This window comes from Vombatus ursinus, unplaced genomic scaffold (genome assembly GCF_900497805.2).
Source record: "Vombatus ursinus unplaced genomic scaffold, bare-nosed wombat genome assembly UNPS02014798.1, whole genome shotgun sequence".
Taxonomy (NCBI): domain Eukaryota; kingdom Metazoa; phylum Chordata; class Mammalia; order Diprotodontia; family Vombatidae; genus Vombatus; species Vombatus ursinus.
The window spans coordinates 37,358,938-37,431,026 of NW_020954576.1; positions in this window are offsets into that span (position 1 = coordinate 37,358,938).

Consider the following 72,089-nt stretch of genomic DNA (forward strand, 5'->3'; position numbering starts at 1 on the left):
TTTGAAGTACATAATGTTTTCCATTCTTGAAAGGACAAAGAGATCTACGTTGTCAAAGTTTATTTTTAAGCTAGTGTGCTTGCTAAGTGCAGTGGCGAACAGGCTTTCCGTGCCTGTAGTACCATTGCTGGAACCTATTAATGCAAACAGATGAATTCTTGGCTTGAGTCCACATAGGCTTTTATTTTTTTTCCTTACCTTATCTAACTTTGCATTGATTACAGCTTTTTTTTTCAATTCAGAAATACTATAAATTTGGTTAGCCTCCTTATTTTAATTCTGCCAATGTTGATGCACTGTGGAAAAGAAAAATGAGACGCAAGATCCAATAGGCTTGGCTGGACTGAGAAAATTATTCGTCGGAGGTAGATTCCATTACTAAAAAAGTTTTGGGGACCTTGGAGAGAATGAGTAGGAGAAAGAGAGAGGGAGAAAGAGAAAACACCATGCTGCGATTATTAGCTTTGCTTCTTCACATGTTCTCCCATTGTTTGGAAAGCAAATTGCTCTGGTTTGCATAACCCCCTACCGGTATGCTCAACCCACCAAAATTAGCCCACATGTCATCTAATACCAGTCTAAAACTTGTGGAAACACATTATTGCTCTTATTAAAACCATAACAAAATACAGCTGAGCCCTGTGTGCTAGGTGGTAGGGTGACCCAGAGGTAATACAATCTGTGTTATGGAATTTCTAGCCCTAATTTTAAACATCTGGTTTTGATAGGACAATAAATGTGATAATGTACATTAAAATGCCAGCGTCCAAGTAATGTGACCCTTCTACCTAACTAAAGCAGCACTTGTGCTTCAAATCACATAAATGATACATACAAAAATGACTACTGATCCACCTCCAATAGGACACGAGTATTCAGCTGTGATTTTTTTTCCCCAGAAGTGAGAATAAGTTTTCAATGAACCATTTACACCCTCTTGTCTGGTCCCCCTCGTGACCAGCTGCATGAGTTTATGAGGCAGCTGGGTAAGATTAAGGAAGTAGGTCTGTGTTTGTGGAAAAGACCAAAGCTAACTGGACCAGAGAGAAGACTGAACCCCTGACCTTGGTCTTATTGATACCATGCCATGTTCCATTCAACCAAGCTAACCAGCCAAAAGCAAAAGAACAGGTTAAGATCAATCAGATAACTTCTATGGTGCCTTGCAAATGCTATACCCCAGAGCACTTCTTAAAATGGGGCATTGATAATTTTGTCCCAAGATAGGTAAAGGGAGGCACAGTGTCCTCAAATGACCATGACTTTAAAACATAAAGTGATTCAGTCATGGAAGTGGTCCTAGAATCTTGAAGTTAAGAATGAAAACTCTACAATTTGTCACTTGGAGTCAGATTTGGCTCTACCAAAGTGCTAACCAATCCAGAACAATGTGCCCAGATTCCACACACACACACACACACACACACACACATACACGCACACACACACACACACACACCCTTGGAGTTAAGGAGTGAGGGTGACCATTGACAGAATAATCAACAGTAAAGGGGTTTTGGGGGGGAAGAAGAATGTCAGATGGGACATGTAGAAACTGAATGAAGAACTGGAGTATAACCACATTTCGAAATGGAAGTAGGCATTATCATCCCCCTATGGAAGTGTCTGGGATCTGACTAGAAATTACCTAGAGACCAAATATTTGTTTTTGGATGCGTACTATCATTCTGTCCTATCATGTGTACTAATGATAGTACATTAGTTCTGAGACACACACACATACTTCTTAAAAAATTTCTCCCTGTGGCCTAGGATTAGAAATTTTTCTGATAGTCTTTGTCAGACAGGGACAAATTACTGGGGAGATGTAGTTTGTCTTCCCTTTCCAGCCACCATTATTGTCCTCACTTTGCCCAACCCCCAGACAAGTGAACATCTTGCACCAATGTTATTCAGGACCTCAGCCCTTTGTCAAAAAAGAAGAATGTATTCAAAGCAGGTCCAAAATATCAGGAATCTTGAAAAATGACCCACACCCCTGTTTCCTCCTGACATGCGAAGCTTCATGAGTCAGGTGAAAGGTATTTGAGGGAGCTGGCCTGGGGGGGATTTCGGAGGGAGGAGTGAAGGGAAAAAAAAGTGCTCTGTCTCAGTATAAGCCAAACCCCAAACCTTTTCAAAGGCGTGAAAACATTCAGGCTGCTTCAATTTGTTGTTTTTTTTTTTTTTTCTTCCCTTTTTTTTTCCAGGGCCTCTCTCCTTCCTGGTTCTGGCCAGCCCCACACAGAAGTCTTGCGACATGAGCCATTTCCACGGAATTTCAGATCCTGCCAAAAACAGGAGGGATCGGAAATTTCGTGAGAATGGTTATTCTTAGGAGATTTCCATCCCAGATTCTTAACCAGTGTGGCTCAGATAAGCATCCAAAAGCCAGTGCCAAACCTTCCCAGATCCCCAGTTTACTTATTTTCATTCAATTCAGCATACAAAGGTTTTAAAGGAACAGGGAATTAGGTGTCTGGTAGAAATTTTGTTTTCTCCATGCCTGTCCCAGAGCCCACCATCTATTTAAAGAGAGGTTTGGAATTTGATTTGGGACACAAACATCAGGTTTGCGTCCTCGACAACATGTTCATTTTTGTCAGCAAGGACATGTTTATAGCCCCCGAATCAAAACAACCTGGCCGCAAAACTTTGCTTTTCAAAAATATTTTTGTTGCTCTGCTGCTTTTCAGCAAATATCCAGCATGAAAGTGGTATCCTGTTGACATGTTTTATCTGTGTGTAACTGCTTCAAGACCTCTATGAAATTTAATGTCCTCTTCGCATTTGGGGGAAGACCTGGACTATCGACCTCAACAAGGGTGGGGTTTTTTGTTTAATTCTTAATTGTTTTCCCGGCATCTAGCCTACCTCACTCCCTAACCCACTCTTTGCACAGGTGCAAAATTAAGTTAATATTACTAAAGCACAGTTCAGTCCAATTCCCCTGTCCAAGAAATTTCTATGATTCCCTGTTGCTTTTTGAATTAAATACCAACTCATCTTGTTGTCATGTAAAGCCTTTCATGATCCATCTCCAGCCTATATTTTAGTCAGAATGCACATTATTCTTTCTTGTACACTCTGTCTTACAGTGAAATTGGCCTACTTGGGACCCCATCTACATTACATTTAGTCTCAGGTCTCCAAGCTTTTTTCATAGCCTTTCTCCCAAGCTAGAGCATTCTCCCTCCTCATTTCTGGCCCCTAAAACCACTAACTTTCAATATGGCTCAGAACAAGTGCTCCCTCTTACAAGACGTTTTCTGGGCTTCTCCCAGGTCCTAGAGAACCCAGTCAAAACTACTCTGTACTTAGGTTGAATCTATTTTGTATTTACTTATATGACTATATGTTGTTTCTTCTAAATAGAATGTAAGCTCCTGGAAGGCAGGGACTGTTTCATTTTTGTATGTATGTATGTATGTGTGTATATATGTATATATATATATATATATATATGCATATATATTATTAGTACAATGCCTGTCATGTATAGTAAAGGATTAATAAATACCTGTTGAGTTGAATTGAATTGAATAGAATTGAATTGAATTGGGGAGGGGGACCAGTCTGAATTAATGAAAAATCTGAGAGTATTCTTTTCCCAAAGAAAGGCACTTTTGTTACTGTCAATTATGTATAGTGAAATAGTAGATAGTGAAATAGTAAGCCTGGAGGCAGGAAGAATCATCTTCCTGAGTTCAAATCTGGTTTTAGACGCTTACTAGCTGTGTGACCCTGGAAATTGTTTAACCATGTTTGCCTGAGTTTCCTCATCTGCAAAATGAGCTGGAGAAGGAAATGGCAAACCAAACCAGTATCTTTGCCAAGAAAACCCCAAGTAAGGTCATGGAGAGTCAGATATGACTGAAAAACAACTAAACAAGAACATGTACAGTAACTCAAACTAAGCTAATAAATACTTGCAAGTATAGCTTACCGTGGACATGAATTAATAAATAATGTTTTTGTTATTCTATAAATTATTTAATGCAAATTCATGTTAGAAGCATACTTTTTTAAGGTCTTTGATATCATTGATGTAGGCATTCCTTTTAACAGATCACAACTCACCCATGCTTTCATTCCCTGGAACATATTGTTTAATCAATTATTATGGCCAAAGAACTCATCCAAGAAGGCAGAGCCACAATGGCAGAGTAAAGGCAGGGACTCACCTGAGCTCTCCCCCAAACCCCTCCAAATACCTTTTAAAATGACTCTAAACAAATTTTAGAGTAGCAGAACCTATAAAAAGATAGAATGAAACAAATTTCCAGCCCAAGACAACTTGGAAGGTCAGCAGCAAAGGTCTGTGTCACCAGGCTGGGAGAAGAGTGCAGCTCAGTGCATGCCGTCCCAGGGCAGCCTGGGCCCCAACAAAGCTCGAGCAGGCCTCGGGTGACTGAATCAGGAGCAGCAGAGGTAGTGGCCATGGCTGCTTCTGGAGCTCTCAGCCCACAGAAAGCAAAGGGGTCGAACACTGGTCAGAAGGAGATTACAGAGGTCTTTTTGCTAGCACTAAGACAGGACTCTGTTGCTTTGCCCAGACTCAGACCTGGGTCCTGGGTGGCAGTCCCAGGGTGAAGAGGACCACTAGCATAGCAGAGTTTGCAACTACAGTGGAGGGGGACCCTCCCCACAGTTCCAGAGCAGAAAAGAGTGCTTGTGGTCTCTCACATATCAGAACACAGGCCAGGAGAGTAATGAACACCTCTCCTTAGATCATACCACTGTGGAAGAACTGAAAACTTCCTGGTCTCTAGAAGTATCTCTGAAAACAGCTGCACAAAACCCCTGAAGCTTGGGACAGTGTACCCTCCACCCTGAAAGCAGAGCCCTACTTTAACAAAGACTTAAAAGTCAACCAATAAGCTGGGAAAATGAGCAAACAACAGAACTCATCACCAAGTGAGAAGCCTATTGGAGATGGAATATCTCCATACTTCACTAGACTGGCCTTTGGAAAGCAGAGCTATTCTGTTACCCAATCTGCCCTCAAAGGATATGAGCAGAATAGTACACCTAGCCATAGTTTATAAATCAAGAAAACCATTTAACTCCTTAAAGTTCATTGCAACTATAAGCTTACTTTGACTAATCAAAGAACTTATTTCTTCCACTCCTTTGTCTCCATTGCCACTTTTAACGCAATTTTCATTCTTCCTCCCCAATCTTTATACCAATTATATTCTTCTCCCCATTCCTATATTTCCCTTACAAGTATTTATAAATCTTCTACTATGTGCCAGGCACTTTTCTAAATGCAGATGTAATGTGATTCTTTGCTATTGAATAATTTTGCTTAATGTCTTTATTCTTTTTCTAGAGGAGCATCATGTCTACACAAGTCTGTAAATGGCACCTAACAGCACACTGCTATGAACAATTAGTTATTTAATACAGACAATTTTTGATTATCTGCAACCCATTAATATCACCTGCTCAAGCTCCTTTGCATGGTGCAATGGAAAAGAGATCTAGGTTCAGAAGATAGAGGACCTGGGCTCAAGTCCCTTTAACTACTCTTCCCCCTTTCTTTCATCTATAAAATAAGAGGTTTGGATTGGATAACCTCTGGGTTTCCCCCAGCTCTGAATCTAAGAAAACCATCACTTATATGCTAATTTATTACATCACTGTTGCTGTTTGTTTGTCCTTCATTCAAAAAGGACCAATGATGTCACAAGAGTGATGTCTTGCCTAGAGAGTGAATTCGATTTAAGTGGGGCAGAGCTGTGCAGTCTCTAGTCATCAAAGTCCAGTGGTGAGACAAAGGTCAAGATGATTGGTGATGACCCCACTTGCTTTATGTACATCTTAGCTTCCTCTCTTCTTTGTGTTCAACCAACAGGGAAGATTTTTTAAATACATACACACACTTATCTCCTCTACTTATGTCTTTGCATCTGTTTGATAGGTCATTCTGTCTCTGTACTAAGCAGTCATCCAGGGAAATCACACAACTTTGCAGCACCTCCAGAGATAGGCTTTTGAGGTGCAAGTACATATGTGGATTACATAATAAAGCTCCCAATTTAAATATGGACCCACATTGCAAAATCAAGAACGATTCCTTAGTTCGCCCCTATTTGAGGACTCTCCTTACTTCTACCACCTCTGTTAAGGCAGATAGCTTGAGAGTTGATCATCAGTGTTTGGCAATGATAGACATAATGGTGGAGGGGATATGTGGCTTGATAACCTAATAGAGCCCTGGACTGAGAGTCAGCTTAGACCCGAGATCAAATCCCACCTTAGGCACAAATCTCTCTCAGCCTCATTTTCTTCACCTGTAAAATAGAGATATCAGCATCTACTTCATAGGGCTTTTATGAGAATCAAGTGAGATGATAGATGTGAAGTGTTTTTATGAGTGCAATCTAAATTTTAGCTATCACTATAATGATGGGGATGCTATAACAAATGTCACTGCCTCTAGGAAGTTCACCATATTTGTTTCTCTTTGCCATTATTTCTAACTTTTCATAACATATAGCACACTTAACTATTTGTGGGGTGACATGTGAAATAAATGATAATGCTCCCTCAATTCCCTTCTAGCTCTTCTGTTCAATGAATTCATCATGTATAAAACATAGTTCTCAAGGGTTTTTTTCCCATAGTGCTGACAAGCTTTATTTTAGCTGATTAGTATGTACTTTGGAAAATATCAGCCATAAAACTTGGGAAGTGATTACCGTATAAGTAAAATCCTTCAGAAAAGATTGTTTTCATTATCCAGGCTCTCAAAATAAATGTCAGTGAACTGACTGCTTTGAAGAAGGAGATTTCAGCCTAACTATGAAAGATTTTCTCTTTCCTATAAATGCTACGTGGTTTCAGATTAAAGTACAAGTTACTGATGGAAGAGGCATCTTAAAAAAAACAAACAAATACATAACATCCCCCTCCCCCCAATGCATGCTATAGGGTATATTCTGGTGCATCTTTATTCTTCCTCCATACTGTTGTCAGCAAAACAGAATAAATTATTTTTAGCTGAATTGAGCTAACTCTGTTGAATTTTACATGAAGGTATGCATAGGAAATAATGAAATAACTCAATGTCTATTTTCTGTTCACATGTGTGTTATACCTCACATGTAAGAATCTGCCTATTTGAATTGATGTAGACCCTTACCAAGGGTGAAGAAACATATGTGTGTATACACACATGTATATATACACACAGATAGATAATTGTTCAAAATTCACTTAACTAGCATGCTTAAAATAAAGTTAATAGAAATATACTCTTAAGTTACTTCTAACTTGACTTAAGGAGAATAAACAGAGATGAACTTACCAGGAAGTGATTGAGACATTCTGAATTTAAGAACTCTGTTTCTTATTGATAATTTTAAAGGTCAAAAAAAGCAATTAAATTAGTTTTCATTTGCAAAGGGGGTCTCTTGGTTTTCTTTAAATTAAGTCAGAGCTAATGGCTCTAATAATTAAGATGGTCTTAAATATTTCTCTACACTGAATAGGGTCTATCTAGCCATTTCTGATAGATAATTATACGCCAGGAACCCTAACATAGAAACTAAAAAACTGCCTGCAGAGTTAGGAAGACCAGACCTGGGTTCCTTTCCTGCCTTTTACACATATAGGCTATATGGGTAAGTTACTTAACCTCTTAATGAGCTAAGTTTATAAGTTTTAGAGATGCCAATTTACATTGGTAGAGAACCCTCCTGTGAGGAAATGCTTACGATGATGAAATCACAAGACTATGAAAAAATAATGGGGGGGGGGTGTGGCTCAGGACGGGGAGCTATAGATGCAAAGCTGTTCCCATCACTATTAGAAGCCCACTGACTGGTACCATAAATCTTTTCAGCCACATGATATCTAATGGCCTTTCAAAGACATATTTACTTTATAAATAGAGGGAAAACACACATACAAACATTTCCCCTAATAACTCAAAACATCTCAATTCTTACCATTGGTCTCCCCAAGTTCACATACAAAGTTGGCATCTCTCTTTTGAACCTTCCTGTTGAATGAGCTCTTGCCTCAGTTATTGCTCATCCGAGGTCTGAAAGGCTATTCTTTGAATCTCAGGGCACTGATTCTGGGCTGGCCCTAACTCCCAGATTTAGAGTGGGTCATTCTCCCAATCTTTGGAAACTTCCAGAATTGATGACTCTAGTCCCAAAATGGAAAAGAACAAACAAAAAGACTAAAGACTAAGGACTAAGGCTCTTTATTAGGGGCCACATGACCTCAGAGGGGAGAAGATCCGAAGGCTTCTCCCTTTATAGCATGATATCTCACCTGATGCCATGAGCAAAAGTGTCACCAAGATCCCCCAAGAGTAAATAAGGCAAAAAAGCTGGTAGCTGCTAACAGACCTCCAAAGCCAATCTGAGGCATCTTGGTGGTACAATTGACAGACCCCTGAACCCGGAGTCAGAAAGACTTAAGTTCAAATCTAGCCTCAGACACTTAGTAGACATGAGACCCTGGGCAAATCACTTAACCTGTTTGCCTCAGTTTCCTCTGCTATAAAATGAGAGATTATAACAGTACCTACCTTTCGGAGTTGTTGTGGGGATTAAATGAGTTAATATTTGTAAAGCATTTAGCACAATGCCTGGCATATAGGAGGTACTTAATAAATGCTTTTTTCCCCTCCTTTTTTCCTCCTAATCAAAGAACTTTCCCTTCACCAGGTGATTAGCTAACCAGAACCTGTTACAGAATGTCTACACATGCTCCAGTCTCTCTAAGACACTTTCCTTATATGCCATCATGATTACTCCTAGAAGTGAGCTCCCTGGTATCCTCCACATAGAGAGGATGCATCAGCCAAGCAAGATGAGAGGGTCCATGCAGGTACCAGACCTACCCCCATCCCAATTATGCTAATAAGATGATATTTAATAGGAAAAAAAATATAAAAAAATTATACTTGGATTCAAATTATCAACTTCTCAAGCAAAAGATGGAGGAATGGAGATAGAATCAAATAGGATAACATATGCAAAGCACTTTGCAAACCTTAAAGTGCTGAGTATATGCTAGCTAATATCATTATCTGGAAAAGATCTAAAATTTTTCATAGATGACAAGCTCCATATAAGTCAACAATAGGATGTGGCAATTAAAAAAAAACCTAACAATATTAGGCTGAATTAAGAGAGGCAAAGTGTCCAATGACTACGGATGGGGCAGGTCTGCTATACTCTGCCTTGGTTAGAACACACATCCAGGACTGGGTTCATTAATGTGCACCACCTTTCAAAAAGTACATTGAAAATCTTGGGAGCATCCATAGGAGGGCCTCCCAGGGCCTCAAGATCCTGCCGTATGAGGGTTAATTAAAGAAACTGGGGATCCTTTGCATGGAAAAGGTTTAAGAACGGGAAAATGTCACTTTTAAAACAGTAAAGAACTGTGAACAAAGGGGATACCACTGAACTGGGAATAGTTGCACAGATTGTAGTGTATTTGTGTAATGTAATGTTATTGTGGAAGAATTCAGAGAAACTTGGGAAGACATGTATGAACAGATGAAGAGTAAAGTAAGCACAGCGATGATAACAGTTTACATAATGATCATAATATTGTAAAGGAAAGCAATATTGAAACACCACAGAACCATGACCAATGCAGCGCCCAGTCTTGACTTCTGAGGACTGATAGTGAAGTAGGCTTCTCTCCTCTTAGCTGAGAGGTGGTGGACTATAGGTGTGAAATGAGATGGGGATTATTAAGCACAATCAATGCATTAATTCATTCTGCTTAATTGTGCTTCTTTGTTATAAGGAAGGATTCAATTGAGATGAAGGAGTCAGTGGGAAATAATAGTGATTTTTAAAAAGCATCAATACAGTATTCATTTTTAAAATGATAGTTAATTTTCAAATTTTGAAATGTGTTTATATGAAAGAGGTATTATATTGCTTCTGTTTGATCTCACAGGGGAGAGCTGGGAGCAAGAGATGAGAGTTTACACTTGATTTAAAGGAACATTTCCTAACAATTAGTTATCTAAAAATAGAATGGGCTCCAGCGGAAGGTGGAAGACTCTACCCCAACAAGGTTTTTAAGCAAAGGCTGACCAATCATCAGGTACAGACAGGGACTATACTAGATGGTCCCTAGAATATCTTCTGACTCTGAGATTTTATGCTTCTGTTTGTTATTGTTTTTGTTGTTTAGTTGTTTCAATCATGTCTGACTCTTCATGACCCCATTTCGGAGTTTCTTGACAAAGATACTGGAGTGAATCTTCCTGACTCCAGGCCCAGCATGCTAACTACTGCACCAAATCATCTCTAAAAACAAGATACTTGGGGCAGCTAGGTGACGCAGTGGATAGAGCACCAGCCCTGGAGTCAGGAGGACCTCAGTTCAAATCCGGCCTCAGACACAGGACACTCACTAGCTGTGTAACCCTGGGCAAGTCACTTAACCCCACTGCCTAGCCAAAAAAAAAACAAAACCCAAGATACTCCACATCCTCCCTTAAAAACACAGCTCTCAATATAAAATGAAACAATTATCAGAATAACTTTCAGGTGGCAAAGAAAATACAAACATACTAGTTGGCACAGTGGACAGAGTGGCTGGCTTTGAGTCAGAAAGACCTGAGTTCATACCTTATCTAAGAAAATTCTTAGTGAGGTGGCACAGTAGATAGAGCACTAGGCCTGGATTTCAGGAAGACATGAGTTCAAATCCAGCAGCAGCTACTTACTAGCTGTGTGACCCTGGGCAAGTCACTTAACCTCTGTTTGTTTCAGTTTCCTTATCTGTAAAATGAGGATGACAATAATACCACCTGTCTTCCAGAGTTGTTGTGAGGAACAAATGAGACACTAATTATAAAGTGCTTAGCACAGTGAATGGCACATAACAAGCACTATATAAACATTAGCCATTATTATCAATATATAAATTTATTATAAAACTATGATATATACTATGTCACATACAATTTATTAAATTTATAAATTATGAAATATAATTAATTATAATTATATTATTAATAAGTCTTTACTAAATTTATTAAACATCTACTGTGCTTCAAGCACTGTGCTTTATTATTGTGTGACACTAGGCAAGTGAATCTGTCTCTCTTCATTTCAGTTTCTTCATCTTCAAAAGAGAGAGTTGAACTCAGAGGTGTCTAAGGTCTCTTTCAGCCCAAAATCTTATGCGCTATGGCCAATTTGTGCTTACAAAATGACAGATTCTCAAAGGTGGAGGCCACCTAGGAGCCATCCAATTCAACCCCCACCTGAAAAAGAATACTCTCTACAACTAATCTTGTAAGTGGTCATCTATCTGGCCTAGAGAGAAGGCAATCCTCTATTTCCTGAGATAACCCATTCTCCTCTTGGATAACTCTCTTTGGTAAGTGTTTCCTTCCATCAGACTTAAGTCTGTGTTTCTGCATAGTAAGGAGGTGACATGGTCAGATCGTTGTTTTTGAACAAGGCACAGATTAGTCAATAGCTTCTCCAATTTGCCATTAAAGCCCACGCAAAGTCTATAACTTTATACTGCAAGTGAATATGGATATTGCCACAAAACAAACAAACCACAAGCTTGAGCCCAGTTGCCTTTTTACAAAGTCATAGAAAGAGCCAAACTACCTCAAAATGCAATAGCTTCTAAGCCTCACATTTATGACAGTAGTGACTAAGAATCACCATTGCTTTCTCCCACTTTTGTTTTCCAGTTGAGAGGTATACCACTAGGTTTGCCATTTTTCCCCTGCTGGAAAGTGGCCTCATGTGTCTACATTTCCTTTTTTTTAAATGGCTATTATAAAAAGCTTCATCACATTAGTGATGTGAGCTGAAGCCATTAATAACTGAGGGCACACATCATGCCAGTGCACATCCCAAACCCAACAAGAGCTGAGTTTCCATTTCCTAAGAGAATATGGAACAAAATGGTGCCAGTGTAAAAGCACTCACAGGGACTTATAAAACAAGCTAAGCAGGCCTGTCTTCCTTCTTTGGGGCTTCAAAGGGCCCCTGAAAACCATGTAAAAGCCAAAGCAGGGTAGGGGAAATTCTGGCTTCATTTTAATACACCTTGAGGGAAGTAAAAACAGAGCACAAATTTCCACTTAGAGCACTGGGATAGTACAATTATTTATAGTTGTTGTTATTGGGTTTTTTTTTAAATAGTTAAAATGCATAGGTCTTGCAACTGGCCAAGCAGTCCTTGTAATACTTGAGGACAAGTAAAGGAAGTCATGAGGCAGGGCTGAGAAAAGGGGTGGAACCCAGGAGGGTGTTTCTCATGATGATGGGCACAGGGGAAGAAAACTGCAATATTTTACCTGAGGGCCTAGAATTCAAATTAATGTTTTTCCTAAGCATTTCTGATTTTTTTAATAAGGAACTTTATAAGGAACTTTTTTTCAGAATCTTCACAGATTTTCTCTCCAATGTTGATAAAATATAGTAATGCCTCTCCAAATCTCACTAGCTGTATCACAGAATCACAGGACCTCAAAGTTGGAAGGGACTTCAGTGATCATTTTGCCATCTTACCTCAACAGGGAATCTCCCTATAGCATCACTAACTAGCACTCATCCATTTAAACATTCTCAATAATAAAAACAAGGCCATGATGTTTTTGTTTTGAATCATTGGATCATAGATTTAGAGATAAAAAGGAGATTGAGTCCAGCTTCTTCATTTTAAGATGAGGAAACTGAGGCCAAAAGTAGTTAAGTGACTTGACCAAGATAACAGAGTTAGAAAGTATCTGAGGCAGGATTTAGATCAGCTAGGTGGTACAGCAGATAGAGCGCTGAGCCTGGAGTCAGGAAGACCTGAGTTCAAATCCAGCCTCAGACATTTATTAGCTATGTGACCCTAGGCAAGTCACTTAAGCCTGTTTACTTCAGTTGTCTCATCTGTAAAATGAGCTAGAGAAGGAAATGGCAAACCACTCTAGGATCTTTGCCGAGAAAAAGTCAGACGTGACTGAAACGACTGAACAGCATCCTGAATCCAAATCTAATGTTCTACTCATTATACAACATTGAAATAGGGCAATGGGAAATAGGGGAAAGAGCTTTGGATTTGGAGTCAAATCCCATCTCTGCTACCTATCTGTCCTTGGGCAAATCTTCCCATCTCTGGGCCTTGGTTTTCCCAAGCTTTGTTTAGTGACCCCTGTTTCATAAGCAAAGCAGAATTCCTTCTCAAAAGAAATTCCAAATGAGTGAGGTTCCAATTAATGAAACTTTGCTGTGGCTAGATTGTGAACCCAGAGGAAAAAACCTTTACCCATCCTATCATCCTTTAATAAAAGCCATAGAATCTCAGAGTTGGAAGGAAGGAACCTTGGAGACTGTGTAGTCCAACATATACTTGAACAAAAATCTCTCCACAACATAACCAGTAAGGGGCCATCCAGCTCTTACTTAAAGATCTCCAGTGAAGGGAACCTACTACCTTCCAATTTCTTTAGAATTTATTTAGCTTTATTTAATGTCCTTTAGAGTTTATTACATGTTGTTTTTCAAAAATTATTCTGAAACCTCACAAGGAAAAGACTAAGAACAAATAAAAGGCCAATAGTATAAGAATACTATCTGAGTCATCTTCCTTTGGTTTCTGCTTCTCTTCACTGGTATTACTTTCTTCTCCCTCTCACTAGCCTCTCTTCTATGCTAACTTGACTAGCCAGCCCCTGGAGCCAATGGTGCTTCATTTTTTTTTTCTTTTTACTATAATGTCCTTGTTTCATAACTTGTTCCATATGTTTGTCATCCTTTATGAAATAACTCCACGTTAGTTTCTCCAGTTTAATGCTTGAATCGTGACATCTGTTTTTTCCTATTCTTTTGTGATTTATTTTGGTGTCTGCATGAACTTGCTCTATGATGGTCAAAGGAATTTGCTTCAATTCATTCTTCCCGTAAGCTTTCCTTGTGCCTCTTAGTGTAATCCAACTACTCCTACAAAGCCAAGTGGGCAAATACACATGGCGCCAGGCCACAAGAGTTTCCAGGATTTCAGGCCACTGCTATACTAATACCATTCCTCTCCACCCCAACTTTATTCCCCAAAGGGGGAGGGGAATTGAGATTTATCCACAGGCCCTGAGGCAAATTTTGGATTATTTTCTAGGTGTAGTACAGTCTGCTATTTTGATATGACCATCTCAGATATGCAGATTTTACACAGATCATCTCACTGTATCCTCACAATAAGGGTGAATCCAGGGTTTGTGCCATGAAGTGTCTGAGACGTGATAATGGTTCATCCATCCTAGTATTCTATATTTAACTGTGATGGTTAAAATTTGTTTCCTTAGAAAACTCACATAAGTTTTTCTTAAGTATTTATCAAGTGTCCATTATGTGCCAGGCACTGGGCTAAACACTGGATAAATCTCTATCCCAACAACCTCGAAAAGGTGAAAATCTCCTGTCTTCTAGCACCACCCCACCAAAAAAAAAAAAACCTAACTTCTTTTAATAATCCATTTTGGATTAATTATCTGTGATTTCACCTGTTGGTTCTCAATTCTATATCTGTCTGCCTTATGCTACCCTTTCAGGCACTTAGTACTGTAAGTTTATTGTATAAAGTAGCATTTGTTTTATTTATTCTAAAAACTACCATTTTCCAAATCTGAGGTACCTTCTCTTTCCAGTATCCTGAGTTTTCATTACATTTCATTTTTTACCCTCTCTAAACCACTTCATGACTTTATTGACTTTGTATATATGACACTCTTCTCCCTAATTTTGGATTTCAGGACTGAAGAGTCTTTTTATTTTCAGTCTATCCTTATATGGAAGCTACTTTTTGATAAGTTTAGTTGCCCTTCTCTTGACCTTATTTGATTGACTACCTTGGAACGGTAGTAACTTGAATTATGTGCTATATTCCACATGTTGACATTCAGTAGTTATAAAAAAAGACAAGATGTTTTCTTCTTTTTTCCCACTACTATCCTACCCAACAAAGTCTAGGCTTTTTTTGTTCCTTGTTCTCAAAGAAGAGCATAAAATGATTCCTAAACTCCATTCCTTGGTTGTAAGTGAGAGTGTAGAAGCCATCAACTTGTAATCTAATTTGCATTATTTTTGGTACCTTAGATTTGCCAATGTTGGAACTCTGTTCCTTGATACTCTTTTATTCTTTTAACATAAGAGTGGGATGATGGGTTTATCCAATCCCTCCTAAAGTAAGTGATAAGATGCCCAATCAATCTCTTCATTCACAGGCTTTAGAATAAGTATAAAAAGGACTTCAAACTGGAATGACTTCCACAAAATACTCCTGTTCAGATGGGCCAAGTAGTATGGGCCATGCCTCAGAGAGTGCCTATAAATTATCAAGTGAATTCCAGAAACTGAAGCAAGTATACCATCCCAGCACACCTTCTAAGGAACCAATGTCAGAATGAACTGTGGCTGAAAAGAAAAATCTTGAAGAGAGTCATCAACTCTAAAGGCGTGTAGGAGCAGAAAACCCAGGCTAAAGGAATTCCCAAGAAAAGGTTGGCTCTTTGTCCAATTTTCACTCCCTGAATCTATCATAGATATTAAGATATAATCTGCTGTTTTGTTACCCATTTCTCATAAACTGAATTTTTCTTCAACCACAAAAAGGCCAGAGGTTAATGAATAATGGCACTTTAAGGTTTCTAAAGCACTTTACAAGCATTATCTCACTTTATCTTCAACAACCCTAAGAATCAGGGGCTGTCATTATCCTTAATTTACAGATAAGGATATAAATGTTAAGTGACTTGCCCAGGATCCCATGGCTAGTAAGTTGTATGAAGTCAGATTTTAACTCAGATCTCCCTGATTCCAGGTTAAGTCCTCTATCTATTATGACACCTAGCTGACTCAGAATTAAGGTTGATAGGTGTAAAATAAATCACAGATCCCAGTCTCTACCTAAAAGTTAGGAATTTCCCTAACTAAGGACTTACAGCTATTATGACTAGAATTCATAACTTTTCATCTAAAACAAAATCCCTAAAGCTCAAGAGGATATCAAGCATATGTTGGGAACCATACTGCCCCTAGGCTTAAAACAAGTTAATTTTTGTGGCAGCTTGTAGAAATGATAAGGAAATCAGTCAACAAGCATTTATCAAGCACCTACTATATGCCAAGCTCTGTGCTAGAGGCTAGGGTTATAGAAAATAAAATGAGATAGTTCCTTCTCTCAAGGAGATTACATTCTATTAGGAAAAATACTGATTCCTCAACCACACACTGAATCAGCTGAGCCCAGGACTAGTTATCTTCAGAAGTGGATTACCTTCCTCTGCAGTCCAGGCAAGAGTCCTGGATTGGATCACCTGGGGTACACAGAGACAAACAGATTTCCTAGCAGAGACCCCTGATTTCTCAAAGATATTGTGGACTGCACCAATCTCCTAGAGTCTAAATCAAATAAAAGAAAGCTCTAAAGACTTAATTTTACTTATTCATTCTGAAGTGCCAAAATGGAAACCCAAGAAAATCATGAGGGTAGGCCTTCCCTTGGTCCATGATCCCATCTAAATAATCACCACAATGGTGCTGAATTTGCTCCCAATCCTCCAGGAAAAAATGAAAAAGAATTGCAAGAGTGAAAAGGTACTAGGTATTAAACCAGAACTAAATTCAAATCCTGGCTCTGTGACTTACTAACACTGTGACCTTGGCTGAGTGATTTGTCATCTTAGCTCTGTTTCTTCAACTATAAAATGAGGGAATTGAACTAAGTTCCCTTCTAATTCCAAAATCCTATGGAAAACTCTGAATCTATCTCACATGAACCTGTGTTCAGTCATTGTCACTAAGAAGGGATCTAAGGAAACTGGACCCAGGCCAAGGTTCTGATAGACCTTCTCACTGGCTGCCCAATAGTGCCACTCCTTGCATCTTTACAAGATTATTGTAGCATGACTCCCCTCTCTTACATGGTCAAGGATCCTCCCAGTAGACACTCTGCTTCTGCTGCTAAGGCAAACATGAAAGCAGGACTGCCTCTTCCTCCAATAGCTGGGTTATTGCTGGTAGATAGCCATAGAATCTTAGAATGAGAAGGTACCTTAGAGGCTATCTAGATGAAACCAAGAAACTCTTCTACAATATGTAGCCTTTTTTGAAGACCTCCAGCAAAGGGAAACTCACTATCCTTCCAAGCAACCCATTCTCCTTTGGGATAGCTATAATACTTAAAGGAAACTTTTATCTTAGATAACATTTATATAGTATCTACTACATACCAGGCACTGTGCTAAGCATAGATTTAAACAGATTTTTCTCCTCTGTATCACAAACTATAAAAATCCCATTTACCTTGAGCAATGGTACTGTTACTTATTTCGTCTTCTCCTTCTCCTCAACATTTATTTAAAAAAAAAAAAAACTTTTATTGTTTTCCTTGGCTTTCCTAACCGGCCATTCTAAACTTTGCTACTATAAATATGTTCCTTCCAGGACCATGCCACACTTTTTGATTCATCTTCCATTACCTCACCTTGCTCTCACTTTCTATGTGTATGTTTCTTTTAGAAATCTCAGTTTCTTTATGAATTCCCTGTGCATCCACATTCATCTCTAGCAACACTTTTTTTTCTTCTGCTCATTGTTCTTTCTTTTGTGCTGATGCGTCCAAAGTGTAGAGTGGATGCCCCTACCACCTATGACCAAGGTCCAATTACTAAATACTTCAGATATGTACTCCAGCTGGCCACTAACCTACCCAGGTGCCTTATTTAAGCTACTGAAATCTTGTAATAAAGCTCATATTCACTGTGTAGGCATTTATAACATATGCTTGTGGAATCTTTGTGCAATTAAATCCATTTTATTACCTGAAAAAAATTCCCTATTATCTGATAATATGGAGTACTGAACTGTATTTCTTCAAATCACCTCCATGTAACTGTTGAGAAAGAGACTCCGATAGCATGAGTAGCCCAAATATATTTTAGGGACTGCTTTCACTTCTTTTGTTATATGCCCCCCAGCCAGGAAACCTGGAAAAATATAAGCATGGCACTTCAAATAAACCAAGATTGACTACCCACTTTGTTATCATGCTGTTCCCAAAACTATAAGATAAAGTTTTAGGAAAAGGAAGGAGATAAAACAGAATCCTTCAAACAAGTGCCCATTAGTTCCAACAATCTGTGTAAATCTTCAGTTACTTCTGTTTTATTTTGTTTAGTCATTTTTCAGTCATGTCTAACTGTGACCCATTCGGGGGTTTTCTTGGCAGAAATACTGAAGAGGTTTGACATTTCCTTCTCCAGTTTATTTTACAGATGAAGCAACTGAGGCAAACAGAGTTAAGTGACTTGCCCAGGGTCACACAGCTAGTAAGAGGACAGATTTGAACTCAGGAACGTTGAGTCTTCGTGATCCCAGACTTGGTGTTCTATCCACTCCAGTACCTAGCTGGTCTCTGGTCTATTACATTCTATTAGAATGTAATCTCCTCATATAGGCAGGGATAATTTTGGATATTTGTATCCCCAGTTCTTACCTGAGTGACTGGCAATTAGTAAAAGCTTTTAATAAATGATTGGACTCAGGGTTTTGTGACTCTAGGTTTAGCACTCCAACCACAATGATATCTAACAAGCAGAAAGGTATGGGAGTGGCAGGGGTAGGAGGGGTGGGAGGATGGAGACTTTCAAGAGACTTTAAAGACAACACTTTAAATATTCAATATCTTAATTTACTGGATTCTAGAGAAATTTGAGGGGGAAAAGAGAATTTAAGGTTGGACTGTGAAGCCAGTTTTCCAGCATATGTTCTCTCTCTAATCAGTTCTATTTGAGATAACTTTGCAAACTTTTCTTGATTTGTTGACCTGTAACCCTTAAGACAGAATTTTCCTTGTGACATGAGGGCTCAATTATACTTGGGAGGATTTTTCACCTCTCTGGTTCACTATTTTCACACAGAAAATGTGAAGACCACATCATATGACATCACCCCATGTGTTATCAACTGCCTTCCAAGAACACAACTTAAAAATTCAAAAAATAAAGTGTTTATTTATAGATGAAAGAAAATAAAGATAACTCTTAACAAGATGCTGCTAATTTGCTCTCTTTCATCACCTCTTTGCAACTCCCAGCAGGTAGTATAGGTGCCTCGAGAAAACCTAAGTGAGAGAGTTTCTTCTCTCAAGGAGATTACATTCTATTAGGAGAAATACTGATGCCTCAACCACACACTGAATCAGCTGAGCCCAGGACTAGTTATCTTCAGAAGTGGATTACCTTCCTCAGCAGTCCAGGCAAGAGTCCTGGATTGGATCACCTGGGGTACACAGGTGATCTCCTAATCCCCACCTTAATACAGAGGGAAAGCTTCTAAGTTTGTCTCAGAAACAGTCAGAGTTCAAATGAAATGCCAGGAACTCTACTCCAAAGTCCCTCCTTGGCATGATGGTCACCACCACCATCAGCACCTAATTCTGACTTCACAGAAGTTTTCCCAGGACTAAGGAACACATCCCATCCCTTTTATCTCCTAGTAGAACTCCACAATAGATACCACACTGGAATGTGTTTAACTCTAAAAACTGATATCTTCTTTCCTCTAGGTACAATATTCCTTCGACTTAAGAAATCATAGAAACTACTGCTTGTGTTTTTGAAGAAATGATGGGAATATTATGAAAAGATGAATATGTTGTTCTTCAATTTGTGATAGTCTAGCTTACCAAGGATCATCATTTATATACTTGAGATTTTAGGAAAGATTTTCAAAAGTTTGGAGAAAACATTTATGGCTCTATTCAGTAGAGATTCTAAAATGGAGTGTGATCCAAGAAGGATAAGAGGATCTCATAAACAAAATGTGAAGGTAGAATTGTAAGTGATTGCAATGAGGAAGAAAAAAGGATCATCTGAAGAGAATGATGAAGCCCTGTAAGGAGTTATTTGGTAAAACCAATAAATATAACATAACAAACATTTATTAAAGGCCTGCTATTTACACAATACTGTGCTAGGCACTAAGGAAGATAAAAAGCTTAAATAAGAGAGGGCCCCTGCTCTCAAGGACCATACAGTAAAAGTTTACTTTCCTTCTTTTCGTCAGAAATTTCCTGTGTGATTCAGTTTTCCTTTCCACTCAAGCCTCTGCCTTCACACTTGGGGACTTCTGTGTGGGCAAGCAGATCTCTTTAAAATGGTATTCCAAGTTTAGAGTAACAAGGAAGCATTTTAATCAGCTCTTTCTTCCTTCCCTCCAGTCATAGAAAATATCCCTACTACTTCCCTATCCCTTAATCTTATTTCCTCTTGCCTTTGGCAGGGTCTTGCTCTAACAGTTATCTGCTTTCTCTCATTTATTTTCAGCCTTCTCCCCAGACATACATACACAACTTGCTTCTTCCCATTAACCTACACAGAAGCCTATTTCTCCACAATTCCAAAAAACCTTTCTTTTACCCTCCTAAAGTTTTAGACAATTGCCTAGAGCTGTGAGAAGTTAAGGGATATGCCCCAGGTCACAAAGCCAATACACATCATAGGTAAGGTTTTATCCCAGCTACTATCCTGTCTACTTTTCAATTCCTTACTTCTCACTCTCTCCTCAACTTCCCTTGAAACCAGAATTCCAGCCCTACCATTCTGTTGAAGTTTCTCTCAGTGAGGTCAAGAATGACCAAATCCAATGTCTTTTTTTTTAAGTCTTCATTTTTTTTTAAACTCTTTCAAGCTTTTGACACTCTTGACCACCACCACCACCCCCCACCACCCTGTGCATCTCTCCTCTCTTGACTGAAGAGATATCACATTGTTCTGGTTTTCCCATCTCATTAATCAATCAATGAGCATTTATTAAGTTCTTACAATATGCCAAGCATTGTTGCAGGCACTGAGGACACAAATACAAATGCAATGAGGGACTAGCCAAATGGGAGCCTTGTCCTCAGAGCACACTCAGCATCCTCTGCTGCTCCCAAATCACATGATGAGGCTTGATGAGACTTCTTTGGACCATGCCTTATTTAGTTTCAAATTGCTCTCCAGAACGGTTGGATCAGTTCACAACTCCACCAACAATGTATTAGTGTGTTCCAATTTTCCCACATCTTCTCCAACATTTATCATTTTCCTGTTTTGTCATGTTAGCCAATCTGATAGGTGTAATGTACCTCAGAGTTGTTTTAATTTGTATTTCTCTAATCAATAGTGATTTAGAGCAGTTTTTTTCATATTTCTATAAATAACTTTAACTTCTCATCTGAAAACTGCTTGTTAATATCCTTTGACCATTTATCAATTGGGAAATGACTTGTTTTTTCTTTTGTTTTTTGTTTCTTCTTTCTCATGGTTTGTCCCATTTGGTTCTAATTCTTCTTTACAACATGACTAATGTGAAAATAAGTTCAATATGAATTTATATGTAGAGCTTATATCAAATTGCGCCCCATCTTGGGGTGGGGGGAGGAAAGAGATGGGGGAAAATGTAGAACTCAAAATCTTATGGAACCAAATGTTGAAAACTAAAAATAAATAAATAAATTTTTAGAAAAGTCTACCTTCTGTGGGCCTCTGGGTGGAGGAAAGCCCTCAGGCCCTCTCACGAGCATAAGTCCCTGTTGTTGCTTCTACTATGTCTATCATTTCCTGCTCTTGGGTGAAGGAATATTTGAGATAGCTGGGTTCTTAAAAAAGGTCAAAAATGGGAGTCATCAGAGAGGTTCAAGAAATAGAATCCATGCTGGTGTGCCAGCAAGGCCCTGAGGAGTAACCTGCTTGAACCTGACCAGTATTGGTTTATTTCCAAATGTTGTGGCTTGCCAAAGTAAAGAAGAGACCTAGTCCATTGGCAATGATGAATTTGGAAGTGAATTTGGTGGGATGTATGCTTTGTAGCACCTGCTAGACTTTGAGGCCACTTTCCCAAAGAACTGAAAGAAGAGCATGCTCCTATTTCAGGGCATTTCAGGGGATTTGTATTTGTTTGTACTTCTGTTCTTGCTAAATTTTCTCAGAAAAAATGCCCTTTTTATAAATGCTAATTGATGTTAATTGGTAAATGACACTTGGGCATTCATCAATTACATTAAGAAATATTAACAGGTACTGGGTAGATAATATTGAAGAGACAACTGGCCATTGATATTGGGGGAAAATATTAGAATGGTGGCTTAAGCCTGTAGCATTAGAAAAAATACCCCAAATCCCTCAAGGCTACCCCTAGAACCCTGAGGAGAGATAAAGCCAACTTTGCTCTGGGGAATCTACTTGTCAGTTGTTATGGGAATTGGGATAAGGATCCTGAGAGTTTATAAAGGTTATACATGGAATGAAATAACCCCTACTGTCAAGGGATATATATTTTATTAGGGAGAAATAAAATGTGTGTATGGGTGTATGGGTATGAGTGTGAGTGTAGGTGTAAATACATACATATGTGTGTGTGTGTATGTACAGAATAAATATAAAGAGAACGCAAATAAATACAAGATCATTAAATATAAGGTAGTTAGGAAGGAAGAACACTAGAAGTTGTAGAGATCAGGAAAGGCTTCATGTAGAAAATAATACTTCAGCTGCATCTCAGAGAAAGAGAGGAATTCGACCAGGTGAAGCCTAGCAGGGAGTGCATTTCAGGAATGAAAGATAGCTGGTGATCAAGCATAGAGATAAGAGATGGAATGCTATCCTTGAGAAACAGAAAAGAAAGGAAACTTGGCTGAATCCTTGCATGGAGGAAAGGGAGTAATTTGAATGGGGCTAGAAAGATAAGTTGGAGCCAGTTTCGAAAGAGCTTTAAAAGCCTAATAGAGGACTTTATATTTTATCCTAGAGGCCATACTAATCACCTCTTTCTCCTTATGTCTTCTCTGGATCCTCTTACAATCCCTTAATGTGGGTGCTCCCCAAAGGTGTGTCCCTAGCCCTCTTCTCTTCTCTACTATATCCCTTAGCAATCTCATTCCCTTCCATTGTTTCAACAACCATCCATGTATAAATGAGTGCTATGGCTCTAATTCTAATTCCAGTCTCTTTTCTGAGCTCCAGATCCACAGTTACAAGAGCCATGATGACTTTCCCACCTATATATTCCCTCAATACCTCAAACTCAACATGTCTAAAACCAAGCTTTTGATCTTTCTAAACCTGCCTCCTCCTTTGACTGTCTCTTCCTGGAGTACCATCACTCATTTATGTCACCAAGTCCATAATCTTGGAGCTACTACTCTTTAACTTTCTCTTCTCCCCCACCCGTCATATCCAACCAATTGGTATGTCCTGTAGATTCCATCTCCAGAATCTATATTTTGTTATATTCCTAATATCACTATCCTATTATAGACCCTCATTAGCAAACTATTGCAATATTCTCCTAATAGGATTTGCTGCCTCTACTCTTTCTTCTCTTCGATTCATCCTTCAGACCACTGCTAGAATGATCTCTCAGGCATAGATCTTAGTATGATAGCCCTGACTCTAAAACTCCTAAATGACTCTCTTCCAAATAAAGTCTAAATTCTACCTTACTTTCAAGGACCCTCACAGGCTAGTGTCTCCTTGCCTCTTCTGTCAACATATCCCATTCAAGTCAAAAAAGGCAATTCTCTCCCCATCACCCAGAAACATGGCATCTCTAAGCCTTTGCCCATTCTGTCCTATCATTAAAATTCCGCTTCCTCCAGGGAGCCTTCCCCCATATCCTTGGTCAAGAATAATTACACTGCCTCTTCACCTTGTACCACAAATTTTCTTTTATGACTTTCAAGTATAATTATTATATCATTTATCAGTTATTGTAATCATTGAATAGTTATTATAACACATTTATTACTTATTCAGAGGGAGCCTGAGCTTGGAATCAGAAAGACTCATCTTCATGAGTTCAAATCCAGCCTCAGACACTTACTAGCTGTGCGACCCTGGGTAAGTCAGTTAACATTAAAACTTAACACTTAACCTCAGTTTTCTCATCTGTAAAATGAGCTGGAGAAGGAAATGGCAAACCACTCCAGTATCTTTGCCAAGAAAACCCCAAATGGGGTTATGAAGAGTTGGACATGACTGAAATGACTAAACAACAACATTATGAATCACAATTATCTCTGTTGGTGTCTTCTCCACTAGATCATAAATTCCAGGAAGACTGCCTGCCCCTATGGATGGAGAGAGCTGATTAAAAAATTTTCAGTCTGAGCATTTACATCTTAGAAATGGGCAAATGCTACAAATCAGGACTTGATGTACTGTTTTGACTATCTAGACTTTCAAAAGTGATGGAGAAAAAAACGTTAATAATGTAACTTAAACTCAAAAGGTCAGTTGTTGAACATTTATCAGAATACCCCTTGCTGGGCCCATGCCTTATTTAAGCTTTGTATCTCTCCAACCTTCTAATGCAGCATACAGTAGGTGCTTAATGGTTTTCAGCAATATTGTGTTGTTCTTTTAGTAATATCCCCACCTTTATGTAGGAAATCTCACATTAATAAGTCTGGAATTCTTTGCAAAGTACTTCTTGAATTCTTTTGAACTTAACTAATTGATTGATCGCATCCATAATTAAGATGTCATACTGCGAACGTAGGCTTCCCTGTTTTCCTTACTTAATCAATCTTTAAAAACGTCTTGAGTCACCTTTAATTTTGCCGAGCTTCTGTGAGTTTCTCAGTGGGATTTGTCTGTTGTTATTTTCTAATAGGAAAGGTGGTTTAAGACCCCAGGGTTTGTCTATATGTGCTACCACATTTAAAGAAGTCATTTTCCTCAAGTTTCTAATGAAAAGTCTCCAAAATCCCTGCCGTTTGTTTGCTTTTTAAATTTTTTCTCACCTTTTTCTCATTAATTTCAGCATTTTGTTGTAGCTCCTTTTCTAAAACTGATTAATGATTCATTAGATGTTTTTCCTCTGCCTCCAGAAGACTTAAATCAACTTATGCTCAGTAAATTTAAAAAAAAACATAACATTTTCTAGATGAAATATAACTCAGAATTGATCTAACTCAATGTCTTGATTTTATAGATGAGGTGACTAAAGACCAGAGAGATTAGGTGACTTGACTAAGGTCACATAATAATTTAGTAGAAAAGTAGGGATAGATCCCTGGTCTTTTAACTCAGCAGTCCAATGTTCCTTCCAAGGTATTAGGCAACCTGTTCATCATTTATTTGACTTCTCTTTCATCATCATCATCATCATCAACACAATCAAGAGTGATGTATTTGGAATCAGAGGAATAGGATTCAAATTCCAGCTGTGCTGCAATTATCTATGTGACATTGGACAACTCATTAAACTTTTCTGTGCCTCAGCTGTCTTACTCATAAAATGAAAAGTTTGGTTACAATGACCACTCAGGTCCCTTCTAGTTCTAAATCTATGACCTTCATTTCTAATTGGCCTTTTGATTCCAATTGTGTAGGAAACTTCCAGTATGGAAATTCCCTCAATTTAATGCAAATTAGCAGATCATCCATAGTTTATAGTCTTAGAAAATTACTAGGAATAAAACAAGATTAGATTAGGTTTCCATAGTCACAAAGTTAGTATGTGTGAGAGACAGTACTTGAATTCTTCCTAACTCTCAGGCTTCCTCTTGATCTACTACACCATGCATAGGAATAGAGATAGAGATTGGACTCACAATTTCCTTTGTGTAAGGAGATCCCAGTGGAGAATTTTCTTTACCAATAAATACAGGTCAGTAGGATCTTGACAACCTTATAGCCTTAAAGAACTGCCAAATGCACTAAAAGGTTAGTTGATGGTGGTACAACAAGCAAGTATATGTCAGAAGTGGGACTTAAACTAAATCTTCTTCATTGTGAGGCTAGCTCTTTATCTACTAACCCATTCTATCCTTCATCTTATTATTATGAACATGTAAATATAAGAACCTTCATATATTCTTGTTGACAAAAACAAACTGCATCACCTCAACAGGCTAAGTAAGTATCACTGTGTTCTTGACCATGAAAGAAAGTAAAAATCCCAGAAATCCACCTTTCTGGCAAACTGGAAAAATTCAATTATTTTAAGGGCCAAGCACAAGGAAGGAAAGAAAGGGGGTTACATGACCAGCAAGATAACAAAAGAGTCCCTAACTCTCTAGCCCTCAAAATCAATGAGTTAGGAAGGGGGTCACTATTTATCTTGTGGGTATGAACAACCAGGATTATTGAGTTTCCCTTATGTCTGTTCTTCTTGCTCTAGTCCGACAGTTGTCAGGTAAAGGTTTAATTCTACGAGGATAAAGTAACCAGGGTTTGCCCTTTGTGACTGATCAAGCAAAGCACAGATTGTTAGCATATCAACTGTCATCACAATGGTGCCAGATAGATTTCTTTCTTTTTTTTCCCATCACTCTGAAGGAGTACTTTGTTTCATCCAGAGAACCCTTCTGGGAATTGGGTCCTATCACTTGTGGAATTTTTTTTCTTTAACACATTGATGCTACACAGAATGCATTCCTTCCATTCCAAGAATCAATGAGTTTCATAGAATCATAGACCTAGAATGGAAATAGGGCTCAGAAGTCATCTAGTCTAGCTCCCTCATTTTAGAGATGTGGGAACTGATATCCAGAGTGGTTGAGTGTCTTCTCCAAAGTCACCCCTGTGGCAAATGGCAGAGATAGAATTCAAACCAATGTCCTCTCTCTCGAAATCCAGCACTCCTTCCACTTGACCATTCTGTTTCTAAAAGAACAGTGGGAAGACACACTGGAATCAGTTTAGCCAAATTGAATAATGCTCAGGTATTTAAAATGTGCTTAACTTCATTTCACAAAAGCCTAGGTCCAAAGAGACAAGAGTGTCAGTGCTGAAGAATCACAGAATATCAAAGCTGCAGTGTACAACAATAGAAAGAGAACTGGTTCTGGAGCCAAAGGACCTAGGTTTAAATTCTGCCTCAGAAATGGAATGACCTAGGCAAGTCTCTTAACTTCCCTTGGGCTTCATTTTCTTATAAAATTAGTTGGACTAGATGACCTCCAAGGAGCCTTCTGGCTCTGGATCTATGATCCTGTGGTCTACCCAGTTCAGCTCATACTTGAACAAAAATCTGCTCTGCAACACAACTAAAAAGTGGTCATCCAGCAGCCCATTCCACTTTTGCAGAGTGCTAATTATTAGGAAGTTTTCCTGATACAAAGTCAAAATTTGCTTCTTTGTAAAAATGAGCTGGAGAAGGATATAGCAAACCACTCCAGTATCTTTGCCAAGAAAACCCCAAAATGGGGTCACAAAGAGTCAGACATGACTAAAACAACTAAACAGCAACAAAAACCTGCATTCATTGCTCCTAGTTCTGCTCTGAAAAGTGAAGCAAAACAAGTCAAATGCCTCTTCCATATAATAGTCCTTCAATTACTCAGAAATAGCTATCACATCTTCTCCCAAGTCTTCTCTTCCTCTAGTTAACAACCCCAGTTCCTTCAACAGATCTTCATTTGCATTTTCTCAAGGCACTTTCCAATCCTATTACTCTCCTCTGGATTCTCTCCAGCTTATCAATGTTCTTCCCAGACTATGGCATCTAGAATGAAATTAACAATCCAGATATGGTCTGACCAGGGCAAAGTTGAGAAAGATTGCCAAGTCCTAGACATGATGCCACTCTAAATGTTACCCAAAGTTGCATTCACTTTTTTTGACTGCCAATACATGCTGATGACTCATATGGAGATTGCAGTCCACTAAAACTGCCAGATCTTTTAACAGATGAAGTATTATCTATCCATGACTCCCCCATCTTTTACTTGTGAAATCAGCTTGATTTTTTAAAAATGGAACAAAGTATGAGATTTTATACTTATTTCCATTAAATTTCATTTTAATGACTACTGAGTTACATGACCAGCAAGATGGCCAAAGAGTCTCTAACTCTCTAACTCTCAAACAAAATGAATTATGCACCAGGTATAGAGGAAGCATAGCTGAATATATGGTCAAAGAAAAGAGAACTCTCACAGGACAAAGTCCTTATGAATTAACACTGAAGAACTCTAATCCTTAAATCCTTAACTCAGTACCCATATTTCACCAGCATCAATGCCCAATAACAGGGACACAAGCAGATTTACAAGCTCATGACCAGTGTCCATCAAGTGATGCTTCTCCCACCAACCCACCCCCTGCAGAGAATCTGTCAACACGTCTTACCCCAACTTAGATACTGATTCTATTCAGCCACACAAGGAGAAATAATGGAGCTGAAAATATGATGGTTTCTGACTGAGAGTGGTCCTAGATTAGGATCCTCCAAGGCCACAAAAATTCTTCGTAAAATGCCTTCCCCACTCTACCTTGCCCTAAAAAGAGTAGATACGGGTTTAGCCTAGCCACAAAAATAAAGTAGGTCTACAGACACCTAGAGAAATAAGGATTAAAATCTAGCTCGGGTTAGTCCTACCCTCCAAAAGGATACTCAGGGAAGGGACCTAAGCCGATTAGCCCTATATCATTCAACGAGTTAGGAGACTGGGGTAGCCTTATAGCCTAGAAATTCTTGTCAAATGGGGGTCCTTTCCTGGGAAGCATATGTTTGTTTTTTTAAAAACTAGGTTATTGAGTTCAATTATCATTGATTCTTGCTTGTCTAATCTGTTTCATTTATCTATATTTCTATTAGTTTAAAAACCAGTACCAAACAGTTTTAATGATTACTAGTTTGTAAAATTATTTGAGGTTTGGAAATGCTATTCCTCCTTTATTTCTACTTTTTTCCCTCTGTTTCCTTTAATATTATAGGGTTTTTCGGTTTTTCCAAATTTTACTATTTTATCAAGCTCTGTAAATTTTCCTTTAGGTAATTGGGTATAGCACCAAATGTGTAAAGTAACTTATGTAGGCTTATTTTTATTATCATTATTATTATTATTTTTATTATATTGGCATGGCCCAGCCATGCATACAGAATATTCTTCCAGTTATTTAAGTTATTCATTATTTCTTTAAAGTTTATTTTGTAAATGTACTTATACAGGTATCAAGTATACCAGATATCTATTCATTCTATAGTTATTTTGATGAAATTTCCTTTTATATTATTCCTTTTTGTATTTTATAATGGTCATTTAGAAATTGTGTTGATTATTTTCCCCTATGGGTTTATTTTGTGTCCTGCTACTTTACCAGAGTTATTGTTTAAATTAATTTCCTTGCTGATTCCTTAGGATTTTCTCAGCAAACTATCATGTTATTATTAAATAGGAATAGTTTTGTGTCTTGTTTGTCTAAATTTATGGCTTTAATTTTTTTATCTTGTCTTGGTGCTATAGCTAGCCTTTCTGAAACTATGGCAAAAAGCAGCCAGGAAAGAGGGCGTCCTTGCTTTATTTTTTTTATTTGTTGAGAAAGGTTTTAGTGTTTCTCTGTTGCCTGTAAAGCCAGCTCTTGATTTTAGATAGATACTTCTAATCATGTTAAAAAAAAAAAAAAAGGTTCTTCTATGCCAGAACTTCTTAACGTCGGGTCCATTAATTTGCTTTAAAACATGTGGATAAGTTTATTTCAATATATAATTGGCTTCATTTAATCCTATGAATTTTATTTTGTGAATTTTAAGATATTTTAAGAAGGGATTCATAAGTTTGAAAGGGGTCCATGACACAAAAAAATTACTAAAAATCCTTGCCCTATACCACTGCTTTGTAGGCTAACTTTTAGTATAAATAAATGTTTTTCTTTGTCAAAAGCTTTTTCTTCATCTAGTGATATCATCGTGTGGTTGTAGTAGATGATTTTGCTTTTAATGTGATTAATTACAGTACTTATTTTCCTAAAAATTGAACCATTTTCACACTTCAGGTATAAATTCAACTTGGCCAAAGTGAATAATTTTTTGATAAATTGCGTTAGTCTTTTTGTAGGATTTTTATTAAAATTTTAGCTGATATTCATTAATGATATTGGTTTAAAGTTTTTTTCCTTTGTTTCATACTTCCTTGGTCTAAGTAACAAGACTATGATTGATTCATCAAAGAAATTTGGTAGTATACTTTCTTTCTCAATTTTTGAGAAAAATATTTTTTGTAGTATAAATATTAATTGTTCTTCAAAATCTGTTAGAATTCTCTTGTCAATTAATCTGGACTATGGTTTTTCCTTCTATGATAGATCCTTATTAAGGACCACTATTTTGTGTTTTCTTCATTTGTATTTTTTTAAAGACAATATCGTATTTCTTTTGAATTCTTGGTTTTTCTGGTATACAACTTTATAGAGTAGGTTCTGATAATTCTTTTAATTTCTCCTTTGTTATAATTTCCCCTTGTTCATTTGACTTTTCCTTCTCTATTCTATTTAATGAGCTTAGCTGAAGTTTATAGACTCTGTTGGTCTTCTCAAAGAACTAGCTTTTAGTTTTACTTATTAATTCTATATTCTTTATGTTTTCCAATTTATCTAGGCCCACTCTACTTTTTAAGGTTTTCCCTTTTGTACTTATTTTGGATTTGTCATTTTTTTTAATTTTATAATTTTTAGATTGAATATTCAGCTCATTGGCTCTCTTTTTCTAATTTTTAAAAAAATATCCAATTCTAAATTTTTATAGATTTATAGTTTTATAGTTTTAAAAAATGTATAGATTTTTTCCCTCTGATGACTGGTTTTAGCTACATCCCAGAAATTTTGGTATGTTATTTCATCATTATTGACTTTCAGTTTCTCAAAGGCTGCACCATCTCACCTTTGGATCTTTGTCTCCCCACCAATCTTGGAGCCAATCTGCCCTCCCCACAGACACTTTCAGGTTTTTTCCCTACCTCCATCACTCAGTAACCTCTCCTCCTTTGAAATCCATGCAATCTGTATCTACTGCTCAATCAAAATCTTGGTAGTTATTGTCTACAGACCTCCATGTCAATGCCATTTCTTCCTCAACAAGTGTGATACATGACTCACAATTTTTCTCTCCTCCTAGACTTCTGACCTCATACTAGGGGACTTCAACATACATCTTGACTCTCCCTCAAACACTCTAATCACACAGTTTTTCAATCTACTCACTTTCCATAACCTACTCTTCTATCTCACCTCAGCCTCAAACAAAGATGGCTATGCTCTTGATCTTGTCATCACTCACAAATGCATCACTGATGTTTAAGAATCCCCAAAATCTCTTTATTTGACCATAATCTAATGGCTTTCCACTTTTCCCTTTGCCTTCCCTTACCAAACCCTACTCTTTTTCCACAGCATCATTTTCAATCCTTTGACCCCTCATTTCTCTCCCCAGCCATTACTTTTACATCAGTTATGCTCTTCTCTTTTCATCATCTTGATCACTTAGTGAACCAGTTTAGCTCTACATTGTTCTCTTGAGTTCCTGTCCCGCTTATCACATCATCAATTGTACCCTGCTGAGTCTCAGCTTTGGACCCAACATCTGCCTCCTCTGCTCCTACACAAGTGCTGCTGAATGAAGTTGGAGAAAGTCATACCATCATTCTGACTGGGTCCACTACAAATCTATGTTAAACAATCTCAACTGCACCCTCACTGCTGATAGGTAATGCTTCTACACTTTCCTTATCAACTCATTATCCCAGACTCCACAGTGGCCCTTCCAAACTTTTTCATCCCTTCTCAAGCCTCCCATGTTTCCCTTTCCCCCACACTCTTAGCTGAGAAATTTGTCTCGTATTTTACAGGAAAAGAATGAAGCTTTCATCTGTGAGCTCTCACTTCTTTACTGTTCCTCATTTCATGTCACTCAGATGCTTTCTGTCACTCTTTTCCTTCACCCTTTTCTTACACAAAGAGGTAGCCTTACTATCTGCCAAGGCAAACCCTTCTACTTGCACAAGTGATGCCATTCTATCCTCCAAAAGATTACCACTCTATCACTTATTTTCACTCTCTCCCTGTCTTACAGGCTCCTTCCCTACATCTTATAAATATCCCCATATCTCCCCCATCATCAAAAAGCCTTCATTTGATCCTTTCATCCTTGCTACATCTTCTTCTCTTTTTAGCTAAACCTCTTGAGATGGCACTCTACAATAGGTACCTGCACTTTCCTCTCAATCTCTTCTTAACTCCTTATAATCTGGCTTCTGACCTCATCATTCCACTAAGACTGCTTTCTCCCAAGTGATCTCTTAATGGCCAAAGCCAATGGCCCTTTCTCAATCCTCTTTCCTCTTGATCTCTCTGCAGCCTTTGACACTGTTGTCCACCATCTTCTCCTTCATACTCTCTTCTCTCTAGTTTTTTTTGGTGGGCTCTACTCCTGGTTCTCTTTCTTCCTATTAGACACAGCCTTCTCATTCTCCTTTGCTGGATCCTCATCCAAGACATACCTTCTAACCATAGGTATCCCATGGAGCTCTGTCCTGAGCTCGTTTCTCTTTTCCCTTTATACTGTATCGTTGGTGATTTTATTGTCTCCCATTGATTAAATGATAATCTCTATGTTGATGATTCTCACAACTATCTAAAGTGCCCCAACCTCATTACTGACTTCCAGTGTCTCATCTTCATCTACCTTTCAGACATCTCAAACTGGATGTCCAGTAGACATCTTAAACTCAATATGTCCGAAATAAACTCATTATTTTTCCCCTAACCCCTCCTAACTTCTTTATTCCTTTCAAGGCACCACCAGACTCTCAGTTTCCCAGGCTCATAACTTAATTGTCATCTTTTAACCCTCACTATCTCTCAAACCCTGTGCCCATAACCAATCTGTTGCCATGGCTTATCACCTTTGCAACATCTCTTAAATATGCCCCCCTTCTTTCCTCTGATATTGCCATTACCCTAATGTAGCCCTTATCAACTCACAATCAGACTATTACAACAGTGTACTGGTGAGTCTTCCTACTTCAAATCTCTCTGCATTCCAATCTATCCTCCATTTAGTCACCAGAATGATTTTTCTAAAGCACAAATCCATGTCACACACCACCCCTCTCCCTGGAAACTCAGTAAACTTCAGTGGCTCCTTATCAACTCCAGGATCAAATACAAAATCCTTTATTTGTCATTCAAAGCCCTCATAAACTAGACTCCCTCCACAGCACACCCCCACCCCAAACACACACTTTTCCAGTCTTCTTATACCTTATTCCCATCCACATACTCTTTGATTGAGTGTCACTGGCCTCTTTGTTGTTCCATGAACAAGACACTTCATGTCTCAGCCCTAGGAATTTTCTCTGGCTGGCCTTCATGCATGAAATGTTCTTATTCTCTTCATCTTCATATCCTAGCTCTCCTGCCTTCCTTCAAGTCCTGACTAACATTCTTTTTCTACAATTGTTATCCCAATTGCTATTCTAGTTTATTCTCTCTTTTAATTATTTCCTATACATCCTATATATAGCTTGTTCTTCATATTTGCTTGCTGCAAGCTCCTTGAGGGTAGACACTTTCTTTTGCTTCTTTTTGTATCCTCAGTGCTTAGCGCAGTGCTTGACTCATAGTAAACACTTAAAAATGCTTGAAAATGACTGACTGACAAATTGGCAAAGAGAACAAAAAATGAAAATGGCCAATTCCTCTCCTTTCTTATTTTTATCCCTTAGGTAACTGGAGTTATCACTTTCTCAGAGCAGTTAGGTGGCACAGTAGATTGAGTGCCAGTCCTGGAGTCAGAAAGACTCATCTTCCTCAGTTCAAATCTGGCCTCAGACACTTATTATCTATTTGAACCTGGACAAGTTACTTAACCCCATTTGCCTCAGTTCCTCATCTGTAAAATGAACTAGAGAAGGAAATGGCAAACCAGTCCAGTATCTTTGAAAAATCCCCAAATAGAATCACAAAGAATCTGAAACAACTAAATAGCAAAAACAATATAATTTTATTCTTTTAGTCTTCACTTGAGCAAGGCTGATTTGAGCCTTCCTTTTGCAACTTTTAAATCCCCCTTTCTCATTAATTGTGCCAGTACTTCCATTTTCTGCAATTTTCTGTAACTGAGTCTCATTTGTGGAAAAAAAAAAGCACCCCAAACTGAGCAGAGACAGAGGCAGATTATTTCAGTCCCACTGAGTTTACCTTTTTGTGACTATGTTAGCACCTTGTAAGATTTCAGGAAACACATCATTTTTTAAGCTTAGCATAAGAGGAATCCAAAGAACATCAAAGGTTGCTTTATTTTTTCCTTCTTTCCAGAACAGAGCAGAGTGGCATCTTCACACTAAGAAGCAGTCTGTACAGCACTTAAATCGATTTTGAGTTTCGATTGATTAGTAGTTTGAGTGAAAAAAAAAAGCCAACAAGTAGTCTGTTGTACTGAGCAAATTAAATAGGTCAGTGAGGTCTGTTTTGCCCTTAAATAAGTAAGATAAAGAAACTGCTAAATGAAGTTATTTAGAAACTGTTGTCTTATGATTATTCTGTAATTAGGAGTTGGAGTGGAGCAGAAGAGATGAAAACACAAGCTCTGGATCTTAAGCACAGTTTAATTTTAAAACATTCTATCTGATATCCTAGTACCTAAATCAGATGGTCAGACCAGCACTCCTTTTCAGCAGGTGTGCCTCCCAAGGAGAGATAATGTGGTATAGTTTGTAGAGAGGTCAGCCTTGAAATGAGGAAGACCTGGGTTCAAAACCTACCTCAGACATGTACTTTCTATGAAATCATGGAAAAGTCATTGATCCTCTTACTTAGTCTCTGGCACCTTGAGTAAGAAATAAGTCAGTAATCTGCATCAGAAGAGGAAGTGTCCATGCTGGGCTTTCCTTCTGCTGATGAAATTAAAGGTCCAGACCTTTTTTTTTTCCTCTTTTTATGATAGCACACAGAAATGCAAGCAATGTGCCCCAGAAATATTGTAAAAATTGTACATCTGGGAGTGAATTATATGTTTTGACTTTAAGGTTCAAACTAAGCATGATGTGAGGAAAGAATACATCTCAAACAATATAAGAATGCAGTCTCTTCTCCTTGACCTTGTTATAAAATTTCTTTGTCACATATAAAAACTCTTCAATGTCTCCTTACTATATCTCAGATAAATAATTCTCAGCCCAAGATTTAAAGTCCCTAACAAAATGGTTCTTACCTACCTTTCCTGTCTTATTTCATACCATACCCTTTCACAAATTTTCACTAATCAGACTGGCCTGATATCTTTCTCCATGTACAATTTGATATCTCATTTCTCTATGTCTTTGCAAAGGTCTGAAAAGCACTCTCTCCTCATCTCTACCACATAAAATCCCTGGCTTCCTGATCCTGAAAGGCCTAATATTAAAAAGGCTTTTACTGATCTCCATTGATCTTTACTGTTGCTAGAACTGTCTCTGTCTTTCTTAAAGTTTCCTTTATTGCTTTGAGTATCCTTTGCAGCTACTTACCTTTATAAATTTCATATTAACCCACAGAATGTAAGGTCCTTAAGGGGAGAGACACATATTTTTGTCTTTTTAGCTTTAGCTCCTAGAACAGTGCCTTGCATACAGGACGCATCTAGGCAATGGTGTGTATTTTATTGTATTTTGTTGTACACATGCAATAATATATAGTAGATAGAGTGATGGACTTAGAGTTAAGAAGACCTGGGTTCCAATTTTGCCTCTGTCATTTACTAGCTGCATGACCTTGGGCAAATCATTTGTCTTAGTCTCATCATCTATAAAAGGAGAGGTTTGGAATCAATGGTCTTCTAAGGTCCTTTCCAGCTCTAAATCTATGATCCTATATTCATCGATTCCTTTCAGAATTAAGCAGGCACAGATCAATAGCCAGTCCCAATTCCATGAGGTGACATAATATGTTGTGTATTGAATCTTCAGAGTTTGCATTGATTTACTGTTTTACCCATAGTTAACCAATAAGTTACAGTACAAAATATACACTTTTTTTCTCTAGTTTTGCAGATCTCAAAAAATAATTGAAAATAGATATCAGAAATTTCAGAGCTGCTCGCTAAAGATTTCTTTGTTTTTAAATTAGACTGCTGAAATACAAGGTGTTATGTGTATGATTAAGGAATGAAGCAACAAACTGATTCGTTCATCAGAGTTCAGTAATAGAGGAGCTTGAAACCTGAATAAGGTAACTTTAGGACAAGTGAAAGAGTAGTTTGTCTCTACAGGCTCTGCGAATCTTTAAGTCCTATGACTGTAAGTCAAGGAAAGTGGTGTGGTAAACATGACCCAAATTAGGAGTCAGGGTACCTGTGCCCTAATACCAGCTAATAACTAACTGCGTGACCTTGAGAAAACCATGTCAATTCTTGGGACCCAAACTCCCTATCCTGTAAAATATTAGCTAGCATTTAGATGTTGCTTTGAGCTTTGCAAAGTGCTTCACAAATATTATTTTAACCTTGCAACAAGCCCCATTTTACATATGAGGAAACCCAGGCTAAGAGGTTAAGTGAAATCAATGGCCGAGGTTGGATTTGAACTTGGCTCTTCCTGATTCTAGAGTCCTGCACTTTGTCAACTATGCCACCTAAATGCCTAGGCAAAAATGTAAGGTTTGGACAAGATGTTCTCAAAAGTCGCTGAAAATTACAGGATCCATCTCCATGCCTTTGATTTCTCCCTATGCCTACAATGCCCTCTCCTTACTTCTGTTTCTTAGAATCTCTAGTTTCCCTTAGAGCTCAGTTCAAATGCCTTCTCCGTCTTTCTTCATCCCCTCACTTCCTAATAACAACTTCCCCCCAAAAAATGCCTGCTGTTCATTTTGTTTTTATTGTTCTGTTGCTTTTTATATGTGTGTAAGTTGTCCCATTTGGTTGAATGTGAGCTCCTTGAGGGCAGGGTTGCTTCATTTTGTGTCTGTACCTGGAATATGGAGGGCACTGAAATGCTTTTTGATTGCTGAAAGGATCTTTATGTAAATTCTAAGCATTAACTATCACTGTCTCTCTTCACTTGTGCATTCCCACCTCCCTCTTTTCTGTAAATTTAACTATATAATCATATATTCATCAATTAGTGATCCAGCCAGAAACCCTTCTCATTTTTCAGAGGGTTTTATATACAGTACACATTCTGTTGCCCTGAGAGAAAAGCACTTTGAGGAATCCAGTGTCAAGCACACCAGCCAAAAACAACCCAAAGACATTACCCTCAGACATCACTAAACCACGTAGAGGGCTCAACCTTCTTCAAAAGAAAATAGATGAACTATGAAAACAATCTGGTCACTGCAGGGACCCACTTGTCGTTGAGGAGAATGTCAAATGCACCTAAAGAAACAAGAAACTAGAGGGCTGGTTGGGCTCTGAGCTGACCTAAAGGAGACTGACTTTTCTGATCTCTGGTAACTCCTCTACAAGGTTAGCAGCCACTGAAGAAGACTGGGGGAGTCAGACACAAAGCAGAGGGGCAGCAGGGATGGGGGCCAGGCTTACTAAGGAAGCATTATCCCAGATCTTTGTAAACCAGTTGGGGTGGGGTAAGGCATGCAACTTGGACCAGGGGTTTGATGGTAAAGACATAGCCTGAGAGAGTTTGCCTTGGCTAGGGTGGAAAGACTGTGTTGAGAATGCACAGTATATAATGATTACAAACTCTTGGTCATCTCTGCTTGGAGTGGCCTCCTCATTGCCACTATCACAGACATGAAACCATCACTCCCTTCAAGGTCAGGATTAAACCTTCCAAAAAGCCTTCTATGACTACCCCCAGCCCAGGAAGATCACTCCTTGCTCTCAGGACTGGTCAACACAGCATATACGATGTTATCACTTCTTAATTTTTTCATGAAACTTTGTAATTCCTCTTCAGTTGTTCTCAGGGCACACATTCTCTCTCCCCAGCATGAGAAGTCATGGATCATTTCTTCCACTTCATTCACATCCCCCACCAGTTTTGGGTGGGTTCACAGGCAGTGTTCAGTAAGCACTGAATGGATGAGTCAGGTTATATAATGGTCAGCTGGGAGCCAAAAGCAAGGGAATCTTGGGCAGAAAGCCCATGGCTGATCTGGGTAGAAATAATGAGTATGAGTAAAATTGCATTACAACAAATGTCAACCCCTCCATCTTTTTCTATACCAAAAACATTTTCACATTGCTGCTGATAGGACACTTATTTCAGTAGTTTTTCTTTTTTTTTAACTAGACCTGTGGATTCACTAGTGTATGGAATTGGTGAGGACTTTCCTCTACCAACAGAGATCAGCATCTTCTCTGCAATTTATCATCTCAGAGAGTCACAGGAAGGAGTGAGAGGTTAAGGAACTTGCCCAGGAATCACTCGGTAAGTACGTATCACAGGGTGGAACTTGAAGGCTAATCTTCCTAACTTGAAGACCAACTCTTTCTCCACTATTCCACATCACCTCTCAGTGGTATTTGTCATAATAACCACATTATTATCTAATAAGCAAATATTACTATGAAAGACAAAATTTGGAAAGTTCCCAGAGCTTAATGAAATAGTACTTCTCATAAACTAATGGAAATTATTGATATTATTATTAATTATATTCCCATTGGAAGTAGTGCAGTGAAACAGAATAACTCTGGATTTGGATTTAGAGGATGTGGGTTCAAATTCTGGCTCTACCTCATGCCATATGTGTGGTCTGGAGTAAATCACTTCAATCACTTTAGGCCTCAGTTTTCTCATCTGTAAAATGAAGAGATTAGCTGATCCCTAAATTCCCTTCTTAGTCTAAAGCTATTATTGTTCAGTTGTTTTAAGTCATTTCCAACTCCCCATGACCCCATTTGAGGTTTTCTCAGCAAAGATACTGGAATGGTTTGCCATTTCCTTCTCCAGCTCATTTTACAGATGAGGAAACTGAGGTAAACAGGGTTAAGTGACTTGCCCAGGGTCACACAGTATCTGAAGTCAGATTTGAACTCCTGAAGATGAGTCTTCCTGACTCCAGGACTAGCACATTCCATCCACTGCATGACCTAGCTGCCCTTATTCTAATGTCCTTTTTTTTTTTTTTTGAAACAAGTCTTGGAGTTCAACATCCCCAAGATGGAAGTGTAGATAATAAATGATTTCTTAACTTTGAATTCTCAAATCTACTTTTTCCAGGCTGGGCTTTAGGTGACTCAGGAACTGCTATTGAGCATGTTAATTTCATAACTTACATAATTATTCTTTTATATCGTTTTCCCTTAACTGTCAGTGTTCCCAGAGTAATAGCATGGCTGCCATGTCACTGTAAATTAAGTAGCTTTTGCTGCAATCATAAAGAACAAGGTGCTTAGGACAATTTGTCAATGTCAGCAACTTCCTCCAGATATTCTTCTGAATCCTTATAAACCCCTCCAAAAGAACAACATTCACTAAAGTGTCCTTAAGATCTTCCCCATCCCCCACCCCACCCCCTACATTCACTTTGACTGTTCATGAAACTGCTAACAAAGCAAGATGAAAAAGGAGATACGAAAGAATCCTGGCTAAAACAAGCAGTTCACTTTCCAATGACACAACTATAAGGTGGGCATTCTCATTGTGAAAGGATATATCCCAGCTTTCCTATAAACAAGACCTCTTTACCTCTGTAATGTCTCACTGTCTAGTAGTGCATTTACTATTGATGGCTGAGAAAGCTAGGGGTCCTTTTCCAGGACCCTTTGACAAATGAACTTTACAGATTGACTAACCTGACCAGCACCACATAGAGGTGCCCAAATATAGTCTAATGGATTTTTAAAGTCCTTAGTTACATGTCTTAATTTATCTACTTCTACAAGTATTCCTTGCTTCAGCCTGTGAGCTTGAGCCAAAATGCTTCCTTATGAACTCCTCTTTCGGGCATTTTAAGTAAGCCCTTCACAATCTAGCTCTAACCTATCTTTCCAGTCTAATTGTTCATTTTGGTTTGGTTTCCACCAATCCACCCCAGCTCACTATATCTAGTGGACCCAGACTATCCTGCCATCCACCAGGAAGCCAGAACTTACACAAGCATCTTACTATCTTCCCTGCCACCCTCTTCCCTATACCCCCACCAATTTCTGCTTTCTATCTCTTGCTCTGGGAGCATTAATCAAATGAGTACTACTATTGGCACTGGAAAGGGAATGACAATAGACTGTTTAGGGTGTTACTCCCAATCCCCTGACTCTCCAGTCCAAAACTTCTTTCTCTAGCCACTACTCCCCAACATATGTTGTCTCTCCCTACAAGAATGTAACTTCTTTGAGAAAAGGAATTGTCCTCACTTTGTATTGATATCCACAGTGCCAGATATATAGTAATTATTAATTAATAAATGCTTTTTTTAAAAATTCGTTTACATACATTCTATGTTCCAGCCCAAGTAACCTATTTGCTATTTTTCATAAACATTACACCTCATGTCTCCATAACTTTATACAGATTGGTCTGCATGTTGGGAATGCTTTCCATTCTCATCTTGGAGCTTTGGAACCCCTAGCTCCCTTTGATAGATCAAATGCCATCTATAGTAAGAGGATTTTGTTAACATCTGCTCCCCAAAACTACTGTGCACGCACACACACACACACACACACACACACACACATCATATTTACTTACTGGTTTACATCTCCCCCAGTTTCTTGAAGGCAGGGGTTACTTCATTTGTATCTTAGTATCTCTTACCTCTAGTAGAGTAATGGACACATAGCAGATCTCTAAAGAATGGAATGGAATTAAATAGGATAGAATGGGATGGGACGGATTTGCTCAGTCTCTCAATAGTCTTTACCATAGCTTAGCAATCTGATTCTGACATTTTTCTTTCTTGACCTCACTTCCTAGATTCTGTATCCAAATTACCACCTCTGCCTTTCTAACCCTATGTGATAACTTGACCTTGGTTCCTTATTTCTCCGTTTGCTCCACAATTTTATGTGGCTTTCTTGACAATATATCTGTCACCCTTCCTCTACTCTTTATATATTTTGTATATATACACACTATAGTTGTTTAGATGTTGTCCCTCCCATTTGGATGTAAGATCCTTGAGGGCATGGACTGTGTTTCTTAGGCCATGGCACAGTATCTGGCATATAGCAAGTACCTAAACATTAATAAACATTAAATTAATTAATTAATTTTAATGAATAGATTTAAATAAATGTTTGTTTATTTGACTAGCCTCTTCTTTCTACTCCAACCACCAGCACCCTGGTCCAAGCCCTCATCATATCTTATCTGGAATATTGCAGAAGCCTACTAATTAGTCATAAGAGAAGCGACAGATAAGAAAAGTGACAGTCATAAGAGGAGTGATAGAAGCATAGGTTTAACTGTGTCATCCCCCGATCAAGAAACTTCAATGGCTCTCCATTGCTTATAAAATATAAAACAAATTCATTTGGCATTTTAAACCTTTAACAATATGACTCTAGCCTGTCTTTCCAGGACAAGGGAGGAAAAGGTGTACCCTACATGGGAGACATTTAGGAAGGAGGCCAAGGAAGTGACTGGAAAGAAACAAGTGAGGTGAAGCAAAGAATGTCTAGAGCTTTCCTGAAATCATGTTCCAGGTGGGGCATTCATTAATCAAGAAACCTGAGCCCCAGACCAAAAGTTTCCTCAGGGCATTGTCCTGTTGTGGACTATACCAGAGAAAAGAGAGTGCATATAGTAGGCACTTAATAAAAGCTCACCGACTTCCCTAGGTCCTTTCAAGATTCAGATCAAATACCACCCACAATGAGAGGTTTTTTGTTAACATCCACTCTCAAAAACTGGCCCAAGGATTGTATGCTGCTTACAAATTAATCCTACCTTACTGGTTTAACAAGGGGGCCCAAGCCCCTTCACCAGATATCCCAGCCCTGCCCAACCCTTCTAAAGACCCAACCATCCATAAAAAGGTAGAATTTGAGGGCTTAAAAAATGCATTTTATTGACAACCTAACCATGTGAAATCTATGCAGGATTTGGCAGGGGACAGTAAAAGAACCTAAATGGAAAATGAATTAGATGGCTACTAGTAACATTTGTTTTTAAGAGCTTTAGATGTCAAGGTGGCTAATGTATTCATGTCCAACAAGTTCTAAGGAAATTAATAAAAAAAAGTGAAGACAGAAAATAGTCATGCCATGGAATGGTTTTAAATAAAGATTGTGCCAGTTTGGACCCATAGAAGAGATTAACTGGGGGCAGGTCAGAGATTAGAGCTTGGAAAGAGAGTTCAAAGGATAGTGTAACAATGCAAAGGTGACGTTGGAGTTCTTGGCTTATGGTGGTTACTATAATATTCAATATCCTAAGCAGATATGAACAAAGATACAAAGGAACCAAATCATAAAGAACAAATAAAAAAACCAAATGTGTTTTCAAGTAATTTTCCTTTTTTTACTTAACACTGCTGTGATAGCTTCCATAGACCTCCCCCATAAGTACATTGGGCCAATCTCCATATCCCGGTACCCTTAGACACTCTCCCCAGAGTCTAGTATACAAACCATTATAATCAAAATACAAATGAGTTGCAGCTGTTCATTAATTAGAGCAGGCCAGGTGGTAGTTCTGCTTGATAATACTTTGTTAAGAAATAGTTAGCAGTGACTTTGGAGCCAGAAGACTCAAGCTCCAAGTTTGCCAATTAATTATTATGCCACCAAAGGCATATCATTTGCCTTTCATGAACCTCATCTGCAAAATGGGAATAATAATTCTTATACTGCCTAACTCACAAGGTGAGGATAACATTTTAGAAACCTTAAAGCACTCTATGCATGGAAGTTATTATAATTTTACCAACACATCCCAAAATGGAATGGGTTCCCTGGAGAAAGAGTGGATTCCTCCTCATTGCAGATGTTCATCAGCAAAGGTCAGATGATCCCCTGTCGGGTATGATGTAGCAAGGTTCTTTTTCAGGCATATTTTCAACAAGATACTCCCTAAAATCCCTTTTGATTTTGAAAAATTCTGTGATTCTATGTTAACTCATAGGATGTCTATCCTAACTGTCACAAACTATGAGAAGACAGGGCCTGTTGAATTTTTGTCCTTGTAGTCCTAACGAGGTTGCACAATATCGGGCATGGAGGCAGGAAGACTCATCTTTCTGAGTTCAAATCTGGCCACTGACACTTACCAGCTGTATGACCCCAGGCAACTCACTTAACCCTGTTTGCCTCAGTTTCCTTATCTGAGCTGGAGAATGAAATGGCAAACCACTCCAGTATCTTCACCAAGAAAACCCAAAATGGGGTCATGAAGAGTTGGACGTGACTGAAATGACTTAACAACATTTCTTGTACTTAGCACAGCACCTTTCACAGGAAGCTATAAATAAATATTAAATAAATGTGTGTTGAATTGAATTGAATTGAGATAATGTATATAAGACACTTAAGATACAAAAAGCGGGGAAGTTTAGCGTAGTGAAAAGAATACTAGACCCACTCTCAGCAGCTATAAAAATTTGAAGAAGTCATTAACTTCCCTGAGTTTAATTTTCCTCCACTTTCCACTACTCTCCATTGAGGGCCCAATCCCAGGCCCTCCCTTGTGGCAGGCCAGAGGTCATCAAGCTGGCTGGTGACCCATAAGTTGAATCAGTGAAATAGAGGGAAAGTTTTGAATTTAGAGTCCAAATGGATTGTATTTCCCCTTTTCCATGGTGTCTCCCTCATAACCTCAGTGTGGTCATGTTCTCCCTTTTAACGAGTCTGCTCATTTTATTATTGCTCTACCAGAATCTTGGAAGATCTGAATGAAACCAGATGCCTTAGAAAGAGCAATGATGTGAATTCAAGCCTTATTGAGTGTGCTGACTACAAAGCCCTAGAAGCTACATTGAAGAATGATAGGATCATGGATTTTGACTTGGAAATGATCTCTGAGGCCATCTAATTCAACTCCCTCACTACAGAGATAGGTGACATATGTGAAGTCTTGAAGACCTGAGTTCAAACCTAGCCTCCGACACTTACTAGAGGTATAACCCTGAACTAGTCACATAACCTCTGTCTGCCTCAATTTCCTCATCTGTAAAATGGGGACAATAATAACACCTACCTCCCAGGGTTGAATGAAATAACATGCTGTAAAACACTTTTGCTACTGATTTCTCTAAATCACATAGGTGTTGAACATCAAGGGTGGGATTTGAATTCATGTCTTCTGACTCCATAGTCATTTCTCATTCCACTGTACCAAACAGTAGACAGCTCTACTCAGCTGTCCCCTGATACCTGAAGTTGAGCATATTATCTTTCTAAACTTGTCAACTTAATTTAAAAACTTACTCTATTTCTCTTAAAGGTACTTCCATCCTCCTTATCATTAAAGTTCCAAACTGGGAATCAGATTTTAGTTCTCCCTATCCTTTACCCTAAGAATTTAATTATTTGCCAAGACCTGCCTAGTCTACCTCCAAAATCTTTCACCCATCTATCCTCTTCCCTCTGTTCCAATAGTCACCACCCTAGGCCATGACTTCCAATACTAACATTGCATTGTTATGATATCCTCAACTCTCTTTCCAAACTCTAATCTCTGACTCACACCCAACTAATCTGTCCTATGCATCCAAATCACCATAATCTCTGTTTAAAACTATCCTACGAAAAATAAAGCAATATATAAATGTCAGCTATTATCACTATATTTCCTCTTGTTAGGTCTTCTTTCACTACCTCATTGTGACATAGAAGTGACTCTAGATTTTCAAATCAATCAATAAACATTTATTGAACACCTAGTGAACATGCAAGGCCTAGTTTGGGGAGAAAGATAATGAGTTATGTTTTGGGCATATTGAGTTTGAGATGACTCTGAGACATCTGGTTTGAAATGTCCAATAGGCAGTTGGTTATAAAGGACTTAGGAGAGAGATTAGGCCTAAATATATTGATCTGTGAGTCATCTGCATAGAGACCATTATTAAAACCCATGGAAGTTTACCAGGGCAGAGAGAAAGAGAGAGAGAGAGAGAGAGAGAGAGAGAGAGAGAGAGAGAACATAGAAAAAGTATAGTACCTATGGAGATGAATGGGGATGGAGGTAGGAATACCTGTACTGATAAAATTATTCAACATTCATTGATTTATTCATTCAACAAACATTTATTAAGTCCTTGCTATATGCAAAGCACCATGCAGCGGTGAGATTTGGCATAGACTGGAGACACAAAGTTTAGATAAAACATAATCTCATTGTGATATAGTGACAAGAACACTAGATATGGAGTCACAAGCCTTGGGTCACAATCTTGGCTATGCTGCTCAACTACCCAAGCATGTTGTTCACACATATACATGGTGACCCTGTCTTAGTGCATTTTTAAACTTTAATAGCTGCACTAAGATTTTCGGGATGCCATGTATAGTGCTTCATAGTTTACAAGCATTGAACAGGAAAAATGAAGAAAGAATGAGCAGATGAGAGAGAGGGAAGAAGGAAGGAATAGAGAAAGGGAGACAGAAGTCAATTCACAGGGCAGGGGGCAGCTAGATGGTACAGTGGATAGAGCTCTGGGCTTGAGTTCTAATCTAGTGTCAAACATTTACTGTGTTATCTTAAGCAAGTCATTTGACTTCTGTATGCCTCAGTTTCCTCGGGTATAAAAATAAGGATAATAATAGCACTGACCTCACAAGTTTATCATGAGGATCAAATGAGATAATATTTGTAAAAGTGCTTAGCACAGTGCCTGGCATATAGAGCTATATGAGTGCTTATTCTCTTTTTATGTATATTTATTCAGTGCTTAATGTATTTCAAGTACTGTGCTAGGCCTTTGAGGTACAAAGAAAAAACAAAAACCATGTCAGAGACAAAATTGGAATCCAGATCTTCTGACCTCGGAGCAAATGATCTTTCTACTCTACTATGCTTAGATGGAGCCAAGATGGTAGAGTAAAGGCAGGGACTTGCCTGAGTACTCCCCAAAATCCCTCCAAAGACCTTTAGAAAATGCCTCTGAACAAATTCTAGAGCAGCAAAACCTACAAAAAGATGGAGTGAACCAAATTTCCAGCACAAGACAACTTAGAAGATTAGCAGGAAAGGTCTGTTGCACCAAGCTGAGAGAGGAATGCAGTCTGGTGCAGGTCGCTGCAGCACAGAAGCGTCCCAGCAAAGCTGGAGCAGACCTCAGGGCAACTGAATCACTTGCAACAGAGGTGGTTTCCAGACCTCTCTGCCCACACATGCCAAAGTCAGCAGGAAAGGTCCATCACACCTGGGTGAGAGTGCAGCACAGTCCAATGCAGGCCACACCAGCACAGCACCGGCCCCAACAAAACAGGAGCAGGCCTTGGGAGTGTCTGAATCAGCAGCAACAGAGGCTGTTTCCAGAGCTCTCAGCCCACAGATGGTAAGGGGGTTGAACAACTCATAAGGGACTTAATAAGTTTAAACTGTTTACGTTCCTATATAGAAATATGGTATTTGTAAATCATGAGAACTTTGAACATACGTAGACAGAGGGTACAGATGTGAGTTGAATATGAAGGGATGATATCTAAAAAATAAAATTAATGGGTGAGAGGAATGTACTAGGAAAATGAAAAAGGCAGAGATAGAATGGGATAAATTATCTCATATAAAAGAGGCAAGAAAAATTTTTTGCAGTGGAAAGGAAGAGAGGGGAGGTAAGGAGGAGTGAGTGAACCTTACTCTCACCAGAATTGGCTCAAAGAGGAAATAACATACATACTCAATTGGGTATAGAAATACATCTTACTTACTCTACAGAAAAGTAGGATAGGAAAGGGAAAAGCAAAGGGGAGGGGATAGAAAGGAGGGCAGGTTGGAGGAGGGGATATTCAGAACAAAACACTTTTGAGGAGGGATAGAATGAAAGTAGAAAGAGAATAGAATAAACAGGGTGGTGGGGTGGGGTGGAATAGGATGGAGGGAAATACAGTTAGCAATAGTAACTGTGGGAAAAAAAAATGAAGCAAGTTTCTCTGATAAAGGCCTCGTTTCTCAAACATATAGAGAACTGAGTCAAATTTATAAAAATAAGAGCCATTTCCCAATTGATAAATGATCTTTCTACTACATTATGCTTAAGTCATTACTGATCTAGAAAATCAATTCAATTCAGCAAGTATTTATTAGGTGCCTTTCCAGTAGACACTGGGTGGATGGTGACTTCATAGAGTAGGAAGCATCTAAGTTGGGATTTGAAGGAAGGGAAGTCTATTCCAAACATTGGGGAGTGGTGTGAGCAAATGTATGGAAATGGGAGAAGCACGACAAAATGATAATGTCATTGGACTAGATGATAAAAAGTATGAGATGTTTGGCCATTAGATTGGAATCAAACTGTTGAGAGCTTTGAGTGTCAAGGTCAAAAGTTTAAACTTTATGCAATCAACAATGTGGAATGATGAAAGTTTTTTGAGTAGAGTAACATAACCAGAACAGTACACTAGGAAGATAATTTGGCAACAACTGTGTGAAGAATTGATTGGAGAGAGGATAGACTAGAGGCAGAAGGATGAATTGGGATGCTACCACAATAGTCTAGGCAAGAAGCACTGGCCAACTATTTGGATATGGGAACTGAGAGGAAAGAGTCACAGATGCCTCTGAGGATTGGAGCTTGTGTCCTGAGAGGCTTGGGTCTTGCCATTAACAGAGATAAAGAAATCAGGGGAAGGACAGGTTTTGAGGAAACATCATGAGCGATGTTTTAAATTTTCCTATGGGAGATAGCATTTGAGTTGGGCTTTAAAGAAAGAATAAGAATTCAATCAACAAAGATTCATTTGGTCAATAAGCATTTATTAAGTGCTTTTTGTATGCCAGACACTGTTCTAAATGCTGCAAAAGAAAATGAGGGCATTCCAGGAATAGAGAATAGCTAGCAATAATAGCTATGATTTATATAGTGCTTTAAGGTTTGTAAAACATTTTTCAAACATTATCACATTTTATCCTAACAACAATCCTCAGAAGCAGATATTGTAATTATCTTATTTTTGTAATCTGAGGTAACTGAGGTTGGAAGGGTTTAAGTGATTTGTTCAGGGTGATAAAACTAGGAAGAGTTGTAGAGAGGATTTGAACTCAGGTCTTCCTGATTCCAAGTCCAACGCTATATACCATGTCACCTGACTGCCTCATCACCTAGATGCCTCAGCAACAAAGTAAATACTGAGGAAATTATAGAATGTGTTTGAGAATGACAGAGAATAGTTTTGTCTACCTGGAGTATAGAGAGCATAAATAGAGATAAATTAAGATGAGATGAGGAGAGGAAGGTAAGATGGTAACATTTTATAGTGTACCTTGAAGTCATCTTGAAGAAGTATTGAAGTATTAATTATTATCACTTTCTGGATTAAAAATCTTCAATTCTGTATTGTCTGTAGAATAAAGTCCAGTCTCCTTAACCTGGCATTCAAAGCCCTCCACAATTTATGGATAATTCACTTTTCTAGCCTAACTTCCCATTATTGCTTTCAGGAATCTATGCTTTTGGCACTGTTCCCTTAACTCACCCCATACTTTGCCACCTGTATGCCTTTTTTAAATAAATTTTTCTTATAAAATTGAAAATTGTCTATGAACATGAACATTTTCTTATATGAAGAATAGAATAAGAGGAATATATATGTATATATGTGTGTGTGTGTTTGTACACAAACACACACACACACACACACACACACACGACACTTAATCTCTATTATGTACAACCTGGGCTTTTCTAAGTACCCATTAAATTTAACAGGATAGTTTAAACCCTAGACTGCTCATCTGTGCCTCCATCTGAAATTCCTTCTTTCTTCGTACTTTTTCAATTTTTCATTGATAGTCTTTTGTTTCTTTCCTTCTTTTTTCATTTTTTCTTATCACTATCACTACTCCTCATTTCCCTATAACTACCCCCTACCCAATAAAAACGCTCTCTTATTATAAGTAACACAGTCAAGCAAATTCCCTTGCCTAAAATGGATTCTCCTGACCCATCTCCACCTATTGGAGATTTTCTCAGCTTCTTCAAGATTCAGCTCAAAGTTCCCTTTTCCATTAAGCATTCTTTGATTGTCCTAAACTCAACTAATCTCTTCCTCCTTTGAACTTCTATAGAACTTTGTTGAAAGAGCCCCTATGTACTTAATATATTCTAATTTGTATAATAAAGGTTTGTATAAACAAATATGAATTCATCAATAAACATTCATTAAGCATCTACTATATGCTGAGCACTGTGCTAAAGAGAAAAAAACTAATGTCTTTTGGGCTAAGGTTGCTCCAGAATATACTCAACTTATGCCAAGGGACAACATCATTTTCTTGGAAATCATAAATGTTAGGATGGAATTGACATGGTTCTTGCTGGTGACCTTCAATTCATTTTTTAAGACTGCCTTAATTGGTTTGAACTCAGTTTGACTCAAAGAAGATCACAGAGTTATTGATTTATAGCTACACATTCTTGAAGGATATAAGCACAAAAGAAAAATCAGTAAGAATGGGGGTTAGAAAGGGGGAAATGACCTTAATTGTCCTGCCTTCTCCATGCCCATCAGCCTCAAATTTATAAAATTCTGGGAGCTAAGAACTGAAAAATTTGCAAACTACTGAGACTTTTCGCATTTTATATTCATTTCAAGTTTTCCTCTTCTTGGTTTGATTTCATTTTTCTCCTTCTAACCACCAAGCTTACTGATTTTTCTTTAGTGTTTATGTCCTTCAAGAATGTGTAGCTATTAATCAATAATTCTGTGATCTTCTTTGAGTCAAACTGAGTTCAACTCTTTTCATCTTCCGTTATAAATTTTTTCTGCCTAGCTCATCCATCATCTTTTCATTGCTCATTTCTTAGCTCTTCATGATTCATCCAATGTGGCTAAAACTCAACTCTATATTCTCAATATTGTCTCTGCAAAGACAAATGAAGGATTGCTTCACTTCTTGGCTCCATTACATGATATCATGGGTCTTTAATTGAAGCTGAATTGACATTGACCTTTTTGATTTTTTTGCATTCTGGGGCCCTGTTGCCATTTCCAACTCAGATTTAATTTGTTGTCTACTACCACCACAGCCACCTTTCAAGATGGCAGCTTTCCAGGTTTCTCCTCATTAAGGATCTCTGTTTCTTATGATTTATTGTTTATATTGGAAGGAGAAGATTCCTCATGTTTGTTCTTCAGTACCATAGAGAAGGGGGTGCAGGTCTGTTTAAAATATGTTTCTGGTTCTCCAACAGATAAATAGCCAAAGGGTAAGAGAAAGTTATCAGGAAAAGCATTATAAACTAACAATCAATGAGAGATTGGTCTAAATCACTAAAATTCAGAAAAAGGCAAATTGAAACAACTCTGAGATTTCACCTCACATATTTCAAAATTACAGAGGTGGCAAAAAGTGGGAAATAGTTAAAACTTGGAAGGGTTATGCTAGGGGAAAAAATGAAGTTCTGTTGGTAGAGCTATGAATTGGTTCAATGATTGGTACACAATTTGGAATTATGTCTTAAATGCAATTAAATTGTACGTGTTCTTTGATCAAGCAAATTGATATATACCTTCAGTCAAAGATAGAAACATAAGTCAGATAGCTAGATAGATATACACACACACACACATACATATATATATATATATATACATATATATTCACAGCAGTACTTTTTGCAGTAACAAGCTACAAACTAAATGGGCACCCATTAGTTTTGTGGTACAAAGTTCAGAGCACTAACTCTGAAGTCAGAGAAACCCTATGATGCTCACTACTTGAGTCATACTAAGTAAATCACTTGAGCCCAGTTATCATCACCAAACGATAGATACAGGAAGATATGGAAATAAAATCAATCAAGTATTTATTAAGTGCCTACTATGTGCCTGAGTACTCAAAGAACCACTCTATAATTTTATCTTTTAACAATTTGGATTAAATATTGGTAGAAGAAATTATAACAAGGACTTCATGTAGTATAGTGTTCTGAATGTATTAAGTGCTTCAGAAATAATACTTGACTATAATCAGGTTTGGGATTTAATCAGATTCAGCTTAAAAAATTATTAAGCACCTAGTAACAGGGCTCAAAATGTCATCCACAAAACAAGAGCATCTGGGGGACCTGACAACCTTGTCATCTATGGGGAATTCTTCTTCCTTTTGGACTCATTTAAAGTAGAACTGCCATAATAGCACAATCATTATGGTGCTTCTTCCATCAATTTCTTCCATGTTTAATTGGTCTAGAGAACACCTTAACAATCCACAGAGGAACAAACAAAAAGATTTTAAATGCCTATTTGCTAGCTTATTTTGTATGAATAGATCTTTGAATTAGTTCAACTTGGAGGGATGCTATAGATGAACAAAGGGTTTGACCCAGAATTGAACAGTCTAAAGAGTAGAGGCTGGATTGTATCTGAAAAATAGTACAGTTTTCAAAAATCTCAGACTATTATTTATTGTAAAACCATTGCTTTAACATCAGTATTTTCCTAGTGATAGTATATAGCTATGAATCATGAAACTCATACTTTCCTAATTAATCAATCTATAAGCATTTATTAAGTGCCTAGTGCATACTAGGCCTTGTGCTAACCACTGAGGATACAAAGATGAAAATGGAAAGATGCCATTAAATAAGCTTACTTTATATCAGAAAGACATGTAAACATATAAGTACATATAAAATATACATAAAATAAGCACAAGGTAATAAGCGCAAAGGAAGACACTAGCATCTGGGATGTAAGGAAAGGCTTCATGTAGAAGATGATACCTAAGTTGAGCTTCAAAAGAAATTGGGGATTCTCAGAAACTGAGGTGACTGAATGCATTCCAGGCATGAGGAACAGCATGTGAAGAGCAAAGAAATGGGAGCTGGATTGTTGTGTGAGGAACAGAGAAAAGGTCAATTTGGCTGGACCACAGAACATGTAAGGGGACCAATGTTTAATTTGGCTGGAAAGGTAGGATGAGCCCAGATTGTGAAGAGCTTTAAATAAAGGGAAGAGGTGGGGATTTTTGTTTTTGTCCTTTATTTTAAGGAGTTTTTGAGCAATGAAATGGCATGTTGGGACCTGTGGTTTTGAAAAAAAATCACTTTTATATGTGGAGGATGAATTGGAAAAAGAAGCAATTTAGAGAGGGAGACCAACTGGGAGAGTATTCCTATAGTTTAGGAAGAGGTGATGAGGGCCTAAGTGAGGATGGTGTGTGTGTGTGTGTGTGTGTGTGTGTGTGTGTGTGTAGAGAGAGAGAGAGAGAGAGAAGAGGATGGAGGTGAGAGAGGCTATGAAGGTAAACTCAACAAGACTAGGTGAGAGATTGGATGTGTGAGATAAAGGAGAGAATATAAACTTTGAGTTGCTCACAGGAAAATAGAAAAAAAAATGTACAGTGGAAGAAAGTAGGCTGCAGCCTACTGTTAATGATTACTTGAATGCAAGGAATAACATAAAAAATATAATGATGATGGAGGTGATGACAATGATAATGATGACAATATTAGGTATATTCATATAGCATTTGACATATATTACCTCACTTGATCCACACAACTCTGTGAGATAGTTTCTATTACAGTTATCCCTTTCACGTCTCAGGGGTTAGGGACACAGTGCCCCCATGATCTGGAAAAATTTTAGCCCCCCTTCAAACCAGAGAAGAAGGCTGAATTTTTTTCTTTTATGGGGTGTTTTAAGTGCCTTATTATAAAATTTGGGTTGATATTATACAATACTATACATGTTTTATGCATTTCTGAGTTTCTAAACTTTTTTAGGGGGCCATCTCCAGTCATCCTGATCTATATCTTGCCACTGGACCCAGATGGCTCCAGAGGAGAAAGTGAGGCTGGTGATTTTGCACAGCCCTCCCTCAATTCACTTGCAAGTCATGACATCACCTTCCTGATGTCATGGTCCTCTTTGAGAACAAAGGACAAAAATAACAAAACTTTTTCTTTGTCATCTGTGGCTTCCATGAAAGTCCCCCAAAATTCTCTTTTAATTTCTTACACTGATTTGTGATATATCAAAACCATGGTGGGGAAAGTCGTAATGTGAAAGGGATAACTCCATGGCCATTTTATAGACAAGGAAACCAAGGCTAAGAGAAGATAAGTAGCTTATTCAGGATCACACAGCTAGTCAGTGGCAGACCTGACTGAGTCAGAAAGACCTGGATTCAAATTCCAGAATCCTATCCACTATCCTCCACTGCTTCTCCCATATTAATAATGTCACAAAGGTATCAAAAATATTAAAAGTACTGAGTATATGAGAAGAGCATTATTTAGGTACCATGAGAATTACAAAGACAAAAAAGACACGGTCCTTTCCCTCAAAGAATTTATAGTCTGAGTGGAAGGAAATTATTTTTGAGTTCTATTTATTTACTGAGACAAGCCCAGTAATCTATGACCCTGTAAACAAGACACAGCTATTAATTCTCTATTAATTCTAATATCAGGGAGAAAGGGCAGGGAGAGAGAGAAGAAAGTTAATACAGTAGAATCCTAATATGATATATATTTTAGAGCTAATGTAGATTGTCATATTTCTCAAAACATAATTTGGGGTGAATCTTAATTTTTCACAGGCACTAAGTTCCTATACTAAAAAATATGATTACATATTTCCATTACTACAGTTGAATAAATAGAATCCATAGTTTCTACATTGTCAAGTTGACAGTATTCAAGAATAGTGGACTTAGACTAAGAAAGATCTGAGTTCAAAGCCTACCTCAGACCCGCGAGTAAGTGACAACCTCTCTGTGTCCTCATCTAAAAACAGGGATAATAATAGTGCCTACTTCACAGTGTTAGGATCAAATGAGGTAATGTATATAGAAGCATTTTACAAACCTTAAAGTGCTATGTAAAATTCAGCAATTAATTTTAGTAGTAATGTTTCTGGAATAAAGTATTTTGATGATATGCTTAAATACTGTACACTGTAGTTATTGTATCCCTCATATACAGCCAGTAAAAATAAATATAGGATTAGCCTATATTTAAGATCTTCTACATCTTTGCCTTTACATAGGTGGCATCCCTGCATGGAATTCACTCCATCCTCACCATTGCTTCTGGGAATTCCTACTTTTCTTCAAGATGCAGCTCAGGGACCACCTTCTATATGAAGCTTTTCCTGATTTGCCTCACTCCAAATCCCCAGCTATTAGAACATTTCCTCACACGCTGTTTTCTCTGTTAGAATGTAAGCTACTTAAGAACGGAGATTGTTTTTGCCTTTTTTCTCTATGCAGACAATGTCTGGCAGATAGAAAATCCTTATTAATGCTTGTTGATTGATTGAGTCCCACATTATGCAAATAAACCAGAGATTCTGAGGAGTGTCTGATGTAAGAATACCTTCCACCAAAAAAGCTCCATTGCCCTTCCAAGACTTAGTAGGTTCCTGGGAGTTTCCTGAGACTTCTAGAGATTAAACTTTAATAATAATATTGTATCCACTTTAAAAGAGATCTTACTCTTTGATCTACTGTACATACTAAAAGTATAAGAAAATAAAAGTGACTCAGACCGCCGAGGCTCATGCAGCTATTAAGTTTTGGAGGTAGAATTTGAATTTAGGTCTCTCTGCCCCCAAGCTTTGTCTTGGCTGTCACACTAAGTTGTCTTCATCATTATCCAACATTATCAGAGCTATATAAGGGATTTGCACCAATGACTACTATTTACCAAAACTCCACTTGGAGCATTAAGTATCCATGTGTTTCTTATTACTATGACAAATCACTTGAAAGTATTATACATACATCTTTGATGAAATCCCCAAGTCCAAGAAGATTTCAGCTTGCTAGGTGCAATTTATGAATAAAAATGAAGATAGTTCACTCAGAAATTAAATAGTATATTAATGCATCCATGAAAATCTAATGCATACATCCTGATGATGGAGATATTGCATGATTACTTCTCAATTAACTTCTTTTCTCCACTTCATTTTTAAAGCAAAATTACTCTTATTACCATGTACTTAATGTTGTTATCTAAACTTTAGAGAGAAGTGGTTTAATACTTAATAAAGTTAAAGATTGTGTAAGACTCTTAAAATAATTGTTAGATCTCTCTGATTAGTAGCTTCCAAATGTCTTATGAGTTGACCCCAAAACAAGCCATTTCAAGTGAGATACTTTCAGTAGTGAACACAGAAGTATTTGAACAAAGTGTCTTGGTGTCCTCTGTTGGCAACTGATCTTTATAGTTCTTTAAATGAAATAATGGTTATTCTGGCTTATATGACACTACTAAATCCTAAGGTGCACGGCCTACGGAAAGAAAATCATCACAAAAAGTTGTCAGGAATGCTACTGTGCACATAGCTCATAGAGCTACTTTCTCCAGTCATTCAGCATTTATTAAGCACTAACTGTAAGCAAATTATCAAGTTTATTTTTTTTTTACTTTTTTAAGGTTGCTATTGATGTTTCTTGTTTTTAGACTAATCTTCTTCCCCTCTGTAAAAGGATATCAATAGTTTGGGGACTTCCATAATTCCAAATTATCTTCCAAATATTTGGACTATGTAGTTTTACCAGTACATGTTTCTCTACCACTGCTCCAACACTGATTGATTCAATATGTTCATCTTTGCCACTTGGGTGAAAGTGAAGTGAAGTTTAGAATTGCTTTAATTTCTCATAGCATTTGTGACTTATAACAATTATTAATACAATTATTGATTGCTTACAAGTATTCTTTTCATTTTTGTTTTTGTTTTTGGCTAGGCAATGGGGTTAATTGACTTGCCCAGGGTCACACAGCTAGTAAGTGTTATGTGTCTGAGGCCGGATTTGAACTCAGGTCCTCCTACCTCCAGGGCCGGTGCTCTATCCACTGCGCCACCAAGCTGCCCTACAAGTATTCTTTTAAATACATTTAAATACATGTTTCCTTTAAATACAAATCCACTGTGGACTGACTCATGGTCATATATTTACATCAATTTCCTGATATCTTGAATATCAGACTTTTATCCAAGATATTTGGTGTAATGATTTCCCACCCAACTATTTCTCTTCTTATTTTATTTATATTGTTTTTGTTTATGGAAAAGTTTTTTTTTTAGTTTATGAAATAAAAATTGTCTGCTTTATTTATTATTATTCCATACATACATCATTTATTTAAGAATTTTCCTTAGCCGGGGCGGAGTCAAAATGGCGGCATAAAAGCAGAGAGTCTCTTCAGCTCTACCCCAAACTCCTTCAAATACCTGTAAAAAATTACTATAAACAACTTCTAGAGCAGCAGAACCCACAAAAAGAGAGAAACAAATTTCCAGCCCAAGACAACCTGGATTGTTGACAGGAAGGTCTGTTGCACTGGGCATGGAGAGGAGTGCAGTCCAGGCCAGGCTAGCATAGACGACCAGGCCCTAGTGGACCTGGAGGAGGAGTCAGAGGACTGAATCACTGGTAGCTATGGCAGTTTCCAGACTTCTCAACCCACAAATGCCAAAGACAATTTAGAAGGTCAGTAGGAAAGGTCTGTCTGGGTGAGAGAGGAGCACAGGCCAGCCCAGGCCTCAGCATAGCCTCAGGGCAGCAGCACAGTGGCTACTTCCAGAGATCTCAGCCCACAGACAGTAAGAAGATCAAACAACTGATCAAAAGGAGATCACAGGGATCTCTTTGCAGGCACTGAGACAAGACTCTGTTGCTTTGCCCATACTTGGGTCTAGGTCACAGTCCTGGGCAGCGTCTTGGGGCAAGGAGGAGCACTGGCATAGCAAAGCTTGTGGCAGCAGTAGAGAGGGAACCCTCCTCACAGTTTCAAGGCATAAAAGAATGCTTGTGGTCACTCACAGACCAGAAAGCAGGCCAGGAGAGGAATAAACACCTCTCCTTAGATCTTACCACCTTGGAAGAACTGAAAACTTATAGGTCCCTAGAAATATCTCTGAAAACAGCTGCACAAAACCCCTGAAGCTTGGGAGAGCATGCCCTCCACACTGGAAGCAGAGCCCTACCTTAACAAAGAGTTAAGAAGTCAAGTAATTGCCTGGGGAAATGGGCAAACAATGGGAAAAAAACTTAGACTATAGAATCTTACTTTGGTAATGAGGAAAATCAAAACATACAACCAGAAGAAGACAACAAAGTCAAAGCTCCTACATCCAAAGCTTCCAACAAAAATTAGTCTCGGGCCATGGAAGACCTCAAAAATGATTTTGAAAAGCAAATAAGAGAAGTAGAGGGAAAATTGAGAAGAGAAATGAGAGTGATGCAAGAAAATCATGAAAAATGAGTCAATAGCTTGCTAAGGGAGACCCAAAAAAATACTGAAGAAAATAACACCTTAAAAAATAGACTAAACCAAGTGGCAAAAGAGGTCCAAAAAAACCAATAAGGAAAAGAATGCCTTAACAAGCAGAATTGGCCAAATGGAAAAGGAGGTCCAAAAGATCACTGAAGAAAATAATTCCTTAAAAATTAGAATGGAGCAAATGGAAGCTAATGACTATGAGAAACCAAGAAATTACAAAACAAAGCCAAAAGAATGAAAAAAAATAGAATACAATGTGAAATATTTTATTGGAAAAATAACTGACCTGGAAAATACATCCAGGAGAGATAATTTAAAAATTATTGGACTACCAGAAAGCCATGATCAAAAAAGAGCCTAGACATCATCTTTCAAGAAATTATCAAGGAAAACTGCCCTGATATTCTAGAACAAGAGAGTAAAATAGAAATTGAAGGAATCCAACAATTACCTCCTGAAAGAGATCTCAAAAGGAAAACTCCAAGGAATAGTATAGCCAAATTCCAGAGTTCCTAGGTCAAGGAGAAAATATTGCAAGCAGCCAGAAAGAAATAATTCAAGTATTGTGGAAACAGAATCAGGATAACACAAGATTTAGCAGCTTCTACATTACAGGATCAGAGGGTTTGGAATATGATATCCCAGAAATGACAGGTGTTAGGATTAAAACCAAGAATCACCTACCCAGCAAAACTGAGTGTAATCAATAAGGGGGGGAAATTGGCATTCAGTAATGTAGAGGAATTTAATGCATTCTTTTTTTTTCCTAGACAATGGGGTTAAGTAACTTGCCCAGGGTCACACAGCTAGTAAATGTCGAGTGTCTGAGGATAGATTTGAACTCAGGTCCTCCTGACTCCAGGGCTGGTGCTCTATCCACTTCACCACCTAGCTGCCCCAATTTAATGCATTCTTAAGAAGCCAGAGCTAAATAGAAAAGTTGACTTTCAAATACAAGACTCAAGCATAAAAAGGCAAACAGGAAAGAGAAATCATAAGGGACTTAATAAAGTTGAATTGTTTACATCCTACATGGAAAGATGATATTTGTAACTCATGAGACCTTTCTCAGAATTAGGGTAGTTGGAGGGAATATATATATAGACAGAGGCCACAGGATGAGTTGAATATGAAGGGATGATATCTAAAAAATAAAATTAAGGGGTGAAAGTGGAATGTACTGGAAGAAGGAGAAAGGGAGAGGTAGAATGGGGTAAATTATCTCACATAAAAGAGGCAAGAAAAACTTTTACAGTGGAGGGGAAGAGAGGGAAGGTGAGAGGCAATGAGTGAACCTTACTCTCATTGGATTTGGCTTAAGGAGGGAATAACATACACACTCAATTGGGTATGGAAATCTATCTTACCCTATAGGAAAATAGGGGGGAAGGGGATAAGAGAGCAGGTAATGATAGAAGGGAGGGCAGATTGGGGGAGGGGGTAACCTGAAGCAAACACTTTTGAGAAGTGATAAGATCAAAGACAGAATAGAATAAATGGGGGAGAGAGGGTGCAATAGGATGGAGGAAAATACAGTTAGTCTTTCACAACATGATTATTATGGAAGATCACATGGAAGGCTATATGGACTATTATATATGACTACACATGTATAACATATCAAATTGCTTGCCTTCTCAATGAGGGTGGATGGGGAGGTAGGAAGGGAGAGAATTTGGAACTCAAAGTTTTAAAAATGAATTGTAAAAATTGTTTTTTACATGCAACTGGGAAATAAGATACACAGGCAATGGGGTATAGAAATCTATCCTGTCCTACAGGAAAATACAAGGGAAAGGAGATAAGAGAAAGGGATGGGGGTGATAGAAGGGAGGGCAGATTTGGGGAAGGGGTAATAAGAATGCACACCATAATGGAATGGGGGGGAGGAGAGAAATGGGGAGAAAATTTGGAACTCAAAATCCTATGGAAGTGAATACTGAAAACTAAAAATAAATATTTTTTTAAATGCTCAAAAAAAAATTCCTTAGCCATGGTGATAAAAAAATTATCCCTTTCAATTCTCTTCTATTTTTATGATGTGATCTTTTATTGTTAGATCTCACCTTCATTTACAATTTATCTTGTTATATGGTACAAGGTTCTTATCTAAACCTAGTTTTCTGCCAAATGTGTTGAATAATTTGTGTTGTCAGATTTAGTGACCATTGAACTACTAGGTTAATTCTGAATCTTGATTTATTTTTCTCTAATTTTTCACTAGTAATAAATAGTTTTGATGTTTATTGTATTATAATATAGTTTGAAATCTGGTCCAGAGTGTTTTATAGCTGGACTTACCATTCCTTTATTATTCCTTTTTAAAATCTTTTATATTCTCAGTTTTACTGTTATATAATTGTACAGAATATTTTCTGATCATAATTTTTATTTCCTTTCTGTAAGTTCACTTTTATCATTTTTGACTGTGATAAATTATGATCATCAATCTGCTGTTCTCTCTCTTTTTAGTCAAGCTAACTAATGGTTTATCGATATTGTTGGTCTTTCTTAAAAACAACTTTCTTTCTGTTTATTGTTCAAATAACCTCTTTGTTTTCAATTTTACCTTTATCTCTTCTAATATTCAAGATTCTTTCTTCAGTGCATATTTGGAATCTATTAATTTGTTGGTTTTCTAAGTTTTTTTTTAATTTCCTGCTTAATTCATCAATCCTCTCTTTTTCTACTCTATTGCTATATGCTTTCAGAGATGTGATTTTTCCTCTAACAACTGTTTTAGCTTCATACTTATTTTTGGTATGCTATCTATTGTTATTGTTCTTGTTCATATAATTTTTCCTTCATTCTGTGATTTTTTTTTCCTTTTTTTCATTCATTGTTTTGAATGTAACTACTCATATATCCTTTAAGATCTGTATCTTTGCTTATGTTCCTGGTAGTTATTTCTGTTTTATTACATAACACTGTGTAAAGAATGTATATATACATATATATAACATGTAATACCTACATAAAGAATATATAAAGAATAAAATATATATAACATATCACACATGTATAAAGAAAATGTTTAATACTTAGGTTTGTTTATTTCTTTGCATCCTAGCACATAATCAGTTTTTGTTAAGGTAGCTTGGAATGCTTAGAAACACATATATTTTTTAATTTGCTATTCAGAAGATAATAAAAGTTTTACAGTTCTAAATTACACCTATCCTTATAAGCCTTCAGTCCAGCCATGGGAAAGGTACAATTACAGAAAAGTACAGTGCACAATATTACATGGTGAGCAAATTAGAGCTGCAAAGGTAAAGGTGAATCAGAGAAGTTTTCTTATGGTATATGAGTTGGGCTTTGAAGAATGGATAGGGATTTAATAGATAGAGAGCACTGTAAGCATAGGCAATAGATTGAACAAAGATATGGAAGTAGGAAGTACAGGAAATATTTCTAGGACAAGAAAGTATTCTAGTTTGGAGTATGGCAGAATATTCATAAAGCATATATATGTATGTGTGTATATATACATATACATATATGTATGTGCACATACACACATACATATATATGTATATGTATATGTAGTAGCTTGTGGAAAGAAATCTCTTAAGAAAAGGCTGGAAAGACAAAGTGGCACCAGGTTGTGGAGAACCTTGAATACTGGGGAAAGAAATTTCAACTTTAGACTGTAAGTAATAGTCACTGAAGATTCTTGAACAAAGCATTATTTCTAATAATAGCTACTATTTATATACTGCTTTAGAGTTTACAGATCATTTTACATATATTATCTCCTTTGATTCTCACAACAACTCTGGGATGAAATGCTATTACTATGCCCATTTTACCAATGAGGAAACTGAGGATCACACAGATATTAGGTTTCTGAGGCAGGATTCAAATTTAGGTCTTCTCCATCAGTTCTGACTCTGTCTGCTGCAATACCAGCTGCCAGAAGAATGACATGAATAAACCTATACACAAGAAAAATTATCCAACTCATAATATGAAGGACAGATTGAGAGGAAGAGAGGCAAAGATATGAAACCCTTTAGGGAAATTATTGTAGTGGTCTAGACTGATAGTAACAGGGGCTTTAAAAAGGATAGTGGCAAAAGAATAGAAAGGAGAAGATGTATGTGAAACATATTGTGAAGATGGAATGGATAAAACTTGGTAATCAATTGGTTATAAAACATGAGCAAAAGGTAAGGTTAAAATATCACCAAAGATTTTGAATATGAAAGAGTAAATGATGGTGCCTAGAAACAGAAATTGCAAAGTCAGAAGGAGAAGCAGATTGAAGGGGAAAGATGATATTTGGTTACAAACATGTTATACTTAAAGAAGAAGTAGAGCAGCCAGGGAGTGAAGTCTCATATGCAGATTTGAGTCTTGGTCTCATAAGAGTGGTCAGGGATGGAGATAGGGATTTTAAAATCATTTGCACAGAAGTAAAAGTTGAAGCCATGGGAGCCAGAGAGGAAAAGAGTATAGAAAGAAAAGTAAAAGGGAGAAGCACCAACTTTTTAGAAATGCCAACATTGAGGGGCTGAGAAGAGGATTCACAGCTAGTGTAGGAGGGAAAAGGAGAAGTTATAGTGGTTGAAAAAATAAATAATATGAAGAGATGGTGTCCCTGAAGCCAGAGCAAAAAGGAATCTTTGGTTGAAGGAGACAGTCAACAGTGGTAAGAACTTAAGGGAAAGCCAAAAAGGATAAGGACCAAAAAGGCCAATGCATTTTGATCATTAGAAAGTCATCAGCAGACTTTGAAAGAAAAATTTTCACAAAATCACAGAATCATGGAATTTTAAAGATAAAAAGAACTTCAACAGGAAATGGTTGCCTACCTGTGGACACAAACCTATAAATGCACTTCTTCAACTATATTACCCAGAAATGAACACAATACTCTAGATGTAGTCTGGCCATGGTAGGTATATAACCTCTATTATGCCAGCAGCCTACTCAATAATTGTAAAGTAAAACTCCAAGCAGCCCATTTGTAGAATGGGACATTCAGATTAATTTATTGTTTTCATTAATTTAGAAATAACAATAATAAGTTTTTTCTCCTTTCCTTTTTTTTTTTTTGGTTGGGTCCTCTCTTTTCATCAGCGTAGGGAATTTCTGGTAAGGAACTACCCTCTGACAATACAAATCCTCACCTCTTCTTGCCACTTATAGTCTCAGAGAATTGTCTAGGGCATTTAATAGTTAAAGAACTTGCCTGGAGTCACACAGCTAGTATGTGAAGGGGATAGGACTTGAACTAAGGTCTTTATGACACCTAAGGGATGGCTATGCTTTTGTCTTTGTATTCCCAGCACTTAGCGAAGTTGCTGGCACACATAAGTACTTAGTAAATGGTTGTTGATTAATGCTATACTACCTCTGAGTTAAGAGTTTACAGAGTATAATTTAATCTTTTTTTAGTAGCTAAGAAAATTGTGGTATCAGTCATTCTTCTAAGTACTAGTGATCACTGTAGAATGATGTAAACATAGAAGGGGTAGGAGGTTGGGTTCAATGTTTACTAACCACCAGAAAATAACATGGAAGTTGCATATTTCTTTCGAATCAGAGGATATGATTTTGTTTTTTTGTCATATATCCATGATGGAAAACAATTCTAGTTAATTAGGAGTTCTGATTAACCAAAATTCAACTGTATATTATTGTTGGGCTATCCTGAATATAACCTAAAACAAGTCTCCTAGACCAGACATGTGCAAAATAAAAATGATAGGAGGCAGAACCTTTCTTAGGGCATAATAAAGTGAGGTAATCATCTCAGGCCTGCCCTATTGGAGAGAGCAGCTGTCTCTCAAGGCACCTTCAGGAGGAGAAAGAGGCAGCTGAAAACTAAAATATAATTAGTGTCAGCGTGTTCATGACACCTCCTTCCCCCTCTTCCACCTACTTACTGACTGTTACTCCTGATGGTTCTGCTTTCTGTTCTATTGATCATCTGCTTTAGGTGTTCATTCTACCAGATTTCACTTATACAGAATTATTCTTTAGGAGAAACTATCTCCATTGGTTGGATATGCAGAATGATATTCAAAAGATCTGAATTAGAGTAATTATAAATTAGGACATCAGGAAAAACAGTGTCCTGACGTGAAGAAGCACAGGTTTCAGTAAGCATAGCAACGAATATGTGGCAAACAATAACCAGCAGATTGGATCAAAGGGGAAAGAGCACTGGATTTGGATTCACAAGAAATGCTTTTGAATTCTGCCCCTAATACTTATCAGCTGGGTGACCTAGGGTAGGTTCTAACTATCAACCAAGTGCTTCTTATGCTAATTTTATTAGCAATATGGAGAAATGTGGATAAGAAGATGGAATAGTGAAGTGGATTCAAAACTTGAATGATAAGACTGAAAGACTATTCATTAAAGCAGAAAAATGATCAGAAGGTCAGTAGATGATAGAATTCCAGACCTGGAATCAGGAAGACATCTTTCTGAGTTCAAATCTAGTCTCAGACGCTAGCTGTGTGACCCTGGGCAAGTCATTTAACCTTGTTTGCCTCAGTTTCCTCATCAGTAAAATGAGCTGGAGAAGGAAATGGCAAACCCTTCCGGTATTATTGCCAAGAAAACCCCAAATGAGGTTGCAAAAAGACTGAAACTAAACCAACTAAACAACAATAACAACTATTCATCAACAAAGATAATGACTTTGGAGAGAGCTATGTACCTATTTGCCCCAGGATCTCTCCTTCACTGTGTGCTGCTTAACATTTTTATCAGTGGACAACATTTTAATTAGTGTGTGCCTACGGCTCTTACTTCTAGACTTTGAAGGAAGAGGTCCTCTGTGCTCAGTGGAGCTATGACATTTAGACATTTATTATGTATTTAGTAAGCATTTACTATGTGCCAGGCAATATGCTAATCATTGGGCATACAAGGAAAGGCCAAAAAACAGTTCCTGCCCTTAAATGGGGACAGAACACATGTAAGTAGGTATATTCAATATATATATATTAGATGGAAGATAACCTCATTGGGGAAGGCATTAACAGCTAGAGGACCTGGGAAAGACCTTCTGCAGAAGATAAGATTTGAACTAAGTCTTAAAAGAAGCCAAGGGAACTAAGTGTTAAAGGTGAGGGGTCAGAGCCAGTGCAAAGGTACAGAGATAAGAGATAGAGAGTAGTGAACAGATAAATTGCAAGCAGATTTGTGTCTTAGAGTGTGGAATGTGTGTAGACAAATAAGGTATCAGAAGGATGGGAAGGCAGAAGGGATAAAGATCTTTAAATGCTAACAGAAGAACTATATATTTCATCCTGGAGGTAACAGAAACACAGTGAAATGGAGATCAGTTAGGCTATTGCAGTAGTCCAGTAGAGAGGTGATGAGAATCTGAACTAGGGGTTGTGGCTTGTATGAGTGGAGTTAGTATAATGTAAAAAGAGAATGGGGACCAGGACAGAGCCTTGGGAGGTACCCATGATGGGTGGGCATGATGTGGATAAAAAGCCAGCAATAAAGACTGAGGAGTAGTCAGAAAAATAGGAAGAGAACCAGAAAAGGATAGCATCACAAAGACCTAGAGAGGAGGGAGCTCCAGGAGAAGGTGATTAATAGTTTCAAATAGTACTGAGAAATTAGGGAGGATCTGAAATGAAAAGAGGGGCACTAGATTTGGCAATTAGAAGATCATTGGAACTTTGGAGAGGGCATCAAGTGGGATTTTTTTGAGAATGGAGGAGACATGAGCATGTTTATAGGCAACAGGAAAGGAGCCAGTAGAGAGGGAGAAACTGAGGATGGAAAAGAGAATGGGGATGATAATGGGGGACAATTTTATGGAGAAGTCAGGATGGGAAGGCTTACGTAGAGGGTTTTTCCTTGTCAAGGAGTAAGGCTACTTCTTCATCTAAGACCAAAATGAAGGAAGAAATAGTAGAAAGAGATATATGAGTGAAGAGAGATGAGAAGGAAAAAAGAAGGGGGAGCTTTCTGTGAATAGTCTCAATTTTTTTTAATGAAGTATAAATCAAGGTCTTTGGCTGACAGGGTGAAAAGAAGGAGTACCATTATTGAAGACAGATGAGAAGATTTCAAACAGACTTTGAGAAAAGTGAAATTGTGAATCACTTAGAAAGGAAGAGAATTGCTTATTGCAATGTAGGCAACAGGGTTAGTTGAGGTTAGATAACATAAATTTGCAGTGGGTCCATTTGGCACAGTTTCATCATTTCTTCCAGTCCCGTGCACCACTACACAAATGGGAGTGAAGTAAGAAGCTGAAGAATTCAGGGTTGGGGATTGGCAGGGAGCAGGTGGAGTGGAGTAGAGGGTGGAAGACAGTGTAGAAGTCATTTGGTTCACCAAGCTCTCAAGATACAGAAGGGAAGAGAGTGTAGGCAATGCAGAAGTGATGGCCTGGTGAAGAACTGAGGAGTAAATGGAATGGAGATCATAATAAGACAAAAAAATGGTTAACATTCCTAAGGGATAGGGGGAAATGGAATAATAAAATGTATTATGAGATTAAAGGAATTTTAGAATTCATGAACATGGAAATGGAACAGTTGTGGGAGATGAAGGGTTAAGGATGTGACCATTGTATGTAGCTGAGAGAGGCCCCAAGTGTTACATGTGCAATGTACTGTTGTACAATATGTTTAAGGACACCACAGGCTCAATACTTTTAGGCAACTCTTTTCCACCAAAACCTGTTCTGTTTTGTTGTTTAGTTGTTCAGTTGTGTACAACTCTTCATGACCCCATTTGAGGTTTTCTTGGCAAAGATACTGGAGTGATTTTCCATTTCCTTCTCCAGCTCATTTTATATATGAGGAAACAGAGGCGAACAGGATTAAGTGACTAGCTCAGGGTCACATAGCTTGTAAGTGTCTGAGGACAAATTTGAACTAAAGAAGATGAGTCTTCCCGACTTCAGGCCCCGCACTCTCCACTGTGACACCTAGCTGCCCTAAAACCCTGTCTAAATCTGGTAAAATAGGCTTCCAATTCTAAACCAAAGTGACTTTACATACAATTAATAAGAATATTTCTAATAAAATGTTTCCTTAAAGGACACATTGTATCTTATTACCAAGAAATAGTCTTAAGATTCAGTTTGGAATAACTTGGTAAGCCCTAGGACTTTCCTGCTAGGGAGAAAGGCAGTCAGGCAGTCACTAGTCAGTCAACAAGCATTTATTAAGAGATGTGTATGACACCATGCTAAAGGCTGAAGAAACAAAAAAAAAAAGTAAAAATAATCCCTACCCATGAACTCACTCTCTAATGTGGGAGATAACATGAAAATAGCAAGAATTGGTAATGGGTATTTGAAAATTAAGTTAAGGTATTGCTTTGGCTCTTTGGAAAGAACCTGGGCAGATGAATGAAAAGATGAACTATAAGATAATATCAGAAGATGTAATGCAAAGTCATAATGTGTAGGGGATCAAGCACTAACATAAAATAGAAGTAGTTAGAGCTAAGACCCTTCACCAAAGAAGGTAGATTGGAAAGAACTGAGGTGAGATAAGAGGCAGGAAATAGAGCCAGGGATCAGGAGAATTAGAGATGCATAGTCAGTGAGCTGAGTCAGGATCAATTGGTGGCAAGACACAGGTCAGGCTGATGTTAGGAGCAAGAGCCAGGATACATCCCCAAAAAGTAGGTTTTGCCAGCAGAGGTTTTCCACTAAGTACTGCTTTTTAATGGACAGCTCTAGACTTTCCAGACAACCTTGTCCTACATAGTCAGATTGCAGGGAACTTAAATAACCCCCATCAAACCCAATGGGACTGGTTCTTCAGTTCAATTCAATAAAATAGTATTAAATTCCTATGATATGGGATGTGTTGTGCTAGCCACTAAGGACACGAAAACAAAAAAACAACAAAAGTGAAAACCGAACAAACCAAAAAATCCACTGCTTGCCTTCGAATTTACCTTTTTACTTTGGGATATAATATGTATATAGAGTAGTAAATATGATGCAATTTTAGGATCCAGAGAAAACTAAATAAGCAGGAGGATCCAGCAAGACTTCCCATAAGAGGTGGAGCAGGGCTGAGCTTCAAAGGAAAGAAGATTCTAAGACATCTAAAATGCACTTCTGAGTGCAACCCAGAAGTGATTGATAGCTTGGGCAAATGCACATAGGTGGGAAGATGTAATGGTCATTCCTCTTATAATCTTGTCTCAGCTCAGGAATTCTCCAGTTGGTCAGCAGAGGCAGTGTGAATGGTCAGGTTGGACAAGGGTTTTCACCATATCCAAGATGGGGCACATTCCTGAAATTCCTTGGAATAACTCTGGTTGGATTACTTCTTGGGGTAACGGAAAGTAAAGAAGTTGACCAGAGGTTCTGGCTAATACCAAGTTGTCAAAGGAAAGGTATAGTATAGATCATTTGAACCCCAACAAAGAATTAGGCTTTGTTATGTTGGGGGTAGGAAAAAGGCCAAACCCACTGGACTACCAGGATCATCGGATCGTAGAGTTAGAGCTGGAATGAACCTGAGAAGTCATCTAGCCCAACTACCACATTTTATAGACAAGGAAACCAAGGCCCAGCTAGGTAAATTAACTCATTTCTAACATTTATGCAGTGCTTTAGGGATTCCAAATACCATCTCATTTTAGCCTCACAACAAACTTGGGAGGCAAGTGCTATTGTTAATCCAAATTACAAATAAGGAAACTAAGGCAAACAGAGGTTAAGTGACTTGCTAACAAAGTCACACAGCTAGTAAGTGTCTGAAGTAGGATTAAACTCAGATCTTCCTGAAACCAGATCCAATGCTCTATTCAATGGAGGCCACCTAACTTACCTAAAGTCTTATTAAGCAGTAGTGTGAAAATTCACATCTAGATTGTAGGAAGAGTTGAAACGGATTTCAGAAGTTATCTAATTCAATCCCCCTCTTTTTTTTAATGGTAATTTTTATTTATTTTTTTGTTTTCAATATTTACTTCCACAAGATTTTGAGTTCCAAATTTTCACCCCATCTCGCCCCTCCCCCCACCCCAAGATGGCATGCATTCTAAATACCCCTTCCTCTAGTCTGCCTTCCCTTCTACCTCTACCTCTCTTCTCTTATCCCCTTCCCCTTCAATTTTCCTATAGGGCAGAATAGATTTCTGTACCCCATTTCCTGTATTTCTTATTTCCTAGTTGCATGTGAAAATAATTTTTTAAACATGTGTTTTTAAAACTTTAGGTTCCAAATTTTCTCTGTTCCTCCCTCCCCACCCACCCTCATTGATAAGGCAAGCAATTCAATATAGGTTATATATGTGCAGTTATGCAAAACGTTTCCATAGTAGACATGCTGTGAAAAACTAACTCTATTTCCCTTAATTCTATTTCCCCCCATTTATTCTATAATAAATTTTTGACCCTGACCCTCCTCAGAAGTACTTGCTTCTGATTACCCCTTTTCCCAATCTGCCCTCCTCTCTATCATCCCCCTACTCTCTTGTCCCCTTCCCCACCTCCCCTGTTTTCCTGTAGGGTAAGACGGTTTTCCATACCCAATTGAGTGTGTATGTTATTCCCTCCTTAAGTCAAATTCTATGAGAATAAGATTCACTCATTCCATCTCACCTTCCCCCATTTCCCCTCCATGGTAAAAACTTTTTCTTTTCTGTTTTTTTTTTTTGTGAGATAATTTACCCTGCTCTACCTCTCCCTTTCTCCTTCTCCTAGTATAATCCTCTCTCACCCCTTAATTTTATTCTCCAGATATGACCCCTTCATTTTCAACTCACCCTGTGCCCTCTATCTGTCTACCTATATCTATATATACATACATATAATTTTTTCCCTCCAACTACCTTAATACTGACAAAGGTCTCATGAGTTACGAATATCATCTTTCCATGCAGGAATGTAAACAGTTCAACCATAATAAGTGTCTTATGATTTTCTCTTATCTGTTTACCTCTTCATGTTCCACTTGAGTCTTGTATTTGAAAATCAAATTTTCTATTCAGCTCTGGTCTTTTCATCAAGAATGCTTGAAAGTCCTCTGTTTCACTGAATGACCATTTTTTCCCCTGAAGGATTATACTCAGTTTTACTCTTGGTTGTAATTCTATCTCCTTTGCCCTCTGGAATATTATATTCCATGCCCTGCGGTCCCTTAATGTAGAAGCTGCTAAATCTTGTGTTATCCTGATTGTGTTTCCACAATCCTTGAATTGTTTCTTTCTGGCTGCTTGTAATACTTTCTCCTTGACCTGGGAACTCTGGCATTTGGATACAATATTCCTAGGAGTTTTCCTTTGGGATCTCTTTCAGGAGGTGATTGGTGGATTCTTTCAACTTCTATTTTGCCCTCTGGTTCTAAAATATCAGGGCAGTTATCCTTGATAATTTCTTGAAAAATGATGTCTAGGCTCTTTTTTTGATCATGGCTTTCAGATAGTTCAATAATTTTTAAATTCTATCTCCTGTACCTTTTTTCCAGGTCAGTTGTTTTTCCAATGAGATATTTCACATTGTTTTCTAATTTTTCATTCTTTTGGATTTATTTTACAGTGTCTTGATTTCTCATAAAGTCACTAGCTTCCAATTGCTCTATTCTAATTTTTAAGGAAGTATTTTCTTCAGTAAGCTTTTGGACTTCTTTTTGCATCTGTTGAATTTTGCTTTTTAGGGCATTCTTCTCCTCATTGGCTTTTTGGACCTCTTTGGCCATTTGGCTTAGGCTATTTTTTAAGGTGTTATTTTCTTCAGTATTTTTTGGGTCTCCTTTAGCAAGCTGTTGACTTGTTTTTCATGATTTTCTTGCAAAACTCTCAGTTTTTCCTCTACTTCTCTTACTTGCTTCTCAAAATCCCTTTTGAGCTCTTCCAAGGCCTGGAACTGATTCATATTTTTCTTGGAGGCTTTGGATATAGGAGCTTTGACTTTGTTGTCTTCTTCTGGTTGTAAGTTTTGATCTTCTTTGTCACCAAAGTAAGATAATATAGTCTGACTCTTTTTGAGCTGCTTACTCATGATCCCGGCCAATTACTTGAGTTTTAAACTCTTTGTTAAGGTAAAAGTCTGCTTCCAATGTGGAGAATGTACTGTCCCAAGCTTCGGGGGTTTGTACAGCTGTTTTCAGAGATATTTCTAGGGACCTGAAAATTTTCAGTTCTTCCAAGGTGCTATGATAAGGCGCAAGGTGTTTCCTCTCCACCACCACAACAAGCTCCACCACACCAGAGCTCCTCCTAGCCCCAGGACCGCCCCTCAGAACTGTGACCCAGATCCAAGCACTGGTAAAGCAAGAGATTCCTGCCTCAGCACTGGCATAGATCCCTGCAATCCCCCTCTGATCAGCCACTTGATTCCCCCTTAGTCTGTGGGCCCAAAGCTCTGGAAACAGCCGCAGCCCAGGGAGTGGCTGAGACCTAGCTCCTTCTCTCACCACAGTCACAGACTTTTCCCATTGACCTTCTAAGTTGTCTTTGGTGTTCGTGGGTTGAGAAGTCTGGAAACTGCCACAGCTGCCCATGATTCAGTCCTCTGAGGCTTGCTCCAGGGTCACTGAGACCTGCGCGCCCGTGCCAAACTACACTCCTCTCTCTGCCCGGCACAATATACCTTTCAGATCAACCATCCAGGCTGTCTTGAGCTGGAAATTTGTTTCACTCTGTCTTTCTGTGGGTTCTGCTGCTTTAGAATTTGTTTAGAGCCAATTTTTATAGGTATTTGGAGGGGTTTGGGGGAGAGCTCAAGCAAGTCACTGCTTTCCCTCCGCCATCTTGGCTCCGCCCCAATCCCCCTCTTTTTTATTTTTAAATAAGGAAACTGAGGTTCTGTGGGTTTAAGTGGTTTGTCCAAAGTTACATAAGTAGTGAGCATCAGAAGTGGGATGTAAACCCAGGTCCTCTGACTCCAAATCTAATACTCTTTCTACTGTACCACCCTGCCAATGATGTAAGCCATTCTTTTACTTTGGTTGGATGTATCTCAGCAACAGCTTAGAAGTGTATCTTTGAACTGGAGGAATGAACAAAGAAGGGTATTTTAGGATGGGGAAAACAGAGATAGCACTAATATCAACTGAACACATGCAGAGATGGGGAAGAAGACTGATTTGATTGAAGAGAATGGGGGGGAGCACCAGATTGGGGGGGGAGGAAGGGGAACTATTACCTGTTTTCATGAGTTTATGATCTGCAGACTCCATGGTTAAATCACTCTTTTCATTGGAAAAGTGTGAGCACTCAGACCACCTAGTCAGGTAAGTGGTGTGTAAGATTGAGTCATAAATCTGGAGTTAAGAAAACCTAAGTTCTAATTTTGCCTCTGAGATTTACTGGCTGTGTGACCCTAGTCAAGTCACTTGACCTCTCAGTGCTTGTTTCTTTGCCTATAAAAATAAGATTTGGACTTAATGACCCCTAAAGCCCCTTCCAGCTCTAACTCTATAAATTCTCTCAGTCTTTCCAGCAAGTTGCTCACATTCTGCAAATCTGTTAGAGCCTTTGGGTAAATTGGATAGCAGCAGAAGACCACTATGGCAATTTTTTTTTATCAAAATTAATTTGCATTTCATCAAAAATTCTTTCCTGCTAATTGTCAGGTTCCTGACAGTCACTTTTGCCTGTTTGCAATATCTCCAGTTTCATCTCTAAAGATTGTGACAACTCAGGAATAATGGGGAAGCCAAGTGCATTAGACATTTCTAAAATAAGACCCCATTTCCAATTTGAGGGCATATTTCTTGCCATTTCTCTATCAAGTACCGTTGTACATTCTGCAGTACTGCCAGCCAATGTGTGAGAAGCCAGACCAGTAAAACAAAGGTGACAGTCTACAGTTCTAGACACTCCTCACGAGTCACAGCTGCCGCAATCACTGACAAATGGAATCATATGTCAATCCAAGGGAACATGCCCAATGCTAACCACTTGAAATGCAAGTGGCAGATTGGGGGGAGGGGGTGCGCAACATTTTTTTTAAGAATCATCAATATTATTCTACTAATCTAAGGGAAAGGTGCTATAAAGTCTGACTCAAAATAGCCCATTTGCAATTCAAAGTTTGCCTTGACTTAGAAAAAGAACCTGT